Here is a 60,948-nt window from a genome sequence, read left to right on the forward strand (position 1 = left end):
CTTATTTTCTCTTCGTTATATATGCATTGAAATGAAAGGTGTGCAGGATTTTAGAATTTCTCCTGTTCTTTTCTTAGTCTCTGGGAAATACATTCAGAATGGAAAAATAAAAAATGAATGTTGTCAACATATAATCTCAAGAATGCATAATTTCTGTATATATAGGGATTTAAAAAATAGAGTTGAAAAAGGATGAAAGATGTTGGTCAGATATTTCTGTAATTAATGATGCCTCCAAATTTTGTTAAGATTATTCTAGAGACTTTTACCTTCAGAAGAATTTACATACAAAACATTTACAACCTCAATTTTTCCTAACCTGTACTTTCCTATTAAAAGAGAAATAAGTAGTTTGATGGAAAGACAGTGTCAGGAAAGGCATAAGATTACTGAAGTTTCTCTGCAGCGATTCCTTTGTATAGAACCAGTTGCTAAAAGCTGCACTACTGCTGGCAGCATCAAAAGTACCTACTAGAATTCCCTGGGCACTTCTTGCTATTTTCTTTTCCTGGATCCTGTGGATGCTTCAGCTCTTATTTTTTTCCTAGTTCTTGAATTTCTTATTTGTCTTTTCTTACCTCTGTTTCTTACCTCTGTCTCTTCACAGATCGTGAGAACCAGTCCATCCTGATCACGTAGGTACCCCCCTGCGCGGGTCCCTGCGGGGCTGCCTGGTGCCAGGGCACCTCCTGCCTGACCACGCACCCTCTGCTTCTCTCTTGGCTTTGGCAGCGGAGAATCCGGGGCCGGGAAGACTGTGAACACAAAGCGTGTCATCCAGTACTTTGCAACAATTGCAGCCAGTGGGGACAAGAAGAAGGAAGAACATGGATCAGGCAAAATGCAGGTAAATTAGTTGATACATGTTGGGATCAATGCTTTCCTTTGTTCTTGACATGATTTTTGGAAAGGATAACTAGCAATAATTATCACCCTGCAGGGAACGCTTGAGGATCAAATCATCAGCGCCAACCCACTGCTGGAGGCCTTTGGAAATGCCAAGACCGTGAGGAACGACAACTCCTCACGCTTTGTGAGTTATTAATTGATACAACTGTCAACACCAATTTGGATATTCTTGCTGTCCAGACTGGTAAAATAAATCTCAATTGACTTTTCTGCTGTTTTCAGGGTAAATTCATCAGAATCCACTTTGGTGCCACAGGCAAACTGGCTTCTGCTGACATTGAAACATGTAAGACCCTTCTGGCCTGATCCCCCTTCCCTCCAGCCTTCCCTACTTCTTGTGTTTGACTGTGTCCTACCTTCCTTGCCAGATCTGCTGGAGAAGTCCAGAGTCACTTTCCAGCTCAAGGCGGAAAGGAGCTACCACATCTTTTATCAGATCATGTCCAACAAGAAGCCAGAGCTAATTGGTAGGAGAAATGACTAACTTTTTTTGAAGGAAGATCACTGAGCAATAGTTCATTGTGTTATCTGGAAACGGAATTAAGCTTGTTTTTCTCCTTCTGTTGCTTTCAGACATGCTTCTCATTACCACCAATCCTTATGATTTCCACTTTGTGAGTCAAGGTGAGATCACGGTCCCCAGCATTGATGATCAGGAGGAACTGATGGCCACAGATGTGAGTAACTTTACCAAATGATCATCTGGTGGACTTGAGCCCTGGTATATGTACATTGTGTTTCTGTTGCCAGAGTGCCATTGACATCCTGGGCTTCACTGCAGATGAGAAAACAGCCATCTACAAGCTGACAGGGGCTGTCATGCACTATGGGAACCTCAAGTTCAAGCAGAAACAGCGTGAGGAGCAGGCAGAGCCTGATGGCACAGAAGGTATCACCAGAGTCAGCAACCTTTCCAAAGGAGATTGTCTTCATTACATAAGGATTTAAGCAGATTTCAGGCTTTAAATGTGTAAACTAAGAATAACAGTAGTTGCTCCATGACTAAATGCCAGTTGAGGCATTTATCTCATTTAATGATACCTGTACTTTTTCCTCTGTGACTACTATAGAAGAGATTCAGTGTACATTGACAGTAAGCCAGGAGACTTACATGTCAATTGCTGTAACATTGCTAATCATACTTAAGGTGAAATACACCTTGCAACCTCTGTTGTAGCATGGAGCCTAACAAGACAGAAGGTTGTGCTTTTCTTCACCCTTACCTACTGGAGAGAACTCTGACATGTGTACTTCATTAATCTCTGTCACAGTAGGAACAACAGTCCATATCTCGATCTTTCTGAATGATAAATCCTCCTGCTATATGTCTAAAAAGTTTGAAGTTCCATACTGACACCTCAAAGAGGATAAAGGCAGTGAGCTCTCTTGAAGAATGTTTGCAGAAACTGAAGCTCAGAAAGAGTTATAGACTCTGAGTCCTGAACACAAAAGAGAAATTAGCTTTGCAGCTTTGACAGATACCGTTGTGCAACCTTGTGGAGAACACTATTGGGACAGTCCAGCACTGACTTTTTAATTTTTTAATATCTATTCTTCTGTCTTTTCTGGTGATAGTTGCTGACAAGGCTGCCTACCTGATGGGTCTGAACTCAGCAGACCTGCTCAAGGCCCTCTGCTACCCCCGAGTCAAGGTGGGGAATGAATACGTGACCAAGGGCCAAACTGTGCAGCAGGTAGAAAAAACATGGTAATGTGGAGCATGCTGTGATGGTTCCCACTGAGTCTCCTCTGCTGTGTAGAGTAACCTCCAAAGTTTTCTTTATGCTTTAGGTGAACAATTCAGTGGGTGCCCTGGCAAAGGCTGTCTATGAGAAGATGTTCCTGTGGATGGTTGTTCGTATCAACCAGCAGCTGGACACGAAGCAGCCCAGGCAGTACTTCATTGGTGTGCTGGACATTGCTGGCTTCGAGATCTTTGATGTAAGGAGCACAGCTTTCCTAGAATTTTTGTAGAACTATAATTGAGAATTTTGAAATATATTTCATCTCCCTACAGTTTCTTGTAGGGCTTTTGTAATCATGTTTTTAATCCTGAAAAAACAAGAGAATAGAAAACAAATCTTCTCACTGCTCTAAATTAAAAACCTCTCTTTTCAAAATAACCTGGAGAGACAGCAAAGGAAAACTACACAGGAAGGGGACTTGTACTTAAAGTATAAGACATAGTGAATTAGGATTGTACAAGAAAACACCTTGGTATTATTGCTGATCCTTGAAAGCGCTGCATGTCTTTTTATGTCTGGCAGTACAACAGCTTTGAGCAGCTGTGCATCAACTTCACCAATGAGAAACTGCAACAGTTCTTCAACCACCACATGTTCGTGCTGGAGCAGGAGGAGTACAAGAAGGAGGGCATTGAGTGGACATTCATTGATTTTGGCATGGACCTGGCTGCCTGCATTGAGCTCATTGAGAAGGTATCCTTCCTGTTCAAGTTTAATATAAATTGGGTGTTCTATGCTTGCCAAGAGAAACAACTAAGAAGCATGTGAGGATATTTTGGCTTCTTCAAATATATACTCTGTGAAAGTGACAACAGGGTAAAAGTGTTTTTGGAGATCACGACTCAGATATAAGGGCTTTTGGTTAGAGAATTCATTGCCAAATTACAGAATGAAGGGAAAGAGGTGGTCATGTTCTCTAAGTACTTAACACTAAACAGGTTTTATGGAGAGAACAGTATTTCACATTGTCATATCTATAATAATTTCATCAGCAAAGGCATTTCCATAATTTTGAATGAAACAGCAACACTGAAAATGTTGAGCCTTAGTTGATTTTCTCTGACTTAAAAGTCACTAGGGGAACAGCTTCCTTTTCTGACTTCAGCAACCTTCCAACCAAGAGATGTCTCCTTTCTAATCTGTTTCACCCTTTTGTCTGTCATAATCTCTCCCAGCCCATGGGCATTTTCTCCATCCTGGAAGAGGAGTGCATGTTCCCCAAGGCAACTGACACCTCTTTCAAGAACAAGCTCTATGACCAGCACCTGGGAAAGTCCAACAATTTCCAGAAGCCCAAGCCTGCCAAAGGCAAGGTTGAGGCCCACTTCTCCCTGGTGCACTATGCTGGCACAGTGGACTACAACATCTCTGGCTGGCTGGAGAAGAACAAGGACCCTCTGAATGAAACTGTCATTGGGCTGTACCAGAAATCATCTGTGAAGACCCTGGCTTTACTCTTTGCCAACTATGGTGGAGCAGATGCAGGTCAGTTTTATGAAAATTGTATTTTTAATGTGGCATACTTGTCAAAGAATTAAAGCCATAATCACTAAACATTTAAAGTTGTTTCATGGTAATTTTAAAATGTTGTTTTTCTTTATTCAATTTGCAGAGGCTGGTGGTGGCAAGAAGGGAGGCAAGAAGAAGGGTTCTTCTTTCCAGACTGTCTCAGCTCTTTTCCGGGTATAGTGCTGTATCTGATATCTCTGAAATGTGCAGAAAGGGGGTAAGCTAATATTAAATTTGAAGGAGCTACTTTATATTACTATAAAGGTGGTAAATTTCTTTGGGAATTCCACATCAGGTTTTCCACGGTCAATTTTAACTTTGCAAATACATCCAAAAAATAGCATTCAGTCTTCAAAATCATGGAAGCCTAATTTGTGGTAGTTTTCTTGATTATTTTTTTTTATTAGCAGATATCATTCAGATATTCATCTTTTTATGTCCTTGAGTCAAACTAGAAATGTAATACTAGTATTCCTGCATTTCTGTTGATGAGTTGAAAATAATTTCCAAGAAGATAGATATCTCATTGTAAAAAAATCCCTATTTCTTAAAACTAAAGTAGATTGACTTCTAAAGGCAGAATGTGAAAAATATAAGTAATTTATTTTTTGTGAACGTGTGAAATTATATATAAGTTTTCACTGAACTAATAGCAGCACTGTAGTATTTCAGTCTGGTGCTCAGTATCTTCAAATAGAAGAAATTTTTTGGTTTCTGTGGCTTTATGGAAATGCTCAAAACCCAACTTGAGAAGTTTGTAAAATCATTACCTTGGTGCATCAAACACTAGATACAAGGAAACTCACACTGGTAACTGGTTCCTCTAGGAGAATCTGAACAAGCTGATGACCAATCTGCGGAGCACTCACCCCCACTTTGTGCGCTGCATCATCCCCAATGAGACTAAAACACCTGGTAAGAACCCCTAGAAGAAAGATCCTTGCTCTGCTACATCCATTCCCCTCTGCACTGCAATCTGTGCCCCTCATTTGTGCTCTGCATTGCCAGGTGCCATGGAGCACGAGCTGGTGCTGCACCAGCTGCGCTGTAACGGCGTGCTGGAAGGGATCAGGATCTGCAGGAAAGGGTTCCCCAGTAGAGTCCTCTATGCTGACTTCAAACAGAGGTAAGAGCTCTGCTCTTGTCAGCATCATTAAAAGCAATGTTGGCTCATTCGTGGGTCCATTTAGGCTGTGCTCTGTTTTCAAAAACTGTTGATGGGGTTTAGAGCCAACTGTGTGTTGCTTGGAAAAAAATAGCCTTATCTACTTCTGATTCCACAGATACAAGGTGCTTAATGCCAGTGCCATCCCTGAGGGACAGTTCATCGATAGCAAGAAGGCTTCTGAGAAGCTCCTTGGGTCAATCGATGTGGATCACACCCAGTACAAATTTGGACACACCAAGGTACAAACCCCCCCATTCACTGCCTGCCTGGGCTTTGCTCTGCCTGACAGTGATGAGCTGCAACGTTCCCTCTCTCAAGGTGTTCTTCAAAGCTGGGCTGCTGGGGCTCCTGGAGGAGATGAGGGATGAGAAGCTGGCACAGCTCATCACCCGCACCCAGGCCAGGTGCAGGGGCTTCCTGATGAGGGTGGAGTACCAGAGAATGGTGGAGCGCAGGTACACCTTCCTCTTCTTCAGTTAAAGAGTCATTCTGCTTGGGGGGAAGTGTTGACACTCATCAGACAGAGAATATTCATTGTACATTTTAATTATGCCTCAGGGAGTCCATCTTCTGCATCCAGTACAACATTCGTGCATTCATGAATGTCAAACACTGGCCATGGATGAAGCTGTTCTTCAAGATCAAGCCCTTGCTGAAGAGTGCAGAGTCTGAGAAAGAAATGGCCAACATGAAGCAAGAGTTTGAGAAAACGAAGGAGGAGCTTGCAAAGTCTGAAGCAAAGCGGAAGGAGCTGGAGGAGAAAATGGTGAAACTTGTGCAGGAGAAAAATGACCTGCAGCTCCAAGTACAGGCTGTGAGTTTATCACCTTTATTTTATCACTCAGAAAATAAGTCTATACATTCAGACTGTTCTTTATGAACAGAAGATCAGACTATAGAAGACCAAAAGTTATAAATTTGGGATATTATATGTATGTGAAGGTGAGGAAACAAATGCTAGCAGTGATGTGGTAAGCACTCTGACAGCCAGTGTAAAGATACAGAGAGTTTAAACTAGGATTCAGTGCTCTTGTCTTCAGAGGAAGGAGGCAAATGTAGATCCTTGACAAGAGGTAGAACAATGAATTAATTTTGTGGCAAAAAGCAAACCACACTTGAAAGTTGTACTTGTGGATACAGGCGCATGAAAAGCCATCCTCTCTTTGCTTGGTAACTAGCAGTTAAGATCCTTCTGTTGCTGGAGTTGAAGGTCAGGTTCAGCTCCTACACAGGATTAAAAGAGTCAGAGCAGAGAAAGTTCAAAACATAAGAATCCACAAAATTTTTTCTACCCACCAGGAAGCAGATAGCTTGGCTGATGCTGAGGAAAGGTGCGACCAGCTCATCAAAAACAAAATCCAGCTGGAAGCTAAAATTAAGGAGCTGACAGAAAGGGCAGAGGATGAAGAAGAAATTAATGCTGATCTAACAGCCAAGAAGAGGAAGCTGGAGGATGAATGTTCAGAGCTGAAGAAAGATATTGATGACCTTGAGCTTACACTGGCCAAGGTGGAGAAGGAAAAACATGCCACTGAAAACAAGGTATGAGGTAGAACCTGTCACTCACACTCTGGAAAAACTTGTCTTGTCACAAAGTTTTAAGCACCATTTTCTGTCTGTGCTTGTTCCCTTCTTCTCAAAGGTGAAAAACCTGACTGAGGAGATGGCAGCTCTGGATGAGACCATTGTGAAGCTGACAAAGGAGAAGAAAGCCCTCCAAGAGGCCCATCAGCAAACCCTGGATGACCTGCAGGCAGAGGAAGACAAAGTCAATACTCTGACCAAAGCCAAAAGCAAGCTGGAACAGCAAGTGGATGATGTAAGCACACAGACATAGAGCAGGAACAGGACAGGTATGGAGTCCAACGTGGCTGGCAGAGGGCTGATGGTCTTGTTGTGTTTAGCTTGAAGGGTCCCTGGAGCAAGAGAAGAAACTGCGCGTGGACCTGGAGAGAGTTAAGAGGAAACTGGAAGGAGACCTGAAGCTGGCCCAGGACAGCATCATGGATTTGGAGAATGATAAGCAGCAGCTGGATGAGAAACTGAAGAAGTAAGTGTGGTTCTGGGGCACCTGAGTGCTCGGCTGCAGCATGTGTCTTTTTTCTTTGAGTTCTAACATGGTTCACTTGTCCCAAAGGAAAGACTTTGAAATCAGCCAGATTCAGAGCAACATTGAGGATGAACAAGCCCTGGGTGTACAACTTCAGAAGAAGATCAAGGAGCTGCAGGCAAGTCTCTGTTCCTTGCCCTGCCTTGCTCAGCTCAGCTCAGGCAGGAGGAGGGCACAGCTGTGAAGGGTCCCTGCTGTTCTGCAGGCCCGCATTGAGGAGCTGGAGGAGGAAATTGAGGCAGAGCGAACCTCTCGCGCTAAAGCAGAGAAGCATCGCGCTGACCTGTCCAGGGAGCTGGAGGAGATCAGCGAGCGCCTGGAAGAAGCAGGAGGGGCCACAGCAGCTCAGGTGGAGATGAACAAGAAGCGTGAGGCAGAGTTCCAGAAGATGCGCCGTGACCTGGAAGAGGCCACGCTGCAGCACGAAGCCACGGCTGCCGCCCTGCGCAAGAAGCACGCGGACAGCACAGCTGAGCTGGGCGAGCAGATCGACAACCTGCAACGCGTGAAGCAGAAGCTGGAGAAGGAGAAGAGTGAGCTGAAGATGGAGATTGATGACTTGGCCAGCAACATGGAGTCTGTCTCCAAAGCCAAAGTATGGAGTTTCTGTCATGTTACCGCCCTATTATACACACCCTAATACATGATTTTGATTCTGATTATATTCTGCTATCACATCCAGTTGCATTGTTTTTTACTTTGAGAATAGTATGCTACAACTTAGTGGTAGTCCTCTTTTTTTATGTGATTTGATGCACAGGCCAACCTGGAGAAGATGTGCCGCACTCTGGAAGATCAGCTGAGCGAGATTAAGACCAAGGAAGAAGAGCATCAGCGCATGATCAATGACCTCAATGCTCAAAGAGCTCGTCTGCAGACAGAGTCAGGTAATACACCCCTATATCCCCTCAAAATGGAACAACTGTAACCAATGATAATAAGGAAAAAGTTTTATGCTTTACTCAAATTGATCTCTTCTCTGTAATCTGGTATACGGTGCTTAAAAAAATATTGATTTAATATTGATTCTAAATGGCAATCTGTCTGAAACCTTTCTTAGGTGAATATTCACGTCAGGTGGAAGAAAAAGATGGTTTGATATCTCAGTTATCCAGAAGCAAACAGGCATTCACTCAACAGATTGAGGAACTAAAGAGACATTTGGAGGAAGAAATAAAGGTAAAGTTACTTCCTGTAGGGGGTTGATTTGGATTGGGAATCTGTTTACTTTATATTTCCTACTCTCACATAAAATCAGAATGTTAGCTGTATCATTTTAATTTTTGAGCTATCAAACAAGGTGAGAAATCTTACTTCCTCCCTCTGTGGTATGAAAAGCTGAGGAAAACATCCCCCCCGATGTGGATACTGAGACAGGGAAAAAAATTTTAGGTCTTTAATCAATTTATTATGACATATAAAAAATGATTGAGACATATCTAAAAAGAAAATGCACATCTTAATCTACCTTTTTACAGTGGCCGCTGAAACTTTAGAACATATTTAAAAGGATTCAATGATTTGCAGTTGTATAGCTGTCATTTAGAATTTACCCATCATCTCTCCTGAAAAAACATTCTAGAGTCTCAAAACATGGAAGGAATATGCCATTTCTTCTTGGTCTGACATTAAATGTCATAATCCAGGAATTTTCAACAACATTCATCAAGTTAACATTTTACTATCTCACGGGAAATTAATTGTCCCAACCCAATTGTCCCTCAAGGCCAAGAATGCCCTGGCCCACGCCCTGCAGTCCGCTCGCCACGACTGTGACTTGCTCCGGGAACAATATGAGGAGGAGCAGGAGGCCAAGGGGGAGCTGCAGCGAGCCCTGTCCAAGGCCAACAGTGAAGTGGCCCAGTGGAGAACCAAATACGAGACGGATGCGATTCAGCGCACGGAGGAGCTCGAGGAGGCCAAGTGAGTGGTGATAGAAAAAGCAGAAAAATAAGACTGAAAATTCAAAGGTGACATTGCAAGGGAAACATTACTTTATTATGAGAAATAAGTCATGAAACTGATTTGCGGAAGAGCAATAGAAATGAGAAATTTTATCCTATAATATATTTAGTACGATAGTAAAAGCAAAGTCTAAGGACAGTGTATATGTAGCCCTTAGCACTGTGTGACTGCAAACTGCAAATTGATTAGGCACACTTTAATAAAAACAAGCACACACTGATACTCAGTATTAATGTGAGCTGACCTTATGTCTTGTCCCAGGAAGAAGCTGGCCCAGCGCCTGCAGGATGCAGAGGAACAGGTTGAGGCTGTCAATGCCAAATGTGCCTCCCTGGAAAAGACAAAGCAGAGGCTGCAGAATGAAGTGGAGGACCTGATGATTGATGTGGAGAAATCCAATGCTGCCTGCGCTGCTCTGGATAAGAAGCAGAAGAACTTTGACAAGGTCTTTTGGCCTCCAGCACCAGCACTCCAGGCCAGAGCAGGGCCCCGTGATGGCCACAGCCCTACTCACCCCCCGTTTCTCTTCAGATCCTGGCAGAATGGAAGCAGAAGTATGAGGAAACGCAGGCTGAGCTGGAGGCCTCGCAGAAGGAGTCGCGCTCTCTGAGCACGGAGCTGTTCAAGATGAAGAATGCCTATGAGGAGTCCTTGGACCACCTGGAAACAATGAAGCGGGAGAACAAGAACTTGCAGCGTAAGCCCCTGGCCCTCTGCTCCTCCCTGGCTTTTCTCACTATCAGCCATTCCCACCATTCTTCATGGCTCTGTGCCTGCAGGTCTGCAGAGATGCCTGGCACCTTGGTGGGACAGGGCCCTTCCCATTCTGCTCTGTGCCTGACCATGCCATTGATCTTTGTTCCCACAGAGGAGATTTCTGACCTCACGGAGCAGATTGCGGAGGGAGGAAAGGCAATTCATGAGCTGGAGAAAGTCAAGAAGCAGATTGAGCAGGAGAAATCTGAAATCCAGGCTGCTCTGGAGGAAGCTGAGGTACATGACCATAATCACTGGTGTCTGCAGTAAAGAAATGAGGAAATAGGGCTAACAAGGCCTGGGTTGTCTTCTCTTCTGGCCGGGGAGTGCAGACAGCAGAGATCTCTGGAAATATCCTATCATTCTCTAAAAAACAAACAATGGATTTATCAATGCTATCAATATTTGTGTCTACTTTTCCAGGCCTCCCTGGAACATGAGGAGGGGAAGATCCTGCGCTTGCAGCTTGAGCTCAACCAAGTGAAGGCTGAGATTGACAGGAAGATAGCAGAGAAAGATGAGGAGATTGACCAGCTGAAGAGAAACCACCTGCGAGTCGTGGATTCCTTGCAGAGCAGCTTGGATGCTGAGATCAGGAGCAGGAATGAAGCCCTGAGGCTGAAGAAGAAGATGGAAGGAGACCTGAATGAAATGGAGATCCAGCTGAGCCATACCAACCGCCAGGCAGCAGAGGCACAGAAGAACCTGAGGAACACCCAGGCTGTGCTCAAGGTCCGTTCAGCAGAGCTACAGAAAGAGAAAAATGAGATCCCTGATATTTATGCCACTCAAGCGACGGACACCTACTAATTTCTTTTCTCTTTTCTTCCAGGACACCCAGATCCATCTGGATGATGCACTTAGGACAAAGGATGACCTGAAGGAGCAGGTGGCCATGGTGGAGCGCAGAGCAAACCTGCTGCAGGCTGAAATTGAGGAGCTCCGGGCAGCCCTGGAGCAGACGGAGCGGTCGAGGAAAGTGGCTGAGCAGGAGCTTCTGGATGCTGCTGAACGTGTGCAGCTCCTCCACACCCAGGTCAGGGCAGGGAGCAAATAGCTCTGTTGACACTGGCCAAACACAGAGGGCTGGAATTTACCAGAGAACCAGCAGTACTAGAAAGGCCTTACAACTCCTCTCCCCAAGGAGAGGCGTGTTTTGCATCAGTTCCCCAAGCCCACGCCTCACATTTTGTAAACAACCATTTTCACAATAATTCCAGAGTAAGAATAGGAAGCTGGAAGGGGAAAGTCTTTGTTCAGGCAGAAGGTTTATTATGGCAGGTTTTAGAATTCAACTCTTGCCATGTTCTTCCCATTGCACAGAACACCAGCCTGATCAACACCAAGAAGAAGCTGGAAACAGACATTGCCCAGATCCAGGGTGAAATGGAGGATACCATCCAGGAAGCCCGCAATGCTGAGGAGAAGGCCAAGAAGGCCATCACAGATGTGAGTTGGACATTCCTGGCATTGCTGATGGTGAATGTACTCTCCCCAAAATATCTCCAGCCCCAAAATGGCTTTGACCTTTTGTTCTGATCAGGCGGCCATGATGGCAGAAGAGCTGAAGAAGGAGCAGGACACCAGTGCCCACCTGGAGAGGATGAAAAAGAACCTGGACCAGACAGTGAAGGACCTGCAGCACCGTTTGGATGAGGCCGAGCAGCTGGCACTGAAGGGAGGGAAGAAGCAGATCCAGAAGCTGGAGGCCAGGGTGTGTAGGGCTGGGGCTGTGGCTGAGTGAGCGTGTCCCTCCTTGGAGAGACATTGCCAGGGCAGCTGCAGGGCTGGGCTTGTCCTTGCAGGTGCGGGAGCTGGAAGGGGAGGTTGATGCTGAGCAGAAGCGCAGCGCTGAAGCCGTGAAGGGTGTGCGCAAGTACGAGCGCAGGGTGAAGGAACTCACCTACCAGGTAAGGCAGGAGCTCTCCTGCTCTCACTGGGCTTTCTCACAGTGAGTCACATTTTGCCCACACCATCCCCAAGGACAATTGTTAATCTCATGTGATGCAGAACCAAGAATTGACTCTCTATTGTGTTTGCCAACTGCTTTAGTCTGAGGAAGACAGGAAGAATGTGCTCAGGCTGCAGGATCTGGTGGACAAGCTGCAATTGAAAGTGAAATCCTACAAGAGACAATCTGAGGAGGCCGTAAGTATCTCTCTGAGTGCTTGGCAAGAACCACTTTCCCAGAGATAGATACAAGAAAGTTGGAAGATGCCACTCATCAGTAATGGAGTTCTAATTCTGTGAAAGGATCATAAATCAGACTTGCCAATGAATTATTAAGACTACCGAGGAGGGCAAATGCACCTAACTTTTTTTGCATTAGAACCACAAAGCAACCTAGAGGGAGTCTTATAACTAATATCAGTAACACAATGTATTAGGAAATTTAAAAAAAAACCTTATTTTTAGAGTTTTTATAGCAGACCGGGAAGGTATTGGAATTCTCCTCCCAAATACCTTTGTGTTATGCTTTTATAATTGTACAAGGAACATTTGCCTGTTTCTAGGCATGCAGCAGTCAGGGATGCCCTGAGATAAGTCCTACAGCCCCTGAATTTAAGACTGCCTGAGCATAGTTTCTTCATTGTGGAAATAGTCCAGCACAGTGTAGGGCTTCTGGTTCAGTTAAGGCAATTTATGAGAGGAGGCCTCTTGTAATCATTGTCTCATAAATTCCTAACCCCACTTAAGGATCTGCAGATGTAATTGAATATTTGCACTAAAAAAATCACATTTCCAGCTGCCCATTTTGCTTCCTTCCCACATTCCAGAGCAGAATTATGTTTAAATCCCATTATGCTCCTTCTACAAGGGATATTCCTCAAAGACAAGGATGAGGAGCTATGTGTGAGGATGATGACATGTGAGAAGTGGAAGAAATGGGATGGAGATTTGTTCCTTCCTCCAAGGGAAAAGCTGCAGCTCAACAAAGCCAAGGTGCAAGAGGAATGAAGCCCCTGCCCTGGGCTCCTCACCACTGATTCCCTTTCCCCACACAGGAGGAGCTGTCCAATGTCAACCTGTCCAAGTTCCGCAAGATCCAGCACGAGCTGGAGGAGGCCGAGGAGCGGGCTGACATTGCAGAGTCACAGGTCAACAAGCTCCGAGCCAAGAGCCGCGAGTTCCATAGGAGGATAGAAGAGGAAGAGTGAGGATGTCACCAGGCAGCAAAGTGACCTGAGGGCTGCACAAAATGTGTACTCTCTGTCACTTTCCTGCTGCCATGAGCCTTAGTACCCACCTCAGTGTCTAGTGAATAAAGACTGTAGTAGATTCTTCTGCATACACACTATGGCCAGTGGTTTTGTTCTTCTTTGGGTTTTGTTCTTTGCGTTTTATCTTCCTTGGGCAATTGCACTGCAGAAGACGTTTCCTTACTTTTCTGCTCTGGGACAAGGGAGAAGCTGGTGCCAGTGCTGGATTGAGGATCTGCAAATTAGAGGCTGGCCATTGCTGTGCAGACTCCTGAAAAATCCAGCCTGTGCTCTCTCCTGTCTCCAGCAGCTCTTTGTTTAGCTCCTGCCTTCACATCCTCCTAATGGTTCTCCCATTGTCCTTTTAGCACAGCTTCTTTCCCATGGGAGAGTCAAGAGAGGGTGATCCTTTTGCTTTTTCCTTTTCTTACTCTTGTTTGTGATGCTGGCCCTCATAAACCCTAAACATTAATCTCTCAGAGAGTCATCAGAAGCTGCAGTGCATTTCACTGTGAAGGACTGATAGTTCCTTGGCAGAGTCACAAAGAGCACAGTTACAAGACACCAATAGTGTCCCTACATTGTGCCATCTCCCTCACCCTAGATTTCCTCAGCTGCCACCACCAGCTGCTGCCAGTTTCTCTTGAGCTGGCAAACAGCTGACCCTGCCTGGGGCAGTGTACTGGAAGGACTGTCAGGATTGTCCCTTAGTGCCCCACTCTCACACACCACGTAGCTCCAACAGACCTCTTCAGCACACTGACAGAGAGAACACTCGGCTTCAGAGGATTTCCCCAGAAACCCCAAAGGCCATGGGGCTCTGTGTATACACTGAGTCAAAGAGGTTAGTAAGAGCTGAGGGCTATGAAGTCAATTTGGAAATCCTTTCAGCAATATCAGCTCATGAAGTTTCCCCCACTGTTGTAGCTCTGTCCCTTTCTGAAGCTGTCACAGCCAGTCACCCCATCCCCGTTTTGCAGAAGTCACGTGCACCAGTGAGGAGTCAATGAGCCCTACTGTCACATGAGACACCCGGAGAGTTTTTTGATGACTTGTCCAAAAGCACTGTCCCAAACAACACCTATGGGGAAGGACTGGAAAGTCACTGAAGAAGCAATTCTCTCATTGTGGGTGTGACTGTGTCTGTTCTGACCTATTATATCCTTCTTTAGATTTTTTTGTAAAATCAGCTGCTTTTTCCTCCAGTTTTCTGCCTGTTTCTCTTGTATGCACCCTCTTGTATCTCTCTCACTCTTATGAGTGTGGTTGAGAATAAAGCAGGAGGACCCTTGCCCTGAGCTCAGGGACAGTTGCACGCCCTCAGGCAGGACCTGCCCTGAGCACAGCTGGGCACTGCTGATGGCACTGAGGGCTGGCCCTGCCTCCCAGCAAACTCACAGCTCCCTCTGTCCTCTCCTCCTGCACTCCCAGGCCACACCAAACTGCCCCTCAGCCTCCACAAGAGCCATTGCTGGGGGAGAGGACAAGGCTGAAAGGAGCTTTGGAGGAGGCCCATGGCAGGAGGATCAGCCCATCCTCCTTTCATGCTCAATGTCAAAAGCCCAAAATAGCCGCAGTCTCCCAAGGCTCCTGTGCGGGGTCGTGCCTGTTTGTGGGGATGATCTGCTTCCACTAATAGCGCCTGAAGACATTCCTGGGCGGGTAGGCTGCCTTCTGTGTGGCACTGCAACGTGCCTGCCCTGGAGGAGCTGGACACGTGTGCTGTGTCCCAAGGCAGCAGCTGCTATTCTTACCCCAGAGAGACTCAGTGCAGCACAGCTCCATGGCCAGCTGAAAGGTTAAACACCAGAATGGGGCCCAGCACCATGGCCATGGCCATTCCCTGCTGGGATGTGCTGTCCCATGGGCAGCACAGCAGCTGCCCTGGTACTTCAGACTGACCAGCAGTCAGCCAGGGCTCCTTGGGGTGGATGGGGCTTTTCCTCTCCATTTTGACCAGCAAGTGGCAAGGACAGGCTGGGGTGCAGCTCTGAAAGTGCAGCATTTTACAGCTGCCATCCTGGAGTTCCTGGGTGAGGATGAAGACAGAAGCAGGGCTTGCTCTGAGGTCCAGCTGCCATCCATGTCCCTTTGCTCAAGCTGTGCTTTCCCAGCCCTCATTTGGGGAAGGATGTAGGGCCGTACTCCAGAGTATGGCCTACAGTGTCCCAGGAGTATCATTGCTGCAGGAGAAGCCCTGGCCGGACTGGTGGCTCTGACATGATGGTTATGGAGACTCAGCCCTGCCTGCACCTTGACTCCCCTGGCCCTCTGGAGAGCTCAGGAAAGCCGTGTCCCAGGCAGGGACAGTCGCCATGGGCAATCAGAGGACAGTGAGCCCAGGACATCAGCTGGGATGGTGGCTGGGCCTTGCCTCTCAGGCCTTGGCTGTTGCTCTGACAGCACAGGTGGCATCAGCTTTCTCCTCAGCTTGGGCCTGTCACCTGACACTGAAGTTCCTTTAGGATCCTTGGCAGGAAGCCAACAGCATTATTCCTGGTGAGAGGAGCAGGGGGTGCCCGTCCCATGGCCCCATCAGGCTCCTGTCAGTCACAGGGAGCTGCCGGGCAGCAGCTGACCAGGCCTCTGCTCCAGCACCCAGTGCCAGGGGATGGCAGCCTGGAGCCATCGAGGGGACCCTGCTCTGGGCCCTGCTCCTCTGCAGACCAGCAGGGAGATCTCCCTGAAACCTGGGTGCTTCAAACCTGCTGAAACTGCCTGGCCCATCTCCCTGAAACCTGGGTGCTTCAAACCTGCTGAAACTGCCTGGCCCATCTCCCTGAAACCTGGGTGCTTCAAACCTGCTGAAACTGCTGGGCCCATCTCCCTGAAACCTGGGTGCTTCAAACCTGCTGAAACTGCCTGGCCCATCTCCCTGAAACCTGGGTGCTGAAACTGCCTGGCCTACCTGTTAGGAGCAAATCACAGCAGAGGGGTTAAAATCCAGCCAGGTGGGCCAGTTTCATGTGTTCCCCAAAGAACAGTCGGGATGGGCCAAAGAACAGCTGGAAATGTTTGGGTCATCAATGCTGGAAGAAAAGACCTTGAGCTGACAGAAGCAGGCACTGCTTAGGACACAGGGCCTCATGTGCACTGGGTACTCTACCCAGAAAGGAACCACAGAGGTACCTCGGTGTGTGTGGCTAACAAAAGGACAAGACACAGTGTCAGTGGCTCTGCCACCTCTATTGCACACCGTGTGGAGCAGCCCAAGGAGAGCGACTGAAACATTCTCTTGGAAACAGTGATCTGGCTCGACCTTCATAGCACAGTCACCAGGAGAGGCCTGGGGCTCTGAACACCCTCACTCCTCCTAGGATGAAGTCCAGCTGCCACACATAAGGACTTCCTGGACTCTTAGGCCAGCAGGAGTGACAGAAAAACCTCTTGGCAGCCTAAAGTGCAGATGAGCCATTCCCATGGTCTATCTCTATGGAAACTCAAAGTACACAAATAATCAAGGTATTCTTCCTTGTAAAGCAGATTTGAACATGGCACTGTGAACCCAAACAAACCCACCTGACCTTCACTGTTCAATAAAAAATAATAGCAGGGCTACATTGCAAAGAAGAAATCCTCCTGATCATCTTCTTTGTCTTCCTTTCCTGCCCTGAGGTTTCCTTCTGCAGAGGGGACATATTCCCCTGGGACATGTCAGCAGGACCAGCTTCCCAGGAGACAGGGCTGCTGTGAGAGGTAGGGTCAGTTTTTAATGCACACTGCAAACCCAGGCTATCTCTCCCCTCAGCTGGTAGAGCAGCATGATAGGAGATGATCAGTGGGGCAGAACAGCAAGTGCTGAGGGCCTGGCACCTAGACTGAAATGGGCTTTCAGGGCAAAGGATGGAAGTCCCAAGAGGTGAATGCCAGTCTGAGTTGAGAGCACATTCAATGGGCCCTTAGATCATACCTGTAATGCAAATCAAACTGTGGGGCAACAGAGATTTTCCTCTTTGACACTAAGTATTAATGAGGACATTCTCAAAGACTTCCCATGCAATCACTGCTGATTCCACCATGTCAGAATGTGCAGAAACCAGGTGAGGAAGGGAGACACCCACCCCCAAAGATGCTGTTTCTGTCCCAAAGGGGACGGTTCCATCTGGTAGTCTCTGTGCAGCTGAGGCTGCAGGCACAGAAGTGCCCTCCAGTCATCTCCTTCCTCTTGCTGACAGGGATGAGGTCTTTCCTCTCCTTCTGCCCCAGCATGTGGCAGAGTTGCCCACAGCTGCAGGAGGGAGGGGCTTTGGAGGGCCAAGAACAGATAATTGCCCTATTTAGGTGAGCTGTGCTTCATGTCCTTGGTTTGGTGGATTCCTTGTCCTAGGAGGAATCTGTGGCCAGGATGTGACTTTTCCATCATGATAGAGCTACTGAGATGGACACAGGCTGTCCCAGCATGAGTCTGCCAGAGACCTGGTAAACATTTTTATATAACTGCAACATTCACTCAGAGGAAAAAAAAAGGCTAGTTGTGCAAATCTAAGCAAATTTATTTCCACGGTGTAGCATCTCTCTGCTTCTCTTGCAAGTACAGTCAACAGAGAAACAAGCCAATTAATCAAGCTAATTTTATTTCATATTGCTGTTCTCATTTCTTATCTTTTCATGCCATTGTCCAGCTCCTTTTGCCTTTTCCTTCTCCTTCCATTGCCATCAGAGCCTGTCCACCTCACTCACCTGTTTGGTAACTGAAGATTTTCAGCTACTCTGGCATGTGATGGAAAGGGCATCCTGAATGTCACCTCCTCATCCAGAACATGCTGCTCATGTTTCTCTGACATATGCTGTGAAGATGGGAGGAATTTGAGTAACCATAGAAATCTCACGCACACAGAAAGCAGTTTATCATTAAGTCTAAAAATTCTGTGAGTCAACTGTCACTAATCTCTAGCTGGTTTTGCCCTCCCTCTTCACTTTTCTTTGCAAGACTGACTTTTCCTCAGTGGGCAGACACTTAGGTGTCACCAAGCAAAATAAAGACATTCCTAGGTTTAAAATATACTGTTGAAACTTCAGAAGTCCCACATGTTTTCCCTGCTGTGAGATTAGCTAATAACTGCATCAATCATTGCAGAAATGAGTCTCCAAAGGAAGGATCAGAAGAGCTCAAAGCCATCTCAGTCCATTCACAGCTACCCTGAGATATAAGGATGTTCTAAGTAGTGCAGGCACAAAGGTCAGCTCTCTCCTGTTCTGTTCTTGCAATGGCCAAGACTAACTGGCCAAAAGTACCTCACCAGGTTAGTTAATCTCTCCTTTGTTAGGCTCATCACTGGTTTTTTTTGCTAGACATAATCCCCAAATCCTTTTCTATCCGTCCATTTTAGCACTGCTCATCTGGAATGATAGCTCGAGTCTCTGAAGGGCTCATTTTACCCAGGTAAAAAATTGCCCAGATTAAATATGCAGAAACCAGAGAAAGTACTCAACATATTTAATTTTATTCAACCCAATACCCATCTTTTAATAGAAATTCAATATAAAATTCATTCTTACCATCTCAAGGGTCCAGTGTTCAGCCACATCTTAGCAAAAGTGTCACAGTGAGAAGCTTGCACCAGAGAATTAATGTTCTGGCATTTCTCCTTGTCTCATGCCAGCATTCCTGAGAGGTCTTACTTTACCCAGGGATCTTCAGTAAGAGGCTACACATTCCTTATCAGTCATTAAGGATCCGCAGGCAAAAAGGTCCCTCCTGGTATGTTTTAAAAATATTAACAGCATAGCTGAGAATAGCATTTGCAAGCTGCAAATCCCATTGCATTTGCAAGCTGCAATTCGCATGGGAAATTTCCCTTCTAGATTAATGTAAAACTAACATGAAGCAGTAAAAATGCTGCACATCTTCCATTTTTTAACAAGAAACCTGGGTGCTTATCTTTGCATTTTGGATCAAGTCAGTATATGAGACAACATATTTTCTTGCATGTTGATAATTTCATTCCTACAGCTAAAGGCTTCTCATTAGATGATAAACTATTCTAGTAACCCTGTCTGTTTTCCAGATCTATGTGATATTAACCTTTCTTTGGCAACAATAAGTATGTATATGTGTTCCAGGTGTAGCACTTGGATTAATTTTGTTTTCTTGGTTCAGTCTACTGAAACTAAGCTATTTCTACAATGAGAAGGGAGAGAATGAATTAAGAGGATTTCATCACAATTCTTGATTTTAATCTCCAAAGTATGAAACTCCACTTGAGATTTTTTGCCTTTTGAGATTGAAAAAGAAATGTTGAAAAGTGTTAACACATTCAAAAATGAATGATGTTGTAGTGAGTTTGTCTCCTGGATTCCTATAGAAGTGACAGCAGAGCTCAAGCCCTTTCCATTCCAGCAAAACTTCTGCTGCATCAACTTCTCATTTACAATGCACCCACATTACTGCATCTTCTCTCTCCACTGCCTGTCCCTCTTCTCTTTACATCCCCTATCCTACGTTACCCCCACTGGTGAGTGCTCTCATCCTTCTCACCCTCACCCACCTATCCTCAACATGTCCTTGGAGGCACGTCCCTTGCAGTGAGCCCCTGCCCAGGCACAGGGTGGGACAGGGTCACTGCTCCTCTGCTCTCCCAGCTGTCTGAGCTTAGTTTACATGGGCCATGGTCTGCCAGGGAACCAGCACATCCATGCAGATCCTGCTCATTCCTGGTCCCTCCCATGGCCCTGAGCACCTCCCAGGTCCCAATCAGGGCATCAGGGACCCCAATTACCTGAGGAGGAGCTGCAATGACCTGTCCCCAGGCCCAAGGAGACACAGCTGTTTGTGTAGGACACCTGAGCCTCCTCTCCAGGTCCTCAACCCACAGCAGGAAGTTTCCTACTGGAGCAGACAGAAGCTGAGCATCTCTGAGCTCTGTCCAACCTTTCAGGGCTCAATACCAAGAGTTTGCTTTATCCTGTGAGCTTCATGTTGTTAGGGAAATAAGTAAGACATTGAAGTCATGCTTTTAATCTTCATCCAGTGGTGGTAGTAATGACTTATCAAGACCCAATTTCACTCTGCAATGCCTCTTGTTATCCCCCTGAATCTCTACTGCATCTTTCCCATGAAATGTCATGCCATTCTGTAAGCAGCAAAACCTCACAAGGCCTAGATCAGAGGACATGTCCAGAGGACATCATATAAGTATAATCAGTGTTACATTGGAATCTACTGATGCTTATTGACTTGAATGAATTATCCCCAAAGATACAGTCAGTTGTAAATAAATGTCATAGCAGCCAATCTTCAGGAAAAGTTTCTGGACTCAAAACTCCCCAGTCCCAATCCCAGTGAGGCATGATGCTACCGAACATGTGAAAGTTTCTTTGTGAATCTATAAATGAGTACTTCTTCATATACTGTCCACTGAATGGATGTCCTACTGGACAAATAAACATCCTGAAGACATGTCTGAAATTTCAGATTGTACTGGGAAACTAGTGAAAAAGTAGAAGCTAATGCAACTGCAAGAGATAGCTGATGAGCATATAAAAATTATAAATCAAACATAATTTCACTGCTGCACCATAGTGCAAGGGGAAATGGGACTTCAGAGTTTATTTTTTACTACAGTGGACTCTGCTGGCTGCCACAGGGCAATCTGTTTATAATAAGATTCAACCTAGACAGGATGAAAAGGCCTTCCTTGCCAAATGTGAGAAGTCAGCAGTGCTCATTTTCAATCAGTTTTTTCAAGATGCATAACAGAATGGATGAGAATTATATGAAGATCTGATCCTTCTTTTCTTAGGTTTATTTTTGGTAATAGGTTCTGATGCCAGAACAAGGACCATGGGGCTTCTTCCACTGAAGAAACTCATTAATAAAACTATTGAAACATGGATAAAAGTAATTAAGAAAATACCACTCTTCCAGGCTGTGAAAAGTTTTCCACACTGAAATGTTACAAACTCTAGTCTCCAGTTTACAATGCAAATCTAAAAATGGTGAGATTTTGCTAGGCCATAGGCTGGAAATCTGCATATGTACGTACTTTTACTTGTTGCTAAGTATTTTCTCTCTCTCTCTGCCTGCTAACACAGAGTCTGAGATAGAAGAAGTCACATCCTAAGGGCTGGCAGACAGTGAGTCAGCTGCTTGATGTCTTTCTCAAGATGGTTCTATTTTCAGCATGCTTCAGTCTCTTCTTCAGGGGAAATGTCAAGCCCTGCAAGACCTTGCCCACCCCACATTGCTGAGCAGGATATTGTGTGTCAAGGGTCTGTGCTCACTCTCCCTCTCCTCTTTTTGAGTGTGCCATGCATGGAGCAGAGTCCAGCCCTGCAGTGACAGGAGCAGAACTGGGACACAGTGGTGGGCAGGATCTATTTAATTTTTCTTTCTGTGTTAAGGCATCACTGCTGCTTTCAGTACAGCCTTTCCTAAGGACTAGCAGCCCAACAGCTGCCTGGCTATGTGTCTCACTCTTGCCTGTTGCAAGGCTGGGTCCACATCTTGCACAACAAAACAGAAAAAAGTTCTCTGCTGAGTAGACTGGCTTTGTCATTTGCCACTGGGAAAGCAAAGATTTTCAGTTCCAAATGTGAGGGAGAGAATCCCCAGCTGTCACCCTAGGAGAAGCATCAGACATCCCTCACTCTTCTTTCATTGTCTCAAGTAAGAGTTGTCCCATATTTCCTCTGTCTGAATCCTATAAATCATAAATTTCATCCTTTTGCTCAAAGCAAAACACTTCCTTATTTTTACAGACATGGGGATGCTGTGATTTTAGCTGTTAAAATCTTACATGGTACATGTAAAATCCATTATAATTTGCATATAATTTTTCATTTTAGGGACATGCAGAATGTCTTTTATATCTCATCTTTCAGGGAAACTTAATTTAATAAGCTTTAAATATACCTTCATATTTATCATTATAATCTCTTTCTATCCATTGGTATGTATCTCAAGATTCCAGAAATCACCTCAAGTGTTCTATGACATGAGCTGTACTTCAAGAGTTGATATATTGTCCATGAGGGAATGTGAGCTGCAATAGGTTTCTGCTTTTCTATTTTCAATAAAATCACCTTGGATTTACGTACAATCAGTTGCAGGTTTTTGCCAGATGGCACAGAAAATCCTTAGCAACGCACCTTTTAATAAAGAGATCAGTCTTGAGAAATACTTTTTTTTTCAGACAGGAAAAAAGCTGTTAGTTCATAATGTGAAAATCAAGTAATATTTCCTTTAGTATATATGAAACTGATTGTCTGACCCCTGGCCTCTCTTACTAAACGGTACTCCTTCAGTTTGCTTTTTGATAGGATACTTTCATGCATTTTTCCATTTGATTTGCAGGGTTTTGACAAGGTTTTTAGAAGAAAAAGTCTCTCTAGTTTCATCATAGTCATGATCTAATAAAGCTCTTGTATTCCAAAGGCCTGGTCTGTACTGCCATTAGAAGTCTAAATATGACAGAGCCAACTCTAGAGAAGAAATCTTAATGAATTTTTAACATGAAAATTGTTAAAATAAGTAATTTGGTTTATAAATTTAGTTAAAATATCCAAGGAAAGTTTTCTTACTGATAACAATGTTCAGAAAAATACCAATATTGGCTTTTGTAGCTTTTCTGTATTCAATGTTTGTTGCGACACTAGATTAAAAGGTTTGCAATTAAGAATTTTGGTCAATAATGGCATTTCACACACACACACTCAAATTCCAATCCTTGTCAAATTATCAATTTTTTCTTTGTCTCTATTGTGTTTCGGTTGCTGACAAGGCAGCGTACCTGATGGATCTGTAATCAGCAGACCTGCTTTGACCTTGTATTGTCCTTCAGTCAAAGCTGGGAATGAATTAGTGACCACACCTGTGGATTTTCTTAGGGGAATAAGGACGAACTTCTCTAACAAGGAGATGTGGCTGATAGCCCAGATGAAGTGCTTCTCTATCAGTGCAGCACTGTGGGCAACAGAGAGAAGGAGCTGGTAGCCACTGCCCAGATGGGCACTATGGCCTGATTGCAAGCACAGAAACTCGTTGGGATGGACTGTGTGATTGACATGTGCTGTGACTGACAGATATAAAATATCTGGAAGGGAGAGTCAAAGAAGGAGAGATGAGGGAGTTGCCCTGATGAGATGCATCCCCAGATCCTGAGGGAACTGGCAGATGAAGTGGTTAAGCCACTATCCATCACACTTGACAAGTCGTGGTTGTCTGATGAAGTTCCACTGACAGAAAAATCCCCGTTTTTAAAAAGGGGCAAAAGAAAGACCCAAGGAACTACAGGCTGGTCAGGTTCACCTCTCTGCATGGCAAGATCATGAAGCAGATCCTTCTGGAAAATATGCTATGGTACATTGGCTGGATGATCACACATGAAGCCACAGTGGTCAATGGCTTGAATTTCAGGTGGAGACCAGTAACAAGTTGTGCCCCCCGGCAGGTTGTTTGAAACCAGCATTATATTTTAACACATTTATCAAGAGCGTGGACAGTGGGGTTGAGGGCACTGTCAGCAAGTTTGCTGATAACACCAAGCCATGTGCTGCACTCAACACACTGGAGGGAAGATAGATTCTGGTTGGATACAAGAGTGACATTTCTTAAGAAGATGCCAGTGAGACACAGGCCCCAGAATACAGGAGTGCCCATGGAATCATTGGAAGTGTGCAAGATCAGGTTGAATGGGGCTTTGAGCAACCTGATCTAGTCAAAATTCCTACCCACAACAGTGATGTTGCACTAGATGATTCTTTTAAGGTTTCTTCCAACCCAAACCATTCTCTGATTTGTCCTCTAAGTTCTGTATGTCCATGGAAGTCAGAGATTGTGCAGACACAGGACTTCTGATGTTCCCCTGCACTCACAGTTTTACACAGATTGTTTCTGAGCTCCTCCTGTTCAGGGCAGAGGGTATTTCCACCAGCTTCCCCCTGCCCTGCACAGGGAGCCCAGGGCTGAGCTCTGGTTCTGAACTCCAGAAAGCTGCACGATCATCCTTGGAACAAGCTTTTCATGCCCACAACAGTGCTTGATGTTGGATATCTCCTTGGATCATATTTCCTGACCTTGACCTCTGCTCTTCATTGAGCTTTACCCACTGAGCTCTTTTAACAATCAAAATGCCCATGACCAGGAGAAGAGTGTGTTTCAAGGAGCTTCAGTGACAGTGATATTTGTGATGCGATGGAAATGCTGGACTGAGGATGTGTCAGAGTAACACCACAGTCATGCAATAAAAATCTGCCTTCAGTACATGAAGAAACCATTGGAAGCAGTATGGCTCACTGGTCCTACATCCAAATTTTCCAAATGCCACGACTAACTGAACTTCTGTCCTTATGTCTCTAGACAAATTATTTTTAGTCAATACATTCACAGCATTGGTAAGATACAAAACATTTCTAAATATATCTTATTAAATCAAATGACTGTGCCATTAGTTCAGTTTGCCAGACAATGCCTTGCCAAAGAATGTTTGCCAAAAAATGTTTTGACCGAAGAAAGGGGAAGAATGCAGAGCACCTGCCAACAAGACTCTATAAAAGAGTCTTTGCAGTGCTCTGCCCTGTCTACTAGAAAAGTTTCAAGGTAAGTGCACTGGATCTAGCTACTAGGTATTCCCATTATTGCATATTATGCATATATATTTTTTTCCTTTGAAACTGGTTTCCAACTAAGATTTTCCTTCTGCATTTAAGGCTATAAAATTTATTCTATCTATATTTTAAAAATTATTTTATACTAGAATAAAAATGTTCCTTTAACATATTTCATATTCTCAAATATGACACTACAATCTATAAAGGCAAAGTAAAATCTATACAGTACCAGAAAGACACAAATAAAAAAAAAATTACAAGGTTATTATATATTATTTAAGGATGAAACAATATTTTTCTCTTCTGGGTTTAAACCATTAAACACAAGGAAGGCAACTTTTGGTAGTTTTAGCAATTCTACTAAGTCCTGAATTTTAAATCATTAGAAAAGCTGTCCTTACAAGCAAGGTATAAGTATGATCTATTCATGTTACATTTCTTTTCTTCCACAGGGTTCTCTGCTGATGTGCCTTCAGTAAACTGCAACCATGGCCTCTGCAGATGCTGAGTTAGCTTGTTTTGGGGAGGCAGCTCCTTACCTCCGAAAATCGGAGAAGGAGAGAATTGAGGCTCAGAACAAACCTTTTGATGCCAAGACATCAGTCTTTGTGGCTCATCCCAAAGAATCCTTTGTGAAAGGCAAAATTGAGAGCAGGGAATCAGGCAAAGTCACTGTCAAGACTGAAGCGGGAGAGGTGAGTCAAAAACAAGGCTCAAGGACAACATTTGATCCCCACTTTGAGGTTTTAGGTGATATATCTGGATCTTTCTGGTTTTTTGGCAGACCCTGACTGTGAAAGAAGATCAAATCTTCTCCATGAACCCTCCCAAGTATGACAAAATCGAGGACATGGCCATGATGACCCACCTGCACGAACCCGCTGTGCTGTACAACCTCAAAGAGCGTTACGCAGCCTGGATGATCTACGTAAGTGGCAGCAGCAGCTTCCTCTGGGCAGCCTCAGCAGCTGCTGGGCCAGCCTCAGGGGAAGCCAAGGTGCTGTGTCCCTTCCTTGCAGACCTACTCGGGTCTCTTCTGCGTCACCGTCAACCCCTACAAGTGGCTGCCGGTGTACAACCCCGAGGTGGTGTTGGCCTACCGAGGCAAGAAGCGCCAGGAGGCCCCTCCACACATCTTCTCCATCTCTGACAACGCCTATCAGTTCATGCTGACTGGTGAGTTTCATGATTTTCTTTAAAATCACTTGGCTGTAAACACTCACAAAGGAGAAAAGTCTATTGATGGCAAAGTAGTTAATAGTGTTGTGCAGGTGCATTCTCTCTTGTCATTGGAAATGATGAAGATTTTCCTTTGGGTGAAGAGGATCAGGGTTGAGATCATTTAGTCAAACCTGACTTCCACAAGTTCATCCAACTGGGATGCACCTGCAAGTGCTGAGGGAACTGGAGGGCATCATATCTTGGCCTCTCATTCACCTTGGAATGGTCATGGCAGTCAGGAGACATGTGTGAGGACTGGAAGAAAGCAAATGTGACAAATCTTCAAAAAGGGCAAAAAGGAAGATCCAAGGAACTACAGGCCTGTTGGCCTCACTTGAGTTTTGGAATGGCTAATCCTGGAGACTATCTCTAAAAACGCAGAATACAAGAATTTGATCAGGAGTAGTCAGCATGGCTTCACCAAAGGGAAATTATGCTTAATTTAACCTGATTTCTTTCTACAATGGGATAACTGCATTGAGATATGAGGGGAGAGCATTGAAAATTGTCTACCTGCATTTCAGCAACGGTTTTGATGCTGTTTATCATGATATCCTCATAGGCAAACTCAGGGAGGGAGGGTAGAACAAGTGGATGGTGAGCTGGATTGAAGACTGGTCTGAATGGCAACTCTCAAAGGGCTTGTTCTGGGCCTTCAACTGTTCAACATTTTTAAAAATAATCTGGAAGTGATGAAAATATTTCTGATTTCACTAAATTCTTAAGGTCAGCAAAAATGAAGTCTAATAATGAAGAATTTCAGGGGGACTTTATTACATTAAGTTCCTATTCTGTGAAATTGCAAGAATTTTTTGTGTACAGGAGTGTAAAACAAATGCCACGGGGAAAAAAACATCACTGCCAAGAATTTTTATAAGTATTTTCTAATACTGCTTCAAAATTTTGTCATAAGTATCATAAATCTACAAAATAAAAAGCTGAAGCCTGGAGATCACTGAGAAAGAATTAGAGACCAAAACAGAAAGCATTACTATATACAAGGGGTATCTTGGCTCCTGGTGTGTCATATGAATTTTCAGACTTCCTTCTTCACAAAAGAATGTAGTAAAGTGGAACAGGTAAAGAGGAAGATGAAAAGGTTTCCCAAAGGTAGGACAGGCTGTGCTGGTAACCCTAGAAGGAAGATTTTTATTACTTTATAAAATTATGCATGGCAAAGATAAGATGAACAAAAAAGAGTACATGATGAAACAAACTCAACACCAGGAACATATTTTTTCCTTCATCATTGAGCGGTTCAAAAATGGAGCATAAAAATGGGACACAAAAATAAGTGAGCATGGGTTAAGAAAGCAGACAAAATTGTGGGAAACAAACTCAGCTCAAGCTATTGAAAAGAGATACATTAATTGTAGTTCTGGACGTACCAAAATTTCAATATTACAGAGAAGACTATGCTGATAAAAGTTCCTACATGTTTATGATGTTCCTGTGATTTTATTTCATCATCAATCAATTGGGAACCAACATAAAAACTATTTAGAGGGTTTTGTGGACTGATCAGGAGTGGTTGTTCCTATATGAGAAGCACATGCTCCAGTTCAATTCAGCTTACTGATAGACCATTTAATCAGTAACTCTACAAAACTGATCCTTGGTTGAAATCATTTGACATAAACAAAATGAAGAGTATGACATGAAGGGAATATCCAGAAAAAGAACTGCATGTATGCTACGCCAGACACCATTGGAGGGTAGAGATGTCAACTTCCCAGCTGCAGCTGGGAACATGAGAATATTCAAAATGGGTGAAAGCATACAGGTTTATGAAAGAAATCAACTGCCAATCGCCAGTGAATTAAAAATAATCTTTTCTGCCTTGTTCACAGATCGTGAGAACCAGTCCATCCTGATCACGTAGGTACCCCCCCTGCGCGGGTCCCTGCGGGGCTGCCCGGTGCCAGGGCACCTCCTGCCTGACCACGCACCCTCTGCTTCTCTCTTGGCTTTGGCAGCGGAGAATCCGGGGCCGGGAAGACTGTGAACACAAAGCGTGTCATCCAGTACTTTGCAACAATTGCAGCCAGTGGAGAGAAGAAAAAGGAAGAATCAGGCAAAATGCAGGTGAGTCAGGAAGGACAGACTGAATGCTTGGCATGTCATTGCCCTGCCAACCAAACACAGTCACTGAATAATGATGTCCCTGCAGGGAACGCTTGAGGATCAAATCATCAGCGCCAACCCACTGCTGGAGGCCTTTGGAAACGCCAAGACTGTGAGGAATGACAACTCCTCACGCTTTGTGAGTTCTTGCTTTGCATAAAATCTCCCCCCCTCATGGCAACACACTTGATGCCTGAGAAGTTCTTCATGCAAAGGAGATGTCAGCAGAACACATCCAGGCTGACCTGCTGCTGCTTCTGCTTCACAGGGCAAATTCATCAGAATCCACTTTGGTGCCACAGGCAAACTGGCTTCTGCTGATATTGAAACTTGTAAGAGATTCTCCTGGAAGGCTCCCATGCCTTCCCAAATTCCCATCTCCATGTACATTCCCACAAGTGTCTAACTCTTTCTACCTCCCTGGGCAGATCTGCTGGAGAAGTCCAGAGTCACTTTCCAGCTCCAGGCGGAAAGGAGCTACCACATCTTTTATCAGATCATGTCCAACAAGAAGCCAGAGCTAATTGGTAGGAAAGAGCATTATGGCTTTTTGGGGTTGATCACTCAGGAACAGCTCCCTCTCTTACCTGTTGGCAAAAGTAAACCTATGCCTTGCCTTTTCCTATTTGCAGACATGCTCCTCATTACCACCAACCCCTATGATTTCCATTATGTGAGTCAAGGAGAGGTCACTGTCCCCAGCATTGATGACCAGGAGGAGCTGATGGCTACAGATGTAAGTAACACAGCAACAAGGTACCTACAGAGCATGCCTTGAGGGTGACATCTCTGACCCACTAAGGACACATTTTTGAATTAATTATTTTGACTGCAGAGTGCCATTGACATCCTGGGCTTCACTGCAGATGAGAAAACAGCCATCTACAAGCTGACAGGGGCTGTCATGCACTATGGGAACCTCAAGTTCAAGCAGAAACAACGAGAGGAGCAGGCAGAGCCTGATGGCACAGAAGGTACCCACAAATTCAGGGGCTGATTTGTGCCCTTCTCTGCCTCCAGAGGCGATATGTTAGCCTCCAGAGGCACACTGCAGTGGCCTGAGTCCCCACATACCACACAGAGAATTCCTTTTTTGCCCCAGTCCCTCTAACTGCAGAGGTGCTTTCCTAGTCATGGGAAGTTCCATTATTCTATCCAATGCTGGCTCCCCAAAATCATACTGCCTGAATGCAGAAACTTCCATTTCAACACAGGATATCTCTCTCTCTCTCTCTCTCTCTCTCAAATCTCTAAGCACTAAGACACCCTGATGGGCAATTGTGTTTTTGATGAAATAACTCCTGCAAGCTGTGCTACCCACAAATCCCCTTCCCACAGAGAGAAAATATGCCTTGCCTTATGTCCTGCTAGTGGCTTCTGTTGTTCTTCTGGGAAATTCCTGGTTCAAGCTCTTCCTATCCAAGCCATACTTGTTCCTGCTTTCAAAGGCCACCATCAGTAGTTTCCAGAATTTGCATTGCTTCACAGGCCTTCAATATGGAATGAGATAAATGTTCTTCCATTCCTAGAACATGAAGAGCAAAGTTGTTCACAACACCTGAAGTATAGAGATTGTCCATGAACAAGTGCTTTTCTCTCCCCCCCCACCTCTAGTGGCTGACAAGGCTGCCTACCTAACTGGCCTCAACTCAGCTGAATTTCTCAAGGCCTTGTGTTACCCCCGAGTCAAGGTTGGGAATGAATTCGTGACCAAAGGTCAAAACGTGACACAGGTAACATCTGACAGTTGAAAATGCACAGCTTGAAGGACTATGTGCGCATTTTTCTTTGCCCCTCAGAGGTAATTCCAATCCTGTCTCCTCCGCTAGGTGAACAATGCTGTGGGTGCCCTGGCAAAGGCAGTATTTGAGAAGATGTTCCTGTGGATGGTTGTTCGTATCAACCAACAGCTGGACACGAAACAGCCCAGGCAGTACTTCATTGGTGTGCTGGACATTGCTGGCTTTGAGATCTTTGATGTAAGGAGCAAGGGTTTGACACCTTGACAGTGTCAATGGGCAAGGAGGGGTCAGGAGGACACAGGAACACACAGAGGACTAAGGCTCACACAGCTATGAGCCAGAGAGGTGGATGCTCCTGTAAAGGCAGTGGTCTGGCAAGTTCACAGCATGTTTCCTGTTCTGTGAATGCAGTGATGATGCAAGGACTTCTGTGTCAGAACACAAAACCCCTCATATTATTGTTCTGAGACCTGGGAAATTCTTGGCTGAGACACTCAGGAGGTTTCTACCATCCAGCAGCTCAGAGAACTGGCACCATGGAGCTACTGAGCTTACCAAAGACTTGCAGCTGAGCAGCACAGTGAAAAAGAATTGTCACTTTTGCTTTGATTTGCAAAGTAATAATGAAAATCTCCTTCCAAGGACATTGAGTGTTAGAGTAGAAACACATGGTGGTAGAGTAGGGTTGGGACTGGTGTTTCAACTTCAAACAGCCTTAGGAGAATGGTGGCAAGGGCCTGTATGTTTTAGCACACCTTGAGAACCTGTGCACTTTTCCTTGCTTTGGGCAGTTCAACAGCTTTGAGCAGCTGTGCATCAACTTCACCAATGAGAAACTGCAACAGTTCTTCAACCACCACATGTTCGTGCTGGAGCAAGAGGAATACAAGAAGGAGGGCATTGAATGGGAGTTCATTGACTTTGGCATGGACCTGGCTGCCTGCATTGAGCTTATTGAGAAGGTACCTTTCCCTTGCATGATATGATGGCTGTTGGAATTCTGTGATGTTTCTGAGGCACAGTCAAATCCAAAGTCCACAGACAAATTTGAGAAATAAATATCACATCACCTGACCTCCCCAAACTGCAACGCCCCTTGTAGCTGTTTTTCCCCATATTTTTCTCTTTATCATTGCTTCCCCAATTCTACTACCAATTCTCATGTGAGCTGGATAGGCATTCCTACCAATTCCATGAAGATAGGCTGCAGGGAGGCAAGGGATGGCAGAAATAAACTCCTTGACTGAGAACAACTCCTGGTAAAACCAGGCTTTCATCCAGGCTGAGATGCTGCCAATAGTACAACAAGACTTTGATGTTCATAGTACAGGGTTCTTGTCATTGTCATAGAGTCACAGATTGGTTTGGGTTGGAAGGGACCATAAAGAACATTTTGTTCCAATCCCCTACCATGGTGGGGGACTCCTTTCACTAGACCAGGCAGGTGAATATCCCATCTAAAGCGACATTGAACATTTCCATTAACCTTCCCCTGTCACTTGTGATTTCTCCCAGCCCATGGGCATTTTCTCCATCCTGGAAGAGGAGTGCATGTTCCCCAAGGCAACTGACACCTCTTTCAAGAACAAGCTCTATGACCAGCACCTGGGCAAGTCCAACAATTTCCAGAAGCCCAAGCCTGCCAAAGGCAAGGCTGAGGCCCACTTCTCCCTGGTGCACTATGCTGGCACAGTGGACTACAACATCACTGGGTGGCTGGAGAAGAACAAGGACCCTCTGAATGAAACTGTCATTGGGCTGTACCAGAAATCATCTGTGAAGACCCTGGCTTTACTCTTTGCCAACTATGGTGGAGCAGATGCAGGTGCGTTTTGTAGAAATGTTACTTTTAATATGGCATGGTTTTCTTAGAATTAGAGCTAAACCACAAGGAATATAAAGTGGCTTTATGTTTTGTAGTATCCAGTATTTATTGCCCATAATAAAAAAAATGTTTCTTTTTCTTTTCTGTGACTTGCAGATGCTGGTGGTGGTGGCAAGAAGGGAGGCAAGAAGAAGGGTTCTTCTTTCCAGACTGTCTCAGCTCTCTTCAGGGTAAGAGCAGAATTCATTTCCTCATTTAAATATCTACTTAAATAACATAGGAGTTCAGTGAAATTGCAGTCAGAAGACAAGCCTGTAATTCACTAAGACTCTGATTCGTATTTATACAATTTTTACACCATCTTAATTATGCATTTCCTACAGTTCAAGACCCAGAAAGACTAATTTTTTTTATGCACATCAAAGATAGGCCTGGGGTTCTTACTAGATTAAACCTGAACTCTTCCTTGTAATCTCACAGGAAAATCTGAACAAGCTGATGACTAACTTGAGAAGCACTCACCCCCATTTTGTACGGTGCATCATCCCCAATGAAACTAAAACACCTGGTAAGGCAAGCCAAGGGGAGGAAAGCTTGAGCAGCAGAAGCTCTTCTCCTGAGTGCCAAACAGCAGGGTAGTCACTAATGATGGTATTTGTCAGGTGCCATGGAGCACGAGCTGGTGCTGCACCAGCTGCGCTGTAACGGCGTGCTGGAAGGGATCAGGATCTGCAGGAAAGGGTTCCCCAGCAGAGTCCTCTATGCTGACTTCAAACAGAGGTGAGAGCTCTGAACCTTTCTGCCAATGCAGAGCAAGCTGAAGAGCCTAATCATCTTAACAATCTTTACATTTTACATTGTCATGTTTTGTTGTGAATTTATGATTTATTTTATGCTGATTGTTAGGAGACATTGGACTCTTAGTTAATGTAATGAATGGTTCTTGCACCCTCACAGTGTCTTTCACATCTTTCACTGTCTTGAAAGAATGCACTCTTATGATATGTTTCATGAACATGATATTATTCAGCTGTTGCTAAGTAGGCAGTGAGGTTCAATCACAGTGATGGTTTCAGAACTGTTGATTTCTTAATGTTCTGCCTTCTCCTACAGATACAGAGTACTTAATGCCAGTGCAATTCCAGAAGGTCAGTTCATGGATAACAAGAAGGCTTCAGAGAAGCTTCTTGGGTCCATTGATGTTGACCACACCCAGTACAGATTTGGGCACACCAAGGTAGAATGAAGTTCTGTATTAAAAAACAGTGTGCCCCAGTAATGCACTACCCAACACTTATGTACTACAATTTTGCCTTTCTCAAGGTGTTCTTCAAAGCTGGACTGATAGGTGTGCTAGAGGAGATGAGAGATGAGAAACTGGCAGAGATTATGACCATGATACAAGCCAGGTCCAGAGGCTTTCTGATGAGAGTGGAGTACCAGAGAATGGTGGAGCGGAGGTAGATACTTCTCCCTCATTTGTTATGTTGTAATGGTAGCTGGCTAATTGAGTCAAAATTCACCAAACACAGGATATTCCATAACTATGTGGATTTGTTTTCAGGGACTCCATCTTCTGCATCCAGTACAACGTTCGTGCATTCATGAATGTCAAACACTGGCCATGGATGAAGCTGTTCTTCAAGATCAAGCCCTTGCTGAAGAGTGCAGAGTCTGAGAAGGAAATGGCCAACATGAAACAAGAATTTGAGAAAACCAAGGAAGAGCTTGCAAAGTCTGAGGCAAAGCGGAAGGAGCTGGAAGAGAAAATGGTGGCCCTGGTGCAGGAGAAAAATGACCTGCAGCTCCAAGTGCAGGCTGTGAGTATCACAGTTCATTTTCCTCTGGAAAAAGAATGATGTACTGTCAGAATGCTTCTTGTCCTGCAAAGAGACTCACAGGAATTAATGGGTAGAAGAAAACAGTTTAAATCACACACTCTGAGGCACTCTAATGTTGAGTAGTAAACAGGCACTGGCAGGGGCATACTGAGACTCCTGGCTGACCCACATGGCACTCCCCATTGCTGTTGTCTGAGGAAAGAGCCACGTAGCAGCAGACAATGTGTATTGAACAGCGGAGAACTTGGAGCTTGAAGAGAAATAATTTTCAAAGCAGTGTTTCTGTCTAACACTGTAAAAGCAAACCTGAGAATAACCTACTTTTTCTCTAAATTCAATTAGAAAAACGCAATTTGACCAAAGAAAACAAATCTTTCTGCACTGAAGTATTCTCATAAAGCTTCTATTGCTGAAATACTATAAAGTTAACTAGTCAATTAAGCAGAAGAAGATATTGCATATTTTTTCCATGAGAAAACTTTTCCAAGCCATTATTCCTGCTGAAACTAGAAACTGAAGTAACACCTATTCCATTCTGCTTGTGAGTGTTATGAGGCATTCTCATAGCTAGTCAGCCTGGGAAACATATTTAGGAGGCACAAAAATGTGGAATAAATATTGAATTCCAAATGACAAGGCTTACCAGTAGACACCACTCAAGATCTCTCTGTTGCTGATCTTGAATGTCAGGTTCAACTGTTACTCAGTAATAAAAGAGGCAGAGAAGAGAAAGTTCAAAACATCAGAACCCACAAATTTCTATCTCCCCACCAGGAAGCAGATAGCTTGGCTGATGCTGAGGAAAGGTGTGACCAGCTCATCAAAAACAAAATCCAGCTGGAAGCTAAAATTAAGGAGCTGACAGAAAGGGCTGAAGAAGAAGAGGAAATCAATGCTGAGCTGACAGCCAAGAAGAGGAAGCTGGAGGATGAATGTTCAGAGCTGAAGAAAGATATTGATGACCTTGAGCTAACACTGGCCAAGGTGGAGAAGGAAAAACATGCCACTGAAAACAAGGTATGAGGTAGAACCTGTCACTCGCACTCCAGAAAAGAGCCCTGTGCTATTACAGGACTTCTATAGCTGCTTCCTTTATTTATATTTGGTCCCTTCTTCTCAAAGGTGAAAAACCTGACTGAGGAGATGGCAGGTCTGGATGAGACCATTGCCAAGCTGACAAAAGAGAAGAAAGCCCTCCAAGAGGCCCATCAGCAAACCCTGGATGACCTGCAGGTAGAGGAAGACAAAGTCAATACTCTGACCAAATCCAAGACCAAGCTGGAACAGCAAGTGGATGATGTAAGCACACAGACATAGAGCAGGAACAGGACAGGTATGGAGTCCAAGGTGGCTGGCAGAGGGCTGATGGTCTTGTTGTGTTTAGCTGGAAGGGTCCCTGGAGCAAGAGAAGAAACTGCGCATGGACCTGGAGAGAGCAAAGAGGAAACTGGAAGGAGACCTGAAGCTGGCCCAGGACAGCATCATGGATTTGGAGAATGATAAGCAGCAGCTGGATGAGAAACTGAAGAAGTAAGTGTGGTTCTGGGGCACCTGAGTGCTGGGCTGCAGCACTTATCTTGTTTCTTGGAGCTCTAACATGGTTCACTTGTCCCAAAGGAAAGACTTTGAAATCAGCCAGATCCAGAGCAAGATTGAAGATGAACAAGCCCTGGGCATGCAATTTCAGAAGAAGATCAAGGAGCTGCAGGCAAGTCTCTGTTCCTTGCCCTGCCTTGCTCTGGCTCAGCTCAGGCAGGAGGAGGGCACAGCTGTGAAGGGTCCCTGCTGTTCTGCAGGCCCGCATTGAGGAGCTGGAGGAGGAAATTGAGGCAGAGCGAACCTCTCGCGCTAAAGCAGAGAAGCATCGCGCTGACCTGTCCAGGGAGCTGGAGGAGATCAGCGAGCGCCTGGAAGAAGCAGGAGGAGCCACAGCAGCTCAGGTGGAGATGAACAAGAAGCGTGAGGCAGAGTTCCAGAAGATGCGCCGTGACCTGGAAGAAGCCACGCTGCAGCACGAAGCTACGGCTTCTGCCCTGCGCAAGAAGCACGCGGACAGCACAGCTGAGCTGGGCGAGCAGATCGACAACCTGCAACGCGTGAAGCAGAAGCTGGAGAAGGAGAAAAGTGAGCTGAAGATGGAGATTGATGACTTGGCCAGCAACATGGAGTCTGTCTCCAAAGCCAAGGTATGGAGTTGCAGGAGAAAATGCTCACAAGAACAAAGTGTGGCACGAAAGCTGCCTCTGACACACACATTCTCAGAAACAAAATCTCCACTGTGACAATAAGGCAGAGTGCAGACCATCATCTCTTTTCCCTTCCTGTGTTTCCTCTCTAGGCCAATCTGGAGAAGATGTGCCGCACACTGGAAGATCAGCTGAGTGAGCTTAAAACTAAGGATGAGCAGAATCAGCGCATGATCAACGACCTCAATACACAAAGAGCTCGTCTGCAGACAGAGTCAGGTGAGACATCCTCATCCCCAAAGTTCAACAGCAGGACCTCTGTGCCCTGAGAGTACAAGTGGCAGCTGGTATAAGATCTCCAGACCATTCCAGATTACATGGCTTTACAAGCAGAAGTTGTCATAAGAGGAACAATCTACTTCCTTTTTTTCCTTTCTTATTCCAGGTGAATTTTCCCGCCAGGTGGAGGAGAAAGATGCTCTGATCTCTCAGCTGTCTAGGGGCAAGCAAGGATTTACCCAACAGATTGAGGAACTCAAGAGACATCTAGAGGAAGAAATCAAGGTCTGGAAGTACTCTAGTGTCCACAGCCTACATCACCCCCAAAATCATCTGCAGAATCCTGACTGATGCTAGACTGCTTCAGTGTTCTTTCCCCAAACACACATAGGACTGGAGGGAACAGCACTAATGCACAACGCCTCGCTCTTCCTCTAGAGAGGGAAGGAAGCATGATATTTTAGGTGCTGGAGGAAGTAATGCACAAGGTTTCCATGAAATTGTGATGATCCTCTCTGAGACAGGATTCAGCCACACGTTTAAACAAGTAGCAGATTACTGACCCCGGTGGAGCCATCACTAATGTGTCCTGATGCTCCAGAATATGTCAACAAGGGCTTCACCAGCTCCAAGCTATACATTTGCCTAATTAGAGTTTCATTCCGTTTTCATGTTCAAGTTCACAGTCAAGAGGGATTTAAATATAAGTATTCAGGTTTCCAAACCCAATGTCCCCACAGGCAAAGAATGCCCTGGCCCATGCCCTGCAGTCTGCTCGCCACGACTGTGACTTGCTCCGGGAACAATATGAGGAGGAGCAGGAGGCCAAGGCAGAGCTGCAGCGAGCCATGTCCAAGGCCAACAGTGAAGTGGCCCAGTGGAGAACCAAATATGAGACGGACGCGATTCAGCGCACGGAGGAGCTCGAGGAGGCCAAGTACGTGGGGAAGCAGAATGGGAAATGATGGGAGAAGACTGAAACTGGTCAAAGGAAATTAGAATGTGTGCAAGTGCACTCAGACAAAAGTCGTATAAAGGCAAGGACATTGTGTATTTGTAAAATAAATGGGGAAAGAGGGAGGGAGAAAAAAAGAGAGATTGGAAGAGAAAACATAGTCATTAGAAGTGCTAAGGCATGTCTAATCCTCCCCAGGTGACAGGACGCAGAAAAGGATAAATTCTTACATATCTGTGAAAAGTGCTTGGCTAAAAACCCTCAAATTGACAAACCTGCACTCTTATGACATTATAGAACAGACAACATTCCAAGCCCTGACATGCAACTGTGCTTGTATTCTCCCAGGAAGAAGCTGGCCCAGCGCCTGCAGGATGCAGAGGAGCATGTTGAGGCTGTCAATGCCAAATGTGCCTCCCTGGAAAAGACAAAGCAGAGGCTGCAGAATGAAGTGGAGGACCTGATGATTGACGTGGAGAGATCCAATGCTGCCTGTGCTGCTCTGGATAAGAAGCAGAAGAACTTTGACAAGGTCTTTTGGCCTCCAGCACCAACACTCCTGGCCAGAGCAGGGCCCCATGATGGCCACAGCCCTACTCACCCCCCGTTTCTCTTCAGATCCTGGCAGAATGGAAGCAGAAGTATGAGGAAACGCAGGCTGAGCTGGAGGCCTCGCAGAAGGAGTCACGCTCTCTGAGCACGGAGCTGTTCAAGATGAAGAATGCCTATGAGGAGTCCCTGGACCACCTGGAAACACTGAAGCGGGAGAACAAGAACTTGCAGCGTAAGCCCCTGGCCCTCTGCTCCTCCCTGGCCTTTCTCACTATCAGCCATTCCCACCATTCTTCATGGCTCTGTGCCTGCAGGTCTGCAGAGATGCCTGGCACCTTGGTGGGACAGGCCCTTTTCATTCTGCTCTGTGCCTGACCATGCCATTGATCTTTGTTCCCACAGAGGAGATTTCCGACCTCACGGAGCAGATTGCGGAGGGAGGAAAGGCAATTCATGAGCTGGAGAAAGTGAAGAAGCAGATTGAGCAGGAGAAATCTGAACTTCAGGCCTCCCTGGAGGAAGCTGAGGTACAGACAAGGCTAATTAATGATGGCCCTCACCAACAAGAGTATGGGTGTAGTCTTTTGGAGAGAGAGCAGGATCCAAGCCTTCCTTTCATATGGAACTGCATGAAAGATTACATTGAAAATAAAACATCCTTTGTGGTGAATTGTGCAGGCCTCTCTGGAACATGAAGAGGGGAAGATCCTGCGCCTGCAGCTTGAGCTCAACCAAGTGAAGTCTGAGATTGACAGGAAGATAGCAGAGAAAGATGAGGAGATTGACCAGCTGAAGAGGAACCACCTCAGAATTGTGGAGTCCATGCAGAGCACCTTGGATGCTGAGATCAGGAGCAGGAATGAGGCCCTGAGACTGAAGAAGAAGATGGAAGGAGACCTGAATGAAATGGAGATCCAGCTGAGCCATGCCAACCGCCAGGCAGCAGAGGCACAGAAGAACCTGAGAAACACCCAGGCTGTGCTCAAGGTCCGTTCAGCAGAGCTACAGAAAGAGAAATGAGATCCATGACTTTTTTACTATTGAAGCACCCACTGATGCCTGGTAATTTTCCTTGTCTCTCTTTCCAGGACACTCAGCTGCACTTGGACGATGCTCTCAGGACACAGGATGACCTGAAGGAGCAGGTGGCCATGGTGGAGCGCAGAGCAAACCTGCTGCAGGCTGAAGTTGAGGAGCTCCGGGCAGCCCTGGAGCAGACGGAGCGGTCGAGGAAATTGGCTGAGCAGGAGCTTCTGGATGCCACTGAACGTGCACAGCTCCTCCACACCCAGGTACAATGCTGTTGGAAATTTTTCCCATTCACAAGTGATAACAAAGAACTGAAATTGTTATTCATCTTTTAATTGACTTCTGTGTACACATTTGAAGAAATGTGCTGCAATATGTTCCCTCCATCCAGCCCTCAATATCTGGTTTACTGCTCTGGTGCCAAAGAAGTCTCTTGCACTAAAGACTTTCCTAAACCCTAGCCACATTTTCAGGCCTTGATGTGGAGGCATTTGGTCTGACAGTAGGAATCTTGTCTTTCCTGTTGCACAGAACACCAGCCTGATCAACACCAAGAAGAAGCTGGAAACAGACATTTCCCAGATCCAGAGTGAAATGGAGGATACCATCCAGGAAGCCCGCAATGCTGAGGAGAAGGCCAAGAAGGCCATCACAGATGTGAGTTGGACACTCCTGGCATTGCTGCTGATGAATGTAGTCTCCCCAAAATATCTCCAGTCCCAAAATGGCTTTGACCCTTTGCTCTGATCAGGCGGCCATGATGGCAGAAGAGCTGAAGAAGGAGCAGGACACCAGTGCCCACCTGGAGAGGATGAAGAAGAACCTGGACCAGACAGTGAAGGACCTGCAGCACCGTCTGGAAGAGGCCGAGCAGCTGGCACTGAAGGGAGGGAAGAAGCAGATCCAGAAGCTGGAGGCCAGGGTGTGTAGGGCTGGGGCTGTGGCTGAGTGAGCGTGTCCCTCCTTGGAGAGACATTGCCAGGGCAGCTGCAGGGCTGGGCTTGTCCTTGCAGGTGCGGGAGCTGGAAGGGGAGGTTGATGCTGAGCAGAAGCGCAGCGCTGAAGCCGTGAAGGGTGTGCGCAAGTACGAGCGCAGGGTGAAGGAACTCACCTACCAGGTAAGGCAGGAGCTCTCCTGCTCTCACTGGGCTTTCTCACAGTGAGTCACATTTTGCCCACACCATCCCCAAGGACAATTGTTAATCTCATGTGATGCAGAACCAAGAATTGACTCTCTGTTGTGTTTGCCAACTGCTTTAGTCTGAGGAAGACAGGAAGAATGTGCTCAGGCTGCAGGATCTGGTGGACAAGCTGCAAATGAAAGTGAAATCCTACAAGAGACAAGCTGAGGAGGCTGTAAGTATCACTTGGAGAATGGGTAAAAATTCCATTAGGGCAGGACACACATTGAATGAGTCTGAATACCAGGAGAGGGATATGAAAGAAACTCCCGAGACGCAACATTTTTGGCCATGCTGTTTTGCTATAGTTTCATGAGGCCTTGGTGAGCTCTGGGCACCCTGCATTCAGGGACATTCATTAAGGGAAGTTCTGCAGCCTGTTACACAGAGGAGGCCAGAGTAAACAAACCCAGGGGCCACTCCCCTGACTGGGGAGTGACTGACAAAGTCCTGAATCTCTGCTACTAATCAGCAGCAGGAGGCTTCCAAAAACTCATACAGAGAAACAGTGTGAGAATAAGTACAGAAATGATAAAATCGAAGGGATGAATTTACTCCTCATATGTGACACAGTCCTGGTGAAGCTTGTCCCAGTAGGCTCCTGAAAAGGGGAGGATGAGGAGCTCTGTGTGAGGCTGATGTGTGAGCAGTGGTGGGAGGGGGATGGAGATTTGCAGCCCCATAAGGCTGACTTGCAGCAGGAGTGAAACTCCTGCCCTGGGCTCCTCACCCCTGACTCCCTCTCCCCACACAGGAGGAGCTGTCCAATGTCAACCTGTCCAAGTTCCGCAAGATCCAGCACGAGCTGGAGGAGGCCGAGGAGCGGGCTGACATTGCAGAGTCACAGGTCAACAAGCTCCGAGCCAAGAGCCGTGACATTCATGGCAAGAAGATTGAAGAGGAAGAGTGAGGATGTCAGGCATCAAAGTGACCTGAGGGCTGCACAAAATGTGTACTCTCTGTCACTTCCTTCTTTCTGCAATTTTTGTTTTAACCATTTTAATGTCTAGAGAATAAATCCTATAGATTCGTTTGTGTGCATACCATGAGCAGTGCTTTTCATTTCTTTCTGGTTTTATTGGTAGAATAAGCTTTTCATGGCAGTGCTTATTGTTGGATATCTTGCATCACATTTACTGACCTTGCCCTCTGCTCTTCATTGAGCTTTACCCACTGAGCTCTTTTAATAATCAAAATGCCAATGACCAGGAGAAGAGCATGCTCAGAACTGACACTGTTTAAAGCAGCTCAAGTGACAGTGCCCTGTTTCCTAGAACTTGACCAGTCATTCTCCAGAACTAGTGGCAAATTTTCCCTTTCTCAGAGTATTGCCTACAGCAATGCTGCTCCAAACCAGGTAGCACTGTGTTGAGAGCTCTTGTTGCTGGAGCTGTATGAATATGTAAGAGTGCAAGAGATTTGTGATTTGGGAGTACTGGACTGAGGATATGTCAGAGTGCAGAGGAGCCCAGACCAATGCTGCGTGTATGAATGTGGGTAGAGTTGTGTTTGGGCAGAAGGGTTGAGGTTTTTTTGGGGTTGTAGGTAGTGAAGGCCTGACTTGGTTGAGAGCATTGCTTGGTATACATTGACAATAAGCACATAAATATTAGAAACACAGGCCTGAGCTCTTTAAAGCATGTTAGCACTTCATGTTTGTGTGAGATGAAACAGGAAATATCACTGTATAGTTATTGACTGTATGTCTACTGGGGGTTAAAAGTATTTCCTGGTCTAGGTTACTTTTGCCTCTTAGGCTCTCTTAACCCTTAGAAAATCTTTAATAAATTTTGAGAAACACAAAAAAAATTATATGAATAATTTTCCTATTAATAAATGTGCTTTTTATACATTTCTTCTCTATCAGCTCTGTAACAGAAGCATCAACTTTTTCACAATCTGAAATTACTTGCAAAAAACTGTATAATTTTTTCTTCAGGTGTGAGATATTATGAATAATTTTTTTGTTTGAAACTATGAAGAACTTTCTGTTATATCACTTATGACTGATTATTGCAATAATGAACATTCCTCTAGTATGGACATTTTGAATTTTTTGATTTCTGCAAAATACCAAGTGAGGGTTTATTCACGTACATACTCAATTGCTTTTATAGCTAAGGAGTCACATTTCACACTGAAGGCACAAACTACACGTCCAAACTTGAAACCGTATTCGACCTTGCTGTCTGTTGGATTCTTCTCTATCTGATATCCTTGGACCACTGCATGACTGGTTTTCTCCTTTTTATTATAATATATAATGAATCACTGAAAGAGTTTTAATAATAATTTGTCTTTTGTAGAACTGCCTTTTCTAATGACGTAAAGGCAAGCTCTAAGTTCATAGGACCACATGTACAATATACATTACATTATTTCCCTTTTACATCTGCAAAAGTACAGAAATGCCAAAGAATCCCATCTGGATCAAAGATTAAGTTACCTGTAAAGATCATAGAAGAGCCAATAAATCATACACCCAAGTTCTTTAAGTGCCTTGACTAGTCCAGATTCCAATATTAATAGCCCTGTCAGACTATTTATAGGAAATGTGTCCACAGGGATGGTAAGATGCGAAACATTTCTAAATATATCAGGTCAAATGACAATTATGCCATTAGTTAAGTTTGCCAGACAATATTTTGCCAAAGATGGTTTGCCAAAATATATTTTGACAGAAGGAAAAGGAAACATCCAAAGCATCTGCATACCAGAGTCTATAAAAGTCTCTTTGGAGTGCTGTGCCCAGTCTTGACAGAAAATTTCGAGGTAAGTGTTTGGCTCCTGTGAACTGCTGGGCAAACCATATACCTTTTTATTCCATTTAACTTCCTATAAGACTTGGATATCCACTTCTGTCATGGACTGACTCTATAAGCAGTAGCTGTATTGTAGGTTTGAAGGCAGCATGTTTTCCTTCAAATTATGTATTAGATCTGAATATCTGTGCAACACAAAATGAGGTTTTATGTTTTCAAGTAGCAGTGACCTCTGCCACCAAAATCAATAACAAAATTTAACAACTTTTAAGGAACAGGATGAAATCCAAGAGTTTAACATTTGTGGCAGGGATAACAGGCAATAGTAACATTTTTATCTGTCATAATGCAAGATGAATTATCCATAGCAAGTAATTTTTAGAAAGCTACTACTTGCTATCAGAAAAAAGAACTATTTCAGAGACTTTCAGTAGCATTAAAAAACCCCAAAAACAGAGACTCTGTTATGGGAACAGCCAAATTTGCTAGAGTTAAAAAGTTGAAATAATACTGCTAAACTTCACAACATACTGTACACTTAACTGCTGTTCTGTACATGGTCTCTTTGCTGGATGTCTAAGGATTAATTTTAGAGAGCTATGAAAGTATTTTCAGCCAAGACTGGGAAGTTTAAATCCAACTTTTGTCTTGCTTATACCTACTTTAATATTTCAAAAGATCAAAGTGCAAAAGATCTCCTTCCTTTCACAAAAAGATGTTCATTCACTGACACAACATATCTTGTAGCCTACAGAGGACCCTGCAGACTGTGGCTCCTGAAGAAGTGCAACAATGTCAACTCCAGACGCTGACATGGCCGCCTTTGGCGAGGCGGCTCCTTACCTCCGAAAATCGGAGAAGGAGAGAATTGAGGCCCAGAACAAACCTTTCGATGCCAAGACCTGTGTCTTTGTGGCACATCCAAAGGAGTCCTATGTGAAAGGGAAGATTGAGAGTAAGGATGCAGGGAAGATCACTGTCAAGACTGAAGGTGGAGAGGTGAATAAATTCAAAATGTACAAATAAAATTTAATTTCCACTCTAGGTTCTTAGCTGACATACATACATCTCTCTATTGTGTGGCAGACCCTGACTGTGAAAGAAGATCAAGTCTTCTCCATGAACCCTCCCAAGTATGACAAAATCGAGGACATGGCCATGATGACCCACCTGCACGAACCCGCTGTGCTGTACAACCTCAAAGAGCGTTACGCAGCCTGGATGATCTACGTAAGTGGCAGCAGCAGCTTCCTCTGGGCAGCCTCAGCAGCTGCTGGGCCAGCCTCAGGGGAAGCCAAGGTGCTGTGTCCCTTCCTTGCAGACCTACTCGGGTCTCTTCTGCGTCACCGTCAACCCCTACAAGTGGCTGCCGGTGTACAACCCCGAGGTGGTGTTGGCCTACCGAGGCAAGAAGCGCCAGGAGGCCCCTCCACACATCTTCTCCATCTCTGACAACGCCTATCAGTTCATGCTGACTGGTGAGTTTCATGATTTTCTTTAAAATCACTTGGCTGTAAACGCTCACAAAGGAGAAAAATGTCTTTTTTTGAAACAATAGTTCAGTTTAATGTTGCTGGGAATATGGATGTTCTGTCATCACTGTAAATAGATTTTTTATTGAACATCATAATTTAGATAAAGTTTATAGAAATCAATGTTAAATTTTCATGTCCAGTGTATTTGGAAGGATATGATTTAATATTGAATATATTGTCAGATTTTCCATTCAAGAAATTTGGATATATTTTAAATCTCTGCTTTTTCTCAGATGAAAGGATTGTTCTTTGAATGATTTGCTATGCAGGACTGAAAATCACTAGGGTGAATTTCTGTAAATAACGCTGTGTATAAATGGAAAGTACATTCAACATTGGAGCCAATGTTTTCTATGGTAGCTTTACAAAAACTCTAGAAGCAGTCTCAGTCAGAAATTGCAGTGAAACCTGCTCAGAAAATTGGTAACTTCCTTCCTCTGTCTCAATCAATTTCTTCTTTTCCATTCATTATTATAAATGAAAGAAATACCAAAGAAGGGTAGTGACAATGTTTCTAGCACTGTCTAAATAACTAGAATTTCAGGAAACAGCAGCTTGGTCAGCAATATAGATAACAGTATAATAACATGTATTTTAATTTGTTACAAGAAATTTTCTTCCCTCTTTTGTCCCCAGTTACTGTATTTAAATCTGTAGCATTCAGAGTGTTAAGAAAGTTAATCGGAAGAGAATTCAATGAAAACAAACAATATTAAATTGATGTTTGAGTACTGTGTCTTATCAGGGTCAAAGGTGTCATATGTTTAACCTTGCTGACTCCTTCATAAGACATGCAGAAACTTTGTGAGTGCAAACCCAGACTTCTCCACTAAAAGTTAGTTCCCTAATTGATTAGTCTATTCCTGGAGATTTTTCAGTTTTTATAGTGCAAAGGTTTTGTCAATGGAGTCACAATGGGAGTATAGGTTAAAAAAGCAACCAGACAAAATTATGGAAAGCAAACTCAGCTCAAGATATAGCAAAGAGAAATATTGAATCCAATTAAGTAAGTACCAAAAATTGAATATTCTAGATTATGGCAGACTACTCTGGTAAAGGTTACTACATATTTAGAATGTTACTTTGATTTTCTTTAGGCAATAATCAATTGGCCAACAACATAAAAAACATTCAGGAGACTTATTGATTGATCAGGAATGGTTGCTCCTATGTAATAAAGTTTATGAGATGCACATGCTTCAGTTCAATTCAGCTTGCTGATAGACAATTTAATCAGTAACTCTACAAAATTGATCATTAGTTGGAATACTTTTTACAAACAAAATGAATAGCATGACATGAAGGGAATTGCCAGAAAAAGAAGTGCAAGTGTGCTATACTTGGCATCATCTCAAGGTCATGACATCAACTTCCCAACTGGATCTAGGAACATTAAATATTGAAAAGGAAGTAGTAGGGGTGAAGGTAGAAAGGTTTATTAATGGAAATAGATGCCCAATCCTAGTGCACCTTCTAAAAGTCACAGGAAGAATTTTATCAATGATATTCATGACACATAATAATAATAATTTATTTTCTGCCTTGTTCACAGATCGTGAGAACCAGTCCATCCTGATCACGTAGGTACCCCCCCTGTGCGGGTCCCTGCGGGGCTGCCCGGTGCCAGGGCACCTCCTGCCTGACCACGCACCCTCTGCTTCTCTCTTGGCTTTGGCAGCGGAGAATCCGGGGCCGGGAAGACTGTGAACACAAAGCGTGTCATCCAGTACTTTGCAACAATTGCAGCCAGTGGGGACAAGAAAAAGGAGGAGCAGACCTCAGGCAAAATGCAGGTGAGGTCCCAGGGCTAGAAACCTGCAACAACTCAATTTCTTGATGAGCTAGATCATGACAAGAAGACATCTGTTCTAGGGGACACTTGAGGATCAAATCATCAGTGCCAACCCACTGCTGGAGGCCTTTGGAAATGCCAAGACCGTGAGGAACGACAATTCCTCGCGCTTTGTGAGTTCTTGCTTTGCATAAGATCTCCCCCCCTCATGGCAACACACTTGATGCCTGAGCAGTTCTTCATGCAAAGGAGATGTCAGCAGAACACATCCATGCTGACCTGCTGCTGCTTCTGCTTAACAGGGCAAATTCATCAGAATCCACTTTGGTGCCACAGGCAAACTGGCTTCTGCTGACATTGAAACTTGTAAGATTCTCCTGGAACGCTCCTATCCCTTCCCAAATTCCCATCTCCATGTACATTCCCACAAGTGTCTAACTCTTTCTACCTCTCTGGGCAGATCTGCTGGAGAAGTCCAGAGTCACTTTCCAGCTCAAGGCAGAAAGGAGCTACCACATCTTTTATCAGATCATGTCCAACAAGAAGCCAGAGCTAATTGGTAGGAAAGAGCATTATGGCTTTTTGGGGTTGATCACTCAGGAACAGCTCCCTCTCTTACCTGTTGGCAAAAATAAACCTATGCCTTGCCTTTTCCTATTTGCAGACATGCTCCTCATTACCACCAACCCCTATGATTTCCATTATGTGAGTCAAGGAGAGGTCACTGTCCCCAGCATTGATGACCAGGAGGAGCTGATGGCTACAGATGTAAGTAACACAGCAACAAGGTACCTACAGAGCATGCCTTGAGGGTGACATCTCTGACCCACTAAGGACACATTTTTGAATTCATTATTTTGACTGCAGAGTGCCATTGACATCCTGGGCTTCACTGCAGATGAGAAAACAGCCATCTACAAGCTGACAGGGGCTGTCATGCACTATGGGAACCTCAAGTTCAAGCAGAAACAACGAGAGGAGCAGGCAGAGCCTGATGGCACAGAAGGTACCCACAAATTCAGGGGCTGATTTGTGCCCTTCTCTGCCTCCAGAGGCGATATGTTAGCCTCCAGAGGCACACTGCAGTGGCCTGAGTCCCCACATACCACACAGAGAATTCCTTTTTTGCCCCAGTCCCTCTAACTGCAGAGGTGCTTTCCTAGTCATGGGAAGTTCCATTATTCTATCCAATGCTGGCTCCCCAAAATCATACTGCCTGAATGCAGAAACTTCCATTTCAACACAGGATATCTCTCTCTCTCTCTCTCTCTCTCAAATCTCTAAGCACTAAGACACCCTGATGGGCAATTGTGTTTTTGATGAAATAACTCCTGCAAGCTGTGCTACCCACAAATCCCCTTCCCACAGAGAGAAAATATGCCTTGCCTTATGTCCTGCTAGTGGCTTCTGTTGTTCTTCTGGGAAATTCCTGGTTCAAGCTCTTCCTATCCAAGCTATACTTGTTCCTGCTTTCAAAGGCCACCATCAGTAGTTTCCAGAATTTGCATTGCTTCACAGGCCTTCAATATGGAATGAGATAAATGTTCTTCCATTCCTAGAACGTGAAGAGCAAAGTTGTTCACAACACCTGTAGTATAGAGATTGTCCATGAACAAGTGCTTTTCTCTCCCCCCCCACCTCTAGTGGCTGACAAGGCTGCCTACCTAACTGGCCTCAACTCAGCTGAATTTCTCAAGGCCTTGTGTTACCCCCGAGTCAAGGTTGGGAATGAATTCGTGACCAAAGGTCAAAACGTGACACAGGTAACATCTGACAGTTGAAAATGCACAGCTTGAAGGACTATGTGCGCATTTTTCTTTGCCCCTCAGAGGTAATTCCAATCCTGTCTCCTCCGCTAGGTGAACAATGCTGTGGGTGCCCTGGCCAAGGCAATGTTTGAGAAGATGTTCCTGTGGATGGTTGTTCGTATCAACCAACAGCTGGACACGAAACAGCCCAGGCAGTACTTCATTGGTGTGCTGGACATTGCTGGCTTTGAGATCTTTGATGTAAGGAGCAAGGGTTTGACACCTTGACAGTGTCAATGGGCAAGGAGGGGTCAGGAGGACACAGGAACACACAGAGGACTAAGGCTCACACAGCTATGAGCCAGAGAGGTGGATGCTCTAGTAAAGGCAGTGGTCTGGCAAGTTCACAGCATGTTTCCTGTTCTGTGAATAGAGTGATGATGCAAGGACTTCTATGTCAGAACACAAAACCCCTCATATTATTGTTCTGAGACTTGGGAAATTCTTGGCTGAGACACTCAGGAGGTTTCTACCATCCAGCAGCTCAGAGAACTGGCACCATGGAGCTACTGAGCTTACCAAAGACTTGCAGCTGAGCAGCACAGTGAAAAAGAATTGTCACTTTTGCTTTGATTTGCAAAGTAATAATGAAAATCTCCTTCCAAGGACATTGAGTGTTAGAGTAGAAACACATGGTGGTAGAGTAGGGTTGGGACTGGTGTTTCAACTTCAAACAGCCTTAGGAGAATGGTGGCAAGGGCCTGTGTGTTTTAGCACCCCTTGAGAACCTGTGCACTTTTCCTTGCTTTGGGCAGTTCAACAGCTTTGAGCAGCTGTGCATCAACTTCACCAATGAGAAACTGCAACAGTTCTTCAACCACCACATGTTCGTGCTGGAGCAAGAGGAATACAAGAAGGAGGGGATTGAATGGGAGTTCATTGACTTTGGCATGGACCTGGCTGCCTGCATTGAGCTCATTGAGAAGGTACATTTCCCTTGCATGATATGATGGCTGTTGGAATTCTGTGATGTTTCTGAGGCACAGTCAGCTCAGAAAGAACTCACAGCCTGACAGGTAGCATTGCTTAAGGAAAGTACTTTTGTACTGAATTTTAGTTTTGCCTGGGAAAGAGAAATGGGGAAATGCATATGTGTGTCCTCAATCTTCCTCATCCAGTCTTCAAGCATGGAAAAGTAGCCTGGACTTCCACCAAAAGACTTGTAAAACAAACTGGATTCCGTCTCATTCCTTCTCCAAAGGCTCAAATCCAAAGTCCACAGACAAATTTGAGAAATAAATATCACATCACCTGACCTCCCCAAACTACAACGCCCCTTGTAGCTGTTTTTCCCCATATTTTTCTCTTTATCATTGCTTCCCCAATTCTACTACCAATTCTCATGTGAGCTGGATAGGCATTCCTACCAATTCCATGAAGATAGGCTGCAGGGAGGCAAGGGATGGCAGAAATAAACTCTTTGACTGAGAACAACTCCTGGTAAAACCAGGCTTTCATCCAGGCTGAGATGCTGCCAATAGTACAACAAGACTTTGATGTTCATAGTACAGGGTTCTTGTCATTGTCATAGAGTCACAGATTGGTTTGGGTTGGAAGGGACCATAAAGAACATTTTGTTCCAATCCCCTACCATGGTGGGGGACTCCTTCCACTAGACCAGGCAGGTGAATATCCCATCTAAAGCGACATTGAACATTTCCATTAACCTTCCCCTGTCACTTGTGATTTCTCCCAGCCCATGGGCATTTTCTCCATCCTGGAAGAGGAGTGCATGTTCCCCAAGGCAACTGACACCTCTTTCAAGAACAAGCTCTATGACCAGCACCTGGGCAAGTCCAACAATTTCCAGAAGCCCAAGCCAGGCAAAGGCAAGGCTGAGGCCCACTTCTCCCTGGTGCACTATGCTGGCACAGTGGACTACAACATCTCTGGCTGGCTGGAGAAGAACAAGGACCCTCTGAATGAAACTGTCATTGGGCTGTACCAGAAATCATCTGTGAAGACCCTGGCTTTACTCTTTGCCAGCTATGGTGGAGCCGATGCAGGTCAGTTTTTTTGTTGAAATTGTATTTTTAATATAGGACAATTTTTTTTAGAATTAAAGCTGTAAACACTAGAATGTAAAGTGGCTTTGTGTTTTGTAGTATCCAATATATCTTGTCCATATTATAAAACTTTTTTTATTTTCTTTTTTTTTCAGATGCTGGTGGTGGTGGCAAGAAGGGAGGCAAGAAGAAGGGTTCTTCTTTCCAGACTGTCTCAGCTCTTTTCAGGGTAATTAGAGTATTTAGTATCTCCTTAAAGATGGAAAGCCTTTTATTCTGAATCTGAAAGGTCTGTTTGCATTTTGGATATAACTCTTGTCATCCTTTAAAACCCTTCCCTTTCCATCCTTGTAACTTATACAATATTCCTTTTATAATACCATCTTTGAATATTCCTCAACGATATCTTAAGTTCACCTACTTGGATGGGAGTGAGTAACTTACCAGCTAACTTCCTTAAAATCCTCTCCATAGCATTCAGATATATTTCCTAGACTTTTTTATGTCTTTAGGCAGATTTTCAGTACTTACTCATAGTAAAATTTGAAAATAATAGATCAAACATAAAAAGCAAAAAGAAATTACTCCAACATTATAGGATTTTAAGACAATGACTGGATTTCAATGTGAAAAAAGAGCAAAGATTAAATTATATCAAATTAATGACTTCTGAGGTCAGTTTTCAGTTGTCTTCAAACTTTGAGACTGAATTACTATTAAAGAGTCATTTTATATGGACCACCCCCTCCATTTAGAAACAACTTACTTAGCTGAAAAATCAGATGCTAGTCATGCTCGATCAGGAGTGTGTCATTTATTTAATATCCCCAACACTATACCACAAGAATTACCAGCTCAAAGGAAAACTGTGAGATGATAGCCCTGTATTTGGATGAGGAGGTCAAGGAAAAGTAATGCTAACCATTATTCTGTAAAAGAACTTCAATACCAAAATTTGGGACCCTTCAGCTTCCAATTTTCCTTTGGGGAGTTCTGCAACTTGTTTTAGAGAAGAAAGGTCTGCATCCTGAAACACCAGTTTGTTACATCCACTGTTAAGATTCTACTGCTTACCCTTAATAATGTAAACTTCATTTCATGATCTCACAGGAGAATTTAAACAAGCTGATGGCTAACTTGAGAAGCACTCACCCCCATTTTGTACGGTGCATCATCCCCAATGAGACTAAAACACCTGGTAAGGCAAGCCAAGGGGAGGAAAGCTTGAGCAGCAGAAGCTCTTCTCCTGAGTGCCAAACAGCAGGGTAGTCACTAATGCTGGTATTTGTCAGGTGCCATGGAGCATGAGCTGGTGCTGCACCAGCTGCGCTGTAACGGCGTGCTGGAAGGGATCAGGATCTGCAGGAAAGGGTTCCCCAGCAGAGTCCTCTATGCTGACTTCAAACAGAGGTAAGAGCTCTGAACCTTTCTGCCAATGCAGAGCAAACTGACGAGCCTGATCATCTTATAATATACTTTGAACTTTTTATTTTAAATTGGCACTGCTCATACATGTAGATGTTTCACCATCAGTTTATGGTGATGTGGCAGTGCTGAGATCAGGATTGTTTTGTACTTAGAATTACTATTTAAAGCATTTCCCATATCCTCGCCTTAGAGGGTGAACTGTCTCTAGGCATGAGATTGGTTCAATGGTACAGTCTGAAAAGTTATGGTGGTTGTTTCAACGAATGAGATTTCTTAATGTTCTGTTTTCTCCTACAGATACAGAGTACTTAATGCCAGTGCTATCCCAGAGGGACAGTTCATGGACAACAAGAAAGCTTCAGAGAAGCTCCTTGGGTCCATCGATGTTGACCACACCCAGTACCGATTTGGTCACACCAAGGTAAAAACAAGACCTGTGTTAAAAGTTTGTCCAAACCAGTGAGAGCGGGCTCTGTCAGGGAATCAGGCACAGCACAGTAACATAACAGAGCTGCCAGACTAGGGGCTACTACCAGCATGTGCCCAGTCTCACTGTACTCAAGGCAAGTGAAGATGACCCAGGAATGGTAGTCAGACTCAACTGAGAGTCCACACCATCAGTCAAGTCTGTTACAATAAAATGATCTAAGTTGAAGCCATAAAACCTTGTTTTTCAACATTTGTCAGGGTCACATATAGGTAGGCTAAAAAGGCAAGGCCCTAGTCATTAATTCATGGACATAGACACAGAAGTGAGATTGGTCTAACATCAAACCAGGAATTAAAAGGTCATGGTAGAGCTCACCAGTGTCCATGACCAGGTATAGGAGTGGCTGAGGCTGTGGCTGAATTGGAAACCAGTACTCATGACACATGGGTCAGACAAGGACTGAATGCTTAGGGCTGAGATTATGGGAAGTCCTAAGCCCTTGGACAGAGTTTATGGGAGAGGGCCCAAGGTGATACTGATCATGGCCATTAAACTCTTTCAGCAACCTGAATGACTCTGTGCTCTGTTCTATCCTACATCACAATTACATGGTGCAACATTTAATTTCTCAAGGTGTTCTTCAAAGCTGGGTTGCTGGGACTCCTGGAGGAGATGAGAGATGACAAGTTGGCAGAAATCATCACTCGCACACAAGCCAGGTGCAGGGGCTTCCTGATGAGAGTGGAGTATAGGAGAATGGTGGAGAGGAGGTAGATATTTCTCATAATTAGTTGATTTTCATGGAACTTTACTGATGAAGTTTAAATTAAGCACACCATATCCATATAATAACTGTGTGAATTTCAATCAGAGAGTCCATCTTCTGCATCCAGTACAACGTTCGCTCATTCATGAATGTCAAACACTGGCCATGGATGAAGCTGTTCTTCAAGATCAAGCCCTTGCTGAAGAGTGCAGAGTCTGAGAAGGAGATGGCCAACATGAAGGAAGAATTTGAGAAAACAAAGGAGGAGCTTGCAAAGTCTGAAGCAAAGCGGAAGGAGCTGGAAGAGAAAATGGTGGCCCTGGTGCAGGAGAAAAATGACCTGCAGCTCCAAGTGCAGGCTGTGAGTATCACGGTTTATTTTCCTCTGGAAAAAGAATGATGTACTGTCAGAATGCTTCTTGTCCTGCAAAGAGACTCATAGAAAGACCTACTTTTCCTACATACAATAAAGCCTTGATTATTTTCAGAAACATGGATACTTCCTATTAAAACTCAAAAAGGACAAGGGAGTTTCTTAACAACCGATGAAATGATCAGCTAGTTACCACGGAAGATCCTAGACGTGGCCTGGAAAGAAGCCACAGAGGTAGCTGATAGGCTAGAACTTTATTTGCCATGCAGTTTATAGAAAAGTGATAAATTTCTTTCTCAAAAAAAGTGTTCTCAAAAATTGAAAAGCCACTAAGTAACAAATATTTTAAGGCTATGTTGAGACAACCAAAGAAAAAGTGAGTAGATACAATTGCCATGAGGGAAAAAAAAAATGTTCCAAGCCCTTACTCATGCTGAAATTAGAAATTGAATTAGAATGTTCTGTTCTGTATTAGTGCTTATTGTATGAGGCATTGTCACAGATAACTGCCCTGGGAGACAAATATAGGAGACACAAAAACTTAAGAATAAATATTGATTCGAAATGACAAGGTTTACCAGTAGACATCACTCAAGATCCTTCTATTGCTGATCTTGAAGATCAGGTTCAGCTGCTACTTTTAAACCTACCTACTCTATGATTAAAAAAGGCAGAGCAGAGAATGTTCAAAACAGTAGAACCCACAAATTTCTATCTCCCCACCAGGAAGCAGATAGCTTGGCTGATGCTGAGGAAAGGTGTGACCAGCTCATCAAAAACAAAATCCAGCTGGAAGCCAAAATTAAGGAGCTGACAGAAAGGGCTGAGGATGAAGAAGAAATTAATGCTGAGCTGACAGCCAAGAAGAGGAAGCTGGAGGATGAATGTTCAGAGCTGAAGAAAGATATTGATGACCTTGAGCTAACACTGGCCAAGGTGGAGAAGGAAAAACATGCCACTGAAAACAAGGTATGAGGTAGAACCTGTCACTCGCACTCCAGAAAAGAGCCCTGTGCTATTACAGGACTTCTATAGCTGCTTCCTTTATTTATATTTGGTCCCTTCTTCTCAAAGGTGAAAAACCTGACTGAGGAGATGGCAGCTTTGGACGAGACCATTGCCAAGCTGACAAAAGAGAAGAAAGCCCTCCAAGAGGCCCATCAGCAGACCCTGGATGACCTGCAGGTAGAGGAAGACAAAGTCAATACTCTGACCAAATCCAAGACCAAGCTGGAACAGCAAGTGGATGATGTAAGCACACAGACATAGAGCAGGAACAGGACAGGTATGGAGTCCAACGTGGCTGGCAGAGGGCTGATGGTCTTGTTGTGTTTAGCTGGAAGGGTCCCTGGAGCAAGAGAAGAAACTGCGCATGGACCTGGAGAGAGCAAAGAGGAAACTGGAAGGAGACCTGAAGCTGGCCCAGGACAGCATCATGGATTTGGAGAATGATAAGCAGCAGCTGGATGAGAAACTGAAGAAGTAAGTGTGGTTCTGGGGCACCTGAGTGCTGGGCTGCAGCACTTGTCTTTTTTCTTGGAGCTCTAACACGGTTCACTTGTCCCAAAGGAAAGACTTTGAAATCAGCCAGATCCAGAGCAAGATTGAAGATGAACAAGCCCTGGGCATGCAATTTCAGAAGAAGATCAAGGAGCTGCAGGCAAGTCTCTGTTCCTTGCCCTGCCTTGCTCAGGCTCAGCTCAGGCAGGAGGAGGGCACAGCTGTGAAGGGTCCCTGCTGTTCTGCAGGCCCGCATAGAGGAGCTGGAGGAGGAAATTGAGGCAGAGCGAACCTCTCGCGCTAAAGCAGAGAAGCATCGCGCTGACCTGTCCAGGGAGCTGGAGGAGATCAGCGAGCGCCTGGAAGAAGCAGGAGGAGCCACAGCAGCTCAGATTGAGATGAACAAGAAGCGTGAGGCAGAGTTCCAGAAGATGCGCCGTGACCTGGAAGAGGCCACGCTGCAGCACGAAGCTACGGCTTCTGCCCTGCGCAAGAAGCACGCGGACAGCACAGCTGAGCTGGGCGAGCAGATCGACAACCTGCAACGCGTGAAGCAGAAGCTGGAGAAGGAGAAAAGTGAGCTGAAGATGGAGATTGACGACTTGGCCAGCAACATGGAGTCTGTCTCCAAAGCCAAGGTATGGAGTTGCAGGAGAAAATGCTCACAAGAACAAAGTGTGGCAAAAAACTTGCCTCTGACACACACATTCTCAGAAACAAAATCTCCACTGTGACAATAAGGCAGAGTGCAGACCATCATCTCTTTTCCTTTTCTGTGTTTTCTCTCTAGGCCAATCTGGAGAAGATGTGCCGCACACTGGAAGATCAGCTGAGTGAGCTTAAAACTAAGGATGAGCAGAATCAACGCATGATCAACGACCTCAATACGCAAAGAGCTCGTCTGCAGACAGAGTCAGGTGAGACATCCTCATCCCCAAAGTTCAACAGCAGGACCTCTGTGCTCTGAGAGTACAAGTGGCAGCTGGTATAAGCTCTCCAGACCATTCCAGATTACATGGCTTTACAAGCAGAAGTTGTCATAAGAGGAACAATCTACTTCCTTTTTTTCCTTTCCTATTCCAGGTGAATTTTCCCGCCAGGTGGAGGAGAAAGATGCTCTGATCTCTCAGCTGTCTAGGGGCAAGCAAGGATTTACCCAACAGATTGAGGAACTCAAGAGACATCTAGAGGAAGAAATCAAGGTCTGGAAGTACTCTAGTGTCCACAGCCTACATCACCCCCAAAAGCATCCGCAGAATCATGTCTGACGCTAGACTGCTTCAGTGTTCTTTCCCCAAACACACATAGGACTGGAGGGAACAGCACTAATGCACAACCCATCACTCTACCACAAGGGAGGGAAGGAAGCAGGATGCTGTATGTGTTGGAGGAAGTATTCCACATGAGATTCTTCCATGAGATTCTGAAGATCCTCTAAGACAGGATTCAGCCACACATGTGTGACCATATATACAAACAGCAGATTACTGTCCCAAGAGTCCTAAATGCATCCTGATGCTCCAGAATATGTCAATGAGGGCTTCACCAGCTCCAAGCTATACATTTGCCCAATAATTCATTTAAATTTCATTTTCAAGTTCACAGTCAAGAGGGATTTAAATATAAGTATTCAAGTTTGCCAAACCCAATGTCTCCACAGGCCAAGAATGCCCTGGCCCACGCCCTGCAGTCCGCTCGCCACGACTGTGACTTGCTCCGGGAACAATATGAGGAGGAGCAGGAGGCCAAGGGGGAGCTGCAGCGAGCCCTGTCCAAGGCAAATGGTGAAGTGGCCCAGTGGAGAACGAAATACGAGACGGACGCGATTCAGCGCACGGAGGAGCTCGAGGAGGCCAAGTATGTGGGGAAGCAGAATGGGAAATGACAGGAGAAGACTGAAATTGGTCACGAGAAATTAGAAACTCTGAGTGTGGCTTAGGATAAGAATGGTGGGAGTGAAGCAAGAATATACCGTCTTTGTAAAAAACGGGGGGAGAGAGAAAAAAATGCAGATTGGAACTAGAAAACATAGCCTTTAGAAGTGCTAAAACAGGCCTAATCCTCCCAAGGTGATAGGACAAAGCAAAGTATAGATCCTTACATATCTGTGAAAAGTGCACAGTTCAAAACCCTTAAAGTGATCAGCTGACCTCTCTCAAGTACAGAACTGATTCCCTTCCAAGCTCTAACGTGCAGCTGTGCTTGTCTCCTCCCAGGAAGAAGCTGGCCCAGCGCCTGCAGGATGCAGAGGAGCATGTTGAGGCTGTCAATGCCAAATGTGCCTCCCTGGAAAAGACAAAGCAGAGGCTGCAGAATGAAGTGGAGGACCTGATGATTGACGTGGAGAGATCCAATGCTGCCTGTGCTGCTCTGGATAAGAAGCAGAAGAACTTTGACAAGGTCTTTTGGCCTCCAGCACCAGCACTCCTGGCCAGAGCAGGGCCCCGTGATGGCCACAGCCCTACTCACCCCCCGTTTCTCTTCAGATCCTGGCAGAATGGAAGCAGAAGTATGAGGAAACACAGGCTGAGCTGGAGGCCTCGCAGAAGGAGTCGCGCTCTCTGAGCACAGAGCTGTTCAAGATGAAGAATGCCTATGAGGAGTCCTTGGACCACCTGGAAACAATGAAGCGGGAGAACAAGAACTTGCAGCGTAAGCCCCTGGCCCTCTGCTCCTCCCTGGCCTTTCTCACTATCAGCCATTCCCACCATTCTTCATGGCTCTGTGCCTGCAGGTCTGCAGAGATGCCTGGCACCTTGGTGGGACAGGGCCCTTCCCATTCTGCTCTGTGCCTGACCGTGCCATTGATCTTTGTTCCCACAGAGGAGATTTCCGACCTCACGGAGCAGATTGCGGAGGGAGGAAAGGCAATTCATGAGCTGGAGAAAGTGAAGAAGCAGATTGAGCAGGAGAAATCTGAACTTCAAGCCTCCCTGGAGGAAGCTGAGGTACAGACAAGGCTAATTAATGATGGCCCCACCAAGAGTATGGGTGTAGTCTTTTGGAGACAGAGCAGGATCCAAGCCATCCTTTCTTGTGGGACTGCATGAAAGATTACTTTGAAAATAAAACATCCTTTGTGCTGAATTGTGCAGGCCTCCCTGGAACATGAGGAGGGGAAGATCCTGCGCCTGCAGCTTGAGCTCAACCAAGTGAAGTCTGAGATTGACAGGAAGATAGCAGAGAAAGATGAGGAGATTGACCAGCTGAAGAGGAACCACCTGAGAGTCGTGGACTCGATGCAGAGCACTCTGGATGCTGAGATCAGGAGCAGGAATGAGGCCCTGAGACTGAAGAAGAAGATGGAAGGAGACCTGAATGAAATGGAGATCCAGCTGAGCCATGCCAACCGCCAGGCTTCCGAGGCACAGAAGAACCTGAGGAACACCCAGGCTGTGCTCAAGGTCCGTTCAGCAGAGCTACAGAAAGAGAAATGAGATTGATGACATTTCTGCCATTCAAGCACCCACTGATGCCTGGTAATTTTCCTTGTCTCTCTTTCCAGGACGCTCAGCTGCACTTGGATGATGCTCTCAGGACTCAAGATGACCTGAAGGAGCAGGTGGCCATGGTGGAGCGCAGAGCAAACCTGCTGCAGGCTGAAGTTGAGGAGCTCCGGGCAGCCCTGGAGCAGACAGAGCGGTCGAGGAAATTGGCTGAGCAGGAGCTTCTGGATGCCACTGAACGTGCACAGCTCCTCCACACCCAGGTAAGATGCTGTTGGAAATTTTTCCCATTCACAAGTGATAACAAAGACTGAAATTGTTATTCATCTTTTAAGTGACTTCTATGTACACATTTGAAGAAATGTGCTGCAATATGTCCCCTCCATCCAGCCCTCAATATCTGGTTTACTGCTCTGGTGCCAAAGAAGTCTCTTGCACTAAAGACTTTCCTAAACCCTAGCCACATTTTCAGGCCTTGATGTGGAGGCATTTGGTCTGACAGTAGGAATCTTGTCTTTCCTGTTGCACAGAACACCAGCCTGATCAACACCAAGAAGAAGCTGGAAACGGACATTTCCCAGATCCAGAGTGAAATGGAGGATACCATCCAGGAAGCCCGCAATGCTGAGGAGAAGGCCAAGAAGGCCATCACAGATGTGAGTTGGACACTCCTGGCATTGCTGATGGTGAATGTAGTCTCCCCAAAATATCTCCAGTCCCAAAATGGCTTTGACCCTTTGCTCTGATCAGGCGGCCATGATGGCAGAAGAGCTGAAGAAGGAGCAGGACACCAGTGCCCACCTGGAGAGGATGAAGAAGAACCTGGACCAGACAGTGAAGGACCTGCAGCACCGTCTGGAAGAGGCCGAGCAGCTGGCACTGAAGGGGGGGAAGAAACAACTTCAGAAGCTGGAGGCCAGGGTGTGTAGGGCTGGGGCTGTGCCTGAGTGAGCGTGTCCCTCCTTGGAGAGACATTGCCAGGGCAGCTGCAGAGCTGGGCTTGTCCTTGCAGGTGCGGGAGCTGGAAGGGGAGGTTGATGCTGAGCAGAAGCGCAGCGCTGAAGCCGTGAAGGGTGTGCGCAAGTACGAGCGCAGGGTGAAGGAACTCACCTACCAGGTAAGGCAGGAGCTCTCCTGCTCTCACTGGGCTTTCTCACAGTGAGTCACATTTTGCCCATATCATCCCCATGGGGAATTGTTAACCTCATGTGATGCAGAACCAAGAATTGACTCTCTAATCTGTTTACCAACTCTTTAGTCTGAGGAAGACAGGAAGAATGTCCTGAGGCTTCAGGATCTGGTGGACAAGCTGCAAATGAAAGTGAAATCCTACAAGAGACAAGCTGAGGAGGCTGTAAGTATCACTCTGAGAATGGGTAAAAATTCCATTAGGGCAGAACACACATTGAATGAGTCTGAATACCAGGAGGGGTATGAAAGAAACTCCGAAGACACTACATTTTTGGCCATGCTGTTTTGCTATAGTTTCATGAGGCCTTGGTGAGCTCTGGGCACCCTGCATTCAGGGACATTCATTAAGGGAAGCTCTGCAGCCTGTTTCACAGAGGAGGCCAGAGTAAACAAACCCAGGGGCCACACCCAGTGACTGACAAAGTCCTGAATCTCTGCTACTAATCAGCAGGAGAAGGCTTCCTGGTCTTCTTAACCCCATAATTCATACAGACAAGTAGTGTGAGGGTAATTACAGAAATGATAAATCGAAGGGATGAAATAGATTCTCACATGTGACACAGTCCTGGTGAAGCTTGTCCCAGTAGGGTCCTGTGAAAGGGAGGATGAGGAGCTCTGTGTGAGTCTGATTTGCAGCCCCATAAGGCTGACTTGCAGCAGGATGAAACCCCTGCCCTGGGCTCCTCACCCCTGACTCCCTCTCCCCACACAGGAGGAGCTGTCCAATGTCAACCTGTCCAAGTTCCGCAAGATCCAGCACGAGCTGGAGGAGGCCGAGGAGCGGGCTGACATTGCAGAGTCACAGGTCAACAAGCTCCGAGTGAAGAGCCGTGACATTCATGGCAAGAAGATAGAAGAGGAAGAGTGAGGATGTCACCAGGCAGCAAAGTGACCTGAGGGCTGCACAAAATGTGGACCCTCTCTCACTGTCTTCCAGATTTGATATTTGCAACCATCTCAATACATAGGCAATAAAGAGTAGATTCATTTGCATTCACATCATGTGTAGTTATAATTTGTTTTTGTTTTTTATGTGTGTGGTCTGTATGACCACATAGTTTTGGATACGGTTTTTCCTTATAAAACCTTTGTGTAGCTTTGCGGTGGTACAGCTTTTTATAATCTAATTTCCCAATGATTATCCCTTCAATAACACTTTAGCCAATGAGCAATGAAAGCTTCTTACTCACATAAATAATCCTGAAATACACAGAGTGAAAGAGAAAAGTTGTTTGTGCTGTTGCCCGTGTTGGTCAAGCGGCTGTTGAGTAAGTCAGAGTGGTGTTGAATAGGAAGAACACATTTCCAATGAAATTATGTTAGTTATTTCAGGCACTAAGGAAGGACAAGGAATTATACATTAGAAATGTACATTAGAAGGCTTCCATGATACTCAGCAAACAGTGCCATTAAGTAATACACCAAATTGAAGATTGTTAAATCACAAAATTGTACAGATATGGAAACAAAATGCAGTGCCATTTGTGAAGAGATGGACTCTGGGCTGAGAATCCCCTGTCAGGAGGGAGTTCTGCCACATGTTCTGCATAATTGTGTGAAAATATCAGCTTGTTTCTCAGCAGTGGTAGCAGAAGAGAAAGAACGAGGTCAAGGAGACCAATTACACCCAGGGACTTAGGAAGATAAGTTTTCTAAGATAACCTTGTATAGAAGGAAATGGGAAGAGTGCACGTCTGTAAGAAGATGCACCATTTATTGGAAATGTGTATCAAATACCTTCCCTGTCTCAGAAGATAGCCATACATGTTTGAACCCTGCATGTGGACCTGAAATCTTGGGATATATTCATGGAGGTATATGAAATGGTACCAGTAAGTCCCATCAGGGAGATCAGCTTCAGGCTGGAGGCCCAAGGCAGTGTTGGGGACTGGGCAGGAATGTGAGCACCCCACCAGTTTTGTGGAAGTTGAGATGAGGGGTAAGCACTGGCAGGCATTGCGAGGAAACTGCCTGTCTGCTCCCTCACAGGTGGAGAGACACTGAACAGACCATGGGTGCAATGAGGCAGTGGCCCACTGTCCCACACTTACCTCTGGCCATTGG

At 45.1% G+C, this 60,948-nt stretch overlaps 3 protein-coding genes across 3 annotated transcripts in view; all 3 read left to right on the forward strand.

The window, feature by feature from the left end:
* Nucleotides 1-13,345, forward strand: part of LOC129128073 (myosin heavy chain, skeletal muscle, adult-like) — a 15,365-nt gene extending 2,020 nt beyond the window's left edge. Inside the window, exons 5-39 of the mRNA XM_054645171.2 lie at nucleotides 608-635; nucleotides 733-847; nucleotides 941-1,033; nucleotides 1,132-1,195; nucleotides 1,278-1,376; nucleotides 1,483-1,586; nucleotides 1,660-1,798; nucleotides 2,485-2,603; nucleotides 2,701-2,850; nucleotides 3,177-3,347; nucleotides 3,830-4,139; nucleotides 4,267-4,337; nucleotides 4,991-5,078; nucleotides 5,172-5,289; nucleotides 5,447-5,570; nucleotides 5,650-5,786; nucleotides 5,890-6,145; nucleotides 6,631-6,873; nucleotides 6,974-7,150; nucleotides 7,236-7,381; nucleotides 7,469-7,559; nucleotides 7,647-8,036; nucleotides 8,202-8,328; nucleotides 8,502-8,620; nucleotides 9,168-9,364; nucleotides 9,668-9,851; nucleotides 9,938-10,103; nucleotides 10,275-10,399; nucleotides 10,586-10,894; nucleotides 10,995-11,198; nucleotides 11,486-11,611; nucleotides 11,706-11,876; nucleotides 11,968-12,072; nucleotides 12,215-12,310; nucleotides 13,168-13,345. Of these exons, the coding sequence (XP_054501146.2) occupies nucleotides 608-635; nucleotides 733-847; nucleotides 941-1,033; nucleotides 1,132-1,195; nucleotides 1,278-1,376; nucleotides 1,483-1,586; nucleotides 1,660-1,798; nucleotides 2,485-2,603; nucleotides 2,701-2,850; nucleotides 3,177-3,347; nucleotides 3,830-4,139; nucleotides 4,267-4,337; nucleotides 4,991-5,078; nucleotides 5,172-5,289; nucleotides 5,447-5,570; nucleotides 5,650-5,786; nucleotides 5,890-6,145; nucleotides 6,631-6,873; nucleotides 6,974-7,150; nucleotides 7,236-7,381; nucleotides 7,469-7,559; nucleotides 7,647-8,036; nucleotides 8,202-8,328; nucleotides 8,502-8,620; nucleotides 9,168-9,364; nucleotides 9,668-9,851; nucleotides 9,938-10,103; nucleotides 10,275-10,399; nucleotides 10,586-10,894; nucleotides 10,995-11,198; nucleotides 11,486-11,611; nucleotides 11,706-11,876; nucleotides 11,968-12,072; nucleotides 12,215-12,310; nucleotides 13,168-13,320 (5,315 nt within the window). The 3' untranslated portion in view covers nucleotides 13,321-13,345. The remainder of the gene's footprint in view (nucleotides 1-607; nucleotides 636-732; nucleotides 848-940; nucleotides 1,034-1,131; nucleotides 1,196-1,277; nucleotides 1,377-1,482; nucleotides 1,587-1,659; nucleotides 1,799-2,484; nucleotides 2,604-2,700; nucleotides 2,851-3,176; nucleotides 3,348-3,829; nucleotides 4,140-4,266; nucleotides 4,338-4,990; nucleotides 5,079-5,171; nucleotides 5,290-5,446; nucleotides 5,571-5,649; nucleotides 5,787-5,889; nucleotides 6,146-6,630; nucleotides 6,874-6,973; nucleotides 7,151-7,235; nucleotides 7,382-7,468; nucleotides 7,560-7,646; nucleotides 8,037-8,201; nucleotides 8,329-8,501; nucleotides 8,621-9,167; nucleotides 9,365-9,667; nucleotides 9,852-9,937; nucleotides 10,104-10,274; nucleotides 10,400-10,585; nucleotides 10,895-10,994; nucleotides 11,199-11,485; nucleotides 11,612-11,705; nucleotides 11,877-11,967; nucleotides 12,073-12,214; nucleotides 12,311-13,167) is intronic.
* Nucleotides 13,346-25,400: 12,055 nt separating this feature from the next.
* LOC129128068 (myosin heavy chain, skeletal muscle, adult-like) lies at nucleotides 25,401-40,757 on the forward strand. Its single transcript, XM_054645156.2, has 38 exons — nucleotides 25,401-25,607; nucleotides 25,697-25,840; nucleotides 25,932-26,088; nucleotides 27,984-28,011; nucleotides 28,110-28,218; nucleotides 28,304-28,396; nucleotides 28,526-28,589; nucleotides 28,686-28,784; nucleotides 28,890-28,993; nucleotides 29,093-29,231; nucleotides 29,872-29,990; nucleotides 30,087-30,236; nucleotides 30,791-30,961; nucleotides 31,515-31,824; nucleotides 31,981-32,054; nucleotides 32,305-32,392; nucleotides 32,487-32,604; nucleotides 32,938-33,061; nucleotides 33,148-33,284; nucleotides 33,389-33,644; nucleotides 34,440-34,682; nucleotides 34,788-34,964; nucleotides 35,050-35,195; nucleotides 35,283-35,373; nucleotides 35,462-35,851; nucleotides 36,004-36,130; nucleotides 36,297-36,415; nucleotides 36,871-37,067; nucleotides 37,434-37,617; nucleotides 37,704-37,869; nucleotides 38,040-38,164; nucleotides 38,316-38,624; nucleotides 38,726-38,929; nucleotides 39,198-39,323; nucleotides 39,418-39,588; nucleotides 39,680-39,784; nucleotides 39,927-40,022; nucleotides 40,602-40,757. Exons 1-38 carry the CDS (start codon nucleotides 25,401-25,403, stop codon nucleotides 40,755-40,757), a joined length of 5,823 nt encoding a protein of 1,940 aa, XP_054501131.2.
* A 2,644-nt stretch (nucleotides 40,758-43,401) lies between these two features.
* On the forward strand, nucleotides 43,402-59,752 carry LOC129128070 (myosin heavy chain, skeletal muscle, adult). Its single transcript, XM_054645164.2, has 38 exons — nucleotides 43,402-43,608; nucleotides 43,696-43,839; nucleotides 43,931-44,087; nucleotides 45,697-45,724; nucleotides 45,823-45,937; nucleotides 46,017-46,109; nucleotides 46,239-46,302; nucleotides 46,397-46,495; nucleotides 46,601-46,704; nucleotides 46,804-46,942; nucleotides 47,581-47,699; nucleotides 47,796-47,945; nucleotides 48,500-48,670; nucleotides 49,441-49,750; nucleotides 49,906-49,979; nucleotides 50,861-50,948; nucleotides 51,043-51,160; nucleotides 51,476-51,599; nucleotides 52,242-52,378; nucleotides 52,480-52,735; nucleotides 53,474-53,716; nucleotides 53,822-53,998; nucleotides 54,084-54,229; nucleotides 54,317-54,407; nucleotides 54,496-54,885; nucleotides 55,038-55,164; nucleotides 55,331-55,449; nucleotides 55,908-56,104; nucleotides 56,464-56,647; nucleotides 56,734-56,899; nucleotides 57,071-57,195; nucleotides 57,343-57,651; nucleotides 57,753-57,956; nucleotides 58,224-58,349; nucleotides 58,444-58,614; nucleotides 58,706-58,810; nucleotides 58,952-59,047; nucleotides 59,597-59,752. The coding sequence occupies exons 1-38, from the start codon at nucleotides 43,402-43,404 to the stop codon at nucleotides 59,750-59,752; spliced, it is 5,829 nt and encodes a 1,942-aa protein (XP_054501139.1).
* The last annotated feature ends 1,196 nt before the right edge of the window (nucleotides 59,753-60,948 follow it).

Source organism: Agelaius phoeniceus, chromosome 19 (genome assembly GCF_051311805.1).
Source record: "Agelaius phoeniceus isolate bAgePho1 chromosome 19, bAgePho1.hap1, whole genome shotgun sequence".
Taxonomy (NCBI): Eukaryota; Metazoa; Chordata; class Aves; order Passeriformes; family Icteridae; genus Agelaius; species Agelaius phoeniceus.

Excerpts from the sequence above, each read along its gene's own strand:
- LOC129128068 (XM_054645156.2), top strand. The coding sequence starts at position 25,401 with ATGGCCTCTGCAGATGCTGAGTTAGCTTGTTTTGGGGAGGCAGCTCCT. Across the intron at positions 28,219-28,303 it reads AAGAATCAGGCAAAATGCAG|GGAACGCTTGAGGATCAAAT; the intron begins GTGAGTCAGGAA and ends ATGTCCCTGCAG. Across the intron at positions 28,994-29,092 it reads AGGAGCTGATGGCTACAGAT|AGTGCCATTGACATCCTGGG; the intron begins GTAAGTAACACA and ends TTTTGACTGCAG.
- LOC129128070 (XM_054645164.2), top strand. The coding sequence starts at position 43,402 with ATGTCAACTCCAGACGCTGACATGGCCGCCTTTGGCGAGGCGGCTCCT. Across the intron at positions 46,943-47,580 it reads AGAGCCTGATGGCACAGAAG|TGGCTGACAAGGCTGCCTAC; the intron begins GTACCCACAAAT and ends CCCCACCTCTAG. Across the intron at positions 56,900-57,070 it reads GGAGAACAAGAACTTGCAGC|AGGAGATTTCCGACCTCACG; the intron begins GTAAGCCCCTGG and ends TTGTTCCCACAG.